Raw genomic sequence first — 72,089 nt, 5'->3', positions numbered from 1 at the left:
CAGGTCCACAGAGAGTGTACTGTGCCACTGCCCACCCACCACTGATATGTAAAGTGGCACAGCAGCTTGCAAAGTAAAAAAATATATATATATTTTTTAAATTGCAGTTGCCTGGGTGCCAGTGACTGCTGTCAGGTCCACAGAGAGTGTACTGTGCCACTGCCCACCCACCACTGATATATAAAGTGGCACAGCAGCTTGCAAAGTAAAAAAATATATATATATTTTTTAAATTGCAGTTGCCTGGGTGCCAGTGACTGCTGTCAGGTCCACAGAGAGTGTACTGTGCCACTGCCCACCCACCACTGATATATATGCCTGCAAGAGAAAAAGCCAGCCGCAGAGAAGCCGTATTCCTGAAAATATAAGAAAAATGCTGTTTTTTAGGGGTTCTGGACATGCTACAGAGCTGAAACTTGACAGGTACACTTTTTAGACCCCCCAGACACTGAATACAAAAAATGACATGCCTGCCTAAAAAAATGCCCGCTAAATGCCTGCAAGAAAAAAAGCCAGCCGCAGAGAAGCCGTATTCCTGAAAATATAAGAAAAATGCTGTTTTTTAGGGGTTCTGGACATGCTACAGAGCTGAAACTTGACAGGTACACTTTTTAGACCCCCCAGACACTAAATACAAAAAATGACATGCCTGCCTAAAAAAATGCCCGATAAATGCCTGCAAGAGAAAAAGCCAGCCGCAGAGAAGCCGTATTCCTGAAAATATAAGAAAAATGCTGTTTTTTAGGGGTTCTGGACATGCTACAGAGCTGAAACTTGACAGGTACACTTTTTAGACCCCCCAGACACTAAATACAAAAAATGACATGCCTGCCTAAAAAAATGCCCGATAAATGCCTGCAAGAGAAAAAGCCAGCCGCAGAGAAGCCGTATTACTGAAAATATAATAAAAATGCTGTTTTTTAGGGGTTCTGGACATGCTACAGAGCTGAAACTTGACAGGTACACTTTTTAGACCCCCCAGACACTAAATACAAAAAATGACATGCCTGCCTAAAAAAAATGCCCGTTAAATGCCTGCAAGAAAAAAAGCCAGCCGCAGAGAAGCTGTATTCCTGAAAATATAAGAAAAATGCTGTTTTTTAGGGGTTCTGGACATGCTACAGAGCTGAAACTTGACAGGTACACTTTTTAGACCCCCCAGACACTAAATACAAAAAATGACATGCCTGCCTAAAAAAATGCCCGCTAAATGCCTGCAAGAGAAAAAGCCAGCCGCAGAGAAGCCGTATTCCTGAAAATATAAGAAAAATGCTGTTTTATAGGGGTTCTGGACATGCTACAGAGCTGAAACTTGACAGGTACACTTTTTAGACCCCCCAGACACTGAATACAAAAAATGACATGCCTGCCTAAAAAAATGCCCGCTAAATGCCTGCAAGAAAAAAAGCCAGCCGCAGAGAAGCCGTATTCCTGAAAATATAAGAAAAATGCTGTTTTTTAGGGGTTCTGGACATGCTACAGAGCTGAAACTTGACAGGTACACTTTTTAGACCCCCCAGACACTAAATACAAAAAATGACATGCCTGCCTAAAAAAATGCCCGATAAATGCCTGCAAGAGAAAAAGCCAGCCGCAGAGAAGCCGTATTACTGAAAATATAATAAAAATGCTGTTTTTTAGGGGTTCTGGACATGCTACAGAGCTGAAACTTGACAGGTACACTTTTTAGACCCCCCAGACACTAAATACAAAAAATTACATGCCTGCCTAAAAAAATGCCCGCTAAATGCCTGCAAGAGAAAAAGCCAGCCGCAGAGAAGCCATATTCCTGAAAATATAAGAAAAATGCTGTTTTTTAGGGATTCTGGACATGCTACAGAGCTGAAACTTGACAGGTACACTTTTTAGACCCCCCAGACACTAAATACAAAAAATGACATGCCTGCCTAAAAAAATGCCCGATAAATGCCTGCAAGAGAAAAAGCCAGCCGCAGAGAAGCCATATTCCTGAAAATATAAGACAAATGCTGTTTTTTAGGGGTTCTGGACATGCTACAGAGCTGAAACTTCACAGGTACACTTTTTAGACCCCCCAGATGCTAAATCCAAAGAAATTTTTTATTTTTATTTTTTTTTTAATTTTTCCAATAATTGGCTCTCTATCAAAAAATTATAATTTTTAAGAACTTTTTTTTGCGTGATCCCTCTCCGGCATGCCACAGTCCAGGTGTTAGTCCCCTTGAAACAACTTTTCCATCACTATTGTGGCCAGAAAGAGTCCCTGTGTGTTTTAAAATTCGCCTGCCTATTGAAGTCTATGGCGGTTCGCCCGGTTCGCCGGTTCGCGAACATTTGCCGATGTTCGCGTTCGCCGTTCGCGAACGGCGAATTTTAGGTTCGCGACATCACTACTGGTTAGTACTTGGATTGGAGACCGCCTGGGAATACCAGGTGCTGTAAGGCTTTTGGCTTTTCCTTTTTTTTTTTATTTAAAATTTTGTAATATAATACTTGAGTATCAACAACAGAAAAGGTACAATTAAATACAGACATTATGCAAATTAGGTCACTCATAGTATGGGTAACCTGAACTGGGGAAGGGCAGGGCGGGGGGTCCAGGTTCAAAAGAGCATGGAAACTGATGGGGAATGTGAGAATGGGGAAGAGTTCTTGGGCGAGTCCTGGAACGTAAATGTATATTGATCCATAGAGGGGTCGGATTTGGGGAAGGAGTACTTGACGTAATTGTCCCATTTCTGTAGAAATGATTTCCGTGAGGATGGGGCTGAAAAAAACCTGTTGAGGCGGTCAATGGAAAGAAGTGTGGAAAGCTCTGATCTGACCCGGGAAACTAAGGGGGGAGTCGTGGAGATCCAATTAGTTAGGATTGTCCATCTGGCCACCAGTAAACAGGTCAGGATCCACAGACGATGTGGCGAGGCAGGTGCTAGACCACTTTTGCAGGCGTTTGTCCCAGTAACCGAACAGGAGCAATATAGGGTCTTTGGGAATGTGTCACTTCGTCACTTGAAGGTCAGAACCTGGTCCCAGAATGTCGTGATATAGGGACAGGACCAGAACTTGTGGCAAAGAGAAGGTCTTTCCGCGGAACATAACGGACAATTATGAGCATCCCGAATCGTTTTCTTTAGAGGTACATTAGGCATTCACACAGTATACAGAAGTAAGTGTCGGCATGTATAGGCCCAATCAATATTGAGCCCGTGAGAGGCATAGGATTTGAGGCGGTAAATCCAACTGGTCTCCAACTGGGCGACCCCTCTCGTCAGATTGCTACCCCTCCAATTACCCGGGAATTTATCAATCCCCATAAAAATAGTGCCAGAATACACAGTTCCCTGCGGGGCTCATTTAGGGTCTGGTGTATTGGAACACCAATACCACTTGATACACTTTTTTCTCATATGTCCTTAGGGATGTGGCAGGACCTTTCTTGGCTTACTGGCATTTAGGGTCGGCACATAACATTTTCTACTTACTTCTGCATCCTGTGAATGCCTAATGTACCTTTAGCCACAGAATACTACGTTCTTAGCAGTCAGGTAAACCCATGTGAGCTACGTTTTGGGGCCTAAACAGGCCGACACTTCTGTATACTGTCAATGCCTGATGTACCTCCAGTCATCAAATACACTACGTTCTTTGGTGTCAGTTAAACCCATGTGAGCTAATTTTTGGGGCCTATACAGGCCGACACTTACTTCTGTATCCTGTGAATGCCTAATGTACTTCCATCCTTTAAATACTACGTTCCTTGCTGTCAGTTAAACCTATGTGAGCTAATTTTTGGGGTCTATAAAGGCCGACACTTACTTCTGTATACTGGAAATGCCTAATGTACCTCCAGCCATCAAATACACTACGTTCTTTGCTGTCAGTTAAACCCATGTGAGCTAATTTTTGGTGCCTATACAGGCCGACACTTCTGTATACTGTGAATGCCTAATGTACCTCCAGCCATCAAATACAGTACGTTCTTTGCTGTCAGTAAAACCCATGTGAGCTCATTTTTTGGGCCTATACAGGCTGACACCTACTTCTGTATACTGTGAATGCCTAATGTACCTTTAGCCACAGAATACTACGTTCTTAGCAGTCAGGTAAACCCATGTGAGCTACGTTTTGGGGCCTAAACAGGCCGACACTTCTGTATACTGTCAATGCCTGATGTACCTCCAGTCATCAAATACACTACGTTCTTTGGTGTCAGTTAAACCCATGTGAGCTAATTTTTGGGGCCTATACAGGCCGACACTTACTTCTGTATCCTGTGAATGCCTAATGTACTTCCATCCTTTAAATACTACGTTCCTTGCTGTCAGTTAAACCTATGTGAGCTAATTTTTGGGGTCTATAAAGGCCGACACTTACTTCTGTATACTGGAAATGCCTAATGTACCTCCAGCCATCAAATACACTACGTTCTTTGCTGTCAGTTAAACCCATGTGAGCTAATTTTTGGTGCCTATACAGGCCGACACTTCTGTATACTGTGAATGCCTAATGTACCTCCAGCCATCAAATACAGTACGTTCTTTGCTGTCAGTAAAACCCATGTGAGCTCATTTTTTGGGCCTATACAGGCTGACACCTACTTCTGTATACTGTGAATGCCTAATGTACCTAAGGCCACAGAATACTACATTATTAGCTGTCAGTTAAACCCATGTGGGCTAATTTTTGGGGACTATACAGGCCGACACTTACTTCTGTATCCTGTGAATGCCTAATGTACCTTCAGCCTCCAAATACTACATACTTAGCTGTCAGGTAAACCCATGTGAGCTAATTTTTGGGGCCTATACATGCCGACACTTACTTCTGTGTGAATGCCTAATGTACTTCTAAACAAAACGATTCAGGATGCTCATAATTGTCCTTTATGTTCCGCGGAAAGACCTTCTCTTTGCCCATATAGGGTCCTGTCCCTATATCGTGACATTCTGGGACCAGGTACTGACCTTCATCGGGGAAGTGACGAAGTGGCACATACCCAAAGACCCTATATTGCTCCTGTTCGGTTACTGGGACAAACCCCTCCAAAAGTGGTCTAGCACCCCTGCCTCGCCACATCGTCTGTGGATCCTGACCTGTTTACTGGTGGCCAGAAGGACAATCCTAACTAATTGGATCTCCACGACTCCCCCCTTAGTTTCCCGGGTCAGATCAGAGCTTTCCACACTTCTTTCCATTGACCGCCTCAACAGGTTTTTTTCAGCCCCATCCTCAGGGAAATCATTTCTACAGAAATGGGACAATTACGTCAAGTACTCCTTCCCCAAATCCGACCCCTCTATGGATTAATATACATTTACGTTCCAGGACTCGCCCAAGAACTCTTCCCCACTCTCACATTCCTCATCAGTTTCCATTCTTTTTTTACCCTGGACCCCCCTCCCCCCGCCCTGCCCTTCCCCAGTTCAGGTTACCCATACTATGAGTGACCTAATTTGCATAATGTCTGAATTTAATTATACCTTTTCTGTTGTTGATACTCACGTGTTATATTACAAAAAAAAAAAAAGGAAAAGCCAAAAGCCTTACAGCACCTGGTATTCCCAGGCGGTCTCCCATCCAGGTACTAACCAGGCCTGACCCTGCTTAGCTTCCGAAATCAGACGAGATAGGGCACGTTCAGGGTGATGTGGCTGTAGGCAATCACCCCTGCCACCCTCGACCCCTTTGAACTTTGCCATGGCAAGATGGCACCTCAGGAGAAACCAAAAGAAAGTCAACGAATAAAGGAAAAACCAAAAGCCTACAGCACCTGGTATTCCCAGGCGGTTTCCCATCCAGGTTCTAATCAGGCACGACCCTGCTTAGCTTCTGAGATCAGAGGAGATTGGGCACGTTCAGGGTTATGTGGCCAGAGGCGATCACCACTGCCACCCTCGACCCCTTTGAACTTGGCCATGGCAAGATGACACCTCAGGAGAAACAAAAAGAAAGCCAACGAATAAAGGAAAAGCCAAAAGCCTACAGCACCTGGTATTCCCAGGCAGTCTCCCATCCAGCTACTAACCAGGCCCGACCCTGCTTAGCTTCTGAGATCACATGAGATTGGCGCTTTCAGGGTGATGTGGTCGTAGGCGATCACAAATGCCACCCTCGACCCCTTTGAACTTGGCCATGGCAAGATGGCACCTCAGGAGAAACCAAAAGAAAGCCAACGAATAAAGGAAAAGCCAAAGGCCTACAGCACCTGGTATTCCCAGGTGGTCTCCCATCCAGGTACTAACCAGGCCTGACCCTGCTTAGCTTCTGAGATTAGACAAGATCGGGTGCGTTCAGGGTGATGTGGCCGTAGGCGATCACCACTGCCACCCTCGACCCCTTTGAACTTGGCCATGGCAAGATGGCACCTGAAGTTATTCGTTGGCTTTCTTTTTGTTTCTCCTGTGTGAATGCCTAATTTACCTCTAGCCATCAAATACACTATGTTCTTTGCTGTCAGTTAAACCCATGTGAGCTACGTTTTGGGGCCTATACAGGCTGACACTTACTTCTGTATCCTGTGAAAGCCTAATGTACCTCCAGCCATCAAATACTACGTTCTGTGCTGTCAGTTAAACCCATGTGAGCTAATGTTTGGGGTCTATAAAGGCCGACACTTACTTCTGTCTACTGTGAATGCCTAATGTACCACCAGAATACTACATTCTTAGCTGTCAGGTAAACCCATTTGGGCTAATTTTTGGGGCCTATACAGGCCGAAACTTACTTCTGTACCCTGTGAATGCCTAATGTACCTCCAGCCACCAAATACTACGTTCTTAGTTGTCAGGTAAACTGATGTGGGCTAATTTTTGGGGCCTTTTATGGCTGACACTTACTTCTTTATCCTGTGAATGCCTAATGTACCTTCAGCCACAGAATACTACGTTCTTAGCTGTCAGGTAAACCCATTTGGGCTACTTTTTTGGGGCCTTTTATGCCCGAAACGTACTTCTTTATCCTGTAAATGCCTAATGTACCTTCAGCCACAGAATACTATATTCTTAGCTGTCAGGTAAACCCATGTGGGCTATTTTTTGGGGCCTTTTATGGCCGACACTTACTTCTGTATCCAGTGAATGCGTAATGTACCTTCAGCCAAAGAATACTACGTTCTTAGCTGTCAAATTTTAGTCAAAATGACTGTATTTTTGTCTTTTAGAGTTTTAAAAAGCCGGTTTTAGACAACATAGCTGCATTTTGCTCTCCAAAGGCCTGAATGTTTTTGGTCAAAATGACTCTATTTTGGTATCCAAGTGTCTTAAAAGCCTTTTTTAGTCAAAATAACTGCATTTGGTCACCAAAGGTCTGAAACATTTTTTTAGTCAAAATTACTATTTTTGTCTTTTAGAGTCTTAAAAAGCCGGTTTTAGACAAGATTACTGTATTTTGTCTCCAATGGTCTGAAAATTGTTTTTGGGTCAAAATGACTGTATTTTGGTCTCCAAGTGTCTAAAAAGCCTATTTTAGTCAAAATAACTGCATTTGGTCACCAAAGGTCTGAAAAACAATTTTAGTCAAAATGACTGTATTTTTGTCTTTTAGAGCCATAAAAAGCTGGGTTTAGACAAGATTTGTCTAAAATCGGCCATTTGGGCTCCAATGGCCTGAAAAAAATGTTTTGTCAAAATGACTCCCAAACGTCTGAAAAAAATGTAGTCAAAATGACTACATTTATGTCTTGTAGAGCCTTAAAAAGCCGGTTTTAGGCAAGATTTTAGACATTTGGCTCCAATGGCCTGAAAAATGTTTTTGGTCAAAATGACTTTATTTTGGTCTCCAAGTGTCTAAAAAGCCTTTTTTAGTCAGAATAACTGCATTTGGTCATCAAAGGTCTGAAATTTTTTTTTCTCAAAATTACACTATTTTTGTCTTTTTGAGCCTTAAAAAGCCGGTTTTAGACAAGATTTTAGACATTTGGGCTCCTATGGCCTGTAAACATTTTGTTGGTCAAAATGACTCTATTTTGGTCTCCAAGTGTCTAAAAAGCCTTTTTGTTAGTCAGAATAACAGCATTTGGTCACCAAAGGTGTGAAAAAATATTTAGTCAAAATTACTGTATTTTTGTCTTTTAGAGCCTTAAAAAGCCTGTTTTTAGACAAGATAACTTTATTTGGGCTCCAATGGCCTGAAAAATTGTTTTTCGTCAAAATGACTCTATTTTGGTCTCCAAGTGTCTAAAAAGCCTTCTTTAGTCAAAATAACTGCATTTAGTCACCAAAGGTCTGACAACATTTTTTAGTCAAAATGACTATTTTTGTCTTTTAGAGTCTTTAAAAGCCGGTTTTAGACAAGATAACTGCATTTGGTCTCCAATGGTCTGAAATTTTTTTGTCAAAATGAATGTATTTAGTATTCTGTGGCTGAAGGTACATTAGGCATTCACAGGATACAGAAGTAAGTGTCGGTCTGTATCGGCCCCAAAAATTAGCCATGGGTTGAACTGACAGCTAAGAACGTAGTATTCTGTGGCTGAAGGTGAGTGTCAGGTAAACCCATGTGGGCTAATTTCTGGGGCCTTTTATGGCTGACACTTACTTCTGTATCCTGTGAATGCCTAATGTACCTTCTGCCACAGAATACTACGTTCTTTGCTGTCAGTTAAACCCATGTGAGCTAATTTTTGGGGCCTATACAGGCCGACACTTACTTCTGTATACATGTGAATGCCTAATGTACCTCCAGCCATTAAATACTACGTTCTTTGCTGTCAGTTAAACCCATGTGAGCTAATTTTTGGGGCCTACACAGGCCGACACTTACTTCTGTATACTGTGTGAATGCCTAATGTACCTCCAGCCACCAAATACTACGTTCTTAGTTGTCAGGTAAACTGATGTGGGCTATTTTTTGGGGCCTTTTATGGCCGACACTTACTTCTTTATCCAGTGAATGCCTAATGTACCTTCAGCCACAGAATACTACCTTCTTAGCTGTCAGGTAAACCCATGTGGGCTAATTTTTGGGGCCTTTTACGGCCGACACTTACTTCTGTATCCCGTGAATGCCTAATGTACCTTCAGCCACAGAATACTACGTTCTTAGCTTTCTTTTTTTGTATTTATTGTTCTTTATTTCAATTTCAAGGAGAATTACAACACAAAGTATAATATATACCTCCAAGGCATAAACAAAAAGAGAACGAGAACCACAATACAAGCCCCCATCCTCTTCCCAGTACACAATGTGTTCACATTCAAAGAAATATCCATCATTTTCCAGGGTACCAATAGTGCCCGCAATAAGAAAGAGAAAAAAATTTGTTGACGAGGAAACAGTTTGTCCAGATCGCAAGGCTCTTACCCAATCTTCCTTTTCACTCTTCCCTCTCCCTTCCTCTCCAAACATCACTGCTGCCCCCTTTAATCTACCTCTGTATTGTGTCTTCCGAGAAGACAGCTATGGAGTTCATCTTTCCGTCTTCTACACTATTCTTTTCTCCTTTCCACTCTTTTCCCCTCCCTCCCTACCCTCCCCCCTTCCCTCACTCATACTATCAGACAAACATCCACTCACAAAAAAAACAAAAAAAAAACATTTTTTATAAATTTTTTCTCCTCCCCTCTCCCCCCTCCCCCTCTCCTCCCTCAACCAAGGCCTCCAAAACGCTGAACCTTTGTAGTCTAGTCCCCCAAGCTCATATTTTAGGGTGCTAAGTGGAGAAGTTGTTTCCCCTCATCCGAGGTCGTAAATAAGTTCCAGATACCCCATATCGCCTTATAGTGTTCGTATTTGTTTTGTGAGGAAAGTACTAAATCCTCCATTTTATTTATATGCTCTAATTTTCGTGCCCATTCAGATACTGAGGGGGGATTTGTCCTCCTCCAGTATTGCGGTATGCATGCTCTTGCAGCATTCATCATATGAGGTAATATCGATTTTTCATATTTCTTCCTTCATAGCCCCGATATCTGCAAGAGGCAAAAGGCTGCATCTCCCTCAATTCTATAATCCGTTATTTTCTGAATTATACCCCCTACTTCCGACCAGTATTTCTTTATATCTGGGCAATTCCAGAAAATATGGTACAACGTACCCTCTCCCTCCCCACATCTCCAGCACCTATCAGATTCCTGGGGATACCACTTATGTAATTTATCTGGTGTATTATACCATCTGGTTAAGATTTTATAATTTGTTTCCTGAATTTTAGTGCACTTTGTTGGCCCGAATGTTAACCTACATATTCTCTGTACCTGTGCTATTGTTATATCCCTATTTAAATCTGATTTCCACTTTTCCACCCAATTTAAATTTGGTTGTTCTATTGGGGTATTCATCATTTTTATATAGCATAGAGAGGACGCGTCCACTACTCTCCCCCTTCTCACATAGCCTCTCAAAGTTTGTCAACGGTTTTACAAATTTCTCCGGCCTTGGGAGCGACTCCAAAAAATGTCGTACCTGGAGCGCCTCCCAAAGGGGGAGGCCAAATGGTCCATTCCTATCTGTTAAATTAGGGATCGAGGGCCAGCTCCTCTGATTCGCAAACGTTTTTACATTTACTTGTCCGGATTCTCTTCGTTTTTTGAAATACTGTCTATCCAGTCCTGGGGTAAAGTTTGGGTTCCCCAATATAGGATATAGAGGGGAATCTATTGTTGTTAACTTTTGCCTCAGGGATTGCTGATTACCTATCTTTATAGTATTTCCTATCAACGGGTGTGTTTTTAATGTCTTAGGGAGACTCTGATAGCACCATAACGCTCTCTTTAAGGACACTGCAGTCTGTGCCTGTTCTATTTGAACCCAAATTTTCATTTCCGAATGGTGCCACCAATCTATTATTCTATTTAGCTGTGTGGCATGATAGTATCTACGTACATCTGGGATCGCAAGTCCTCCCATATGCTTAGGCAAAGTTAAGTTATTACGAGCTATGCGTGGCTTCTTCTTGGCCCAGATATATCTAGTAAACATTCCATGTATGGTTTTAAAGAAGCTATTCGATATTTTGATAGGCAGAGCTTGCATCAAATATAAATATTTTGGTAAGATGTTCATTTTTATTAGGTTCCCCCTCCCAAACCAAGACTGGAGTCCCCCCTCCCATTGGTCAAGAAGTCTCCTTGTCTCCTTGACCAGAGGGAGCAAATTCAGGTCGACTAACCTTGACAGGTCTGCTGATATATATGTCCCTAAATATTTCACTGCCTCTTTCACCCAGATAAAGCCAAAGTTACTTTTTAGTCTCTTCATTTTTACTTCCGAGACCCCTATTCCCAGCGCTTCCGATTTCCCATAATTTATTTTGAGATTCGACATGTCCCCATACTGTTTAAATTCCTTTAGGAGCACCGGTAGTGAGATGTCTGGCTCTGTCAAGGTAAATAACAGATCATCCGTATAGGCTGTGATTTTATATTGCTCTTTGCCCTGGGAAACTCCTCTTATATCCGGATTCATGCAGATTTTACATAAGAAAGGTTCCAGTACTAGAGCGAAGAGCAATGGGGAAAGTGGACATCCTTGTCTTGTGCCGTTCTTTATATAAAAAGGTTCTGAGAGTACCCCATTAGCCTTCACCCTCGCTGTCGGATTTGAATAGACTTTGGTGATTCTTTCCCTCATTACTTCTCCTACTCCTATATATCTGAGCACTGACTGCATAAAGGCCCACTCAACTCTATCGAAAGCCTTTTCAGCCCCGGTGCTCAGTATAACACAGGGGGTCCTTGCTTTATTAACAGAGAGTGTACTGTGCCACTGCCCACCCACCACTGATGAATAAAGTGGCACAGCAGCTTGCAAAGTAAAAAAATATATATATATTTTTTAAATTGCAGTTGCCTGGGTGCCAGTGACTGCTGTCAGGTCCACAGAGAGTGTACTGTGCCACTGCCCACCCACCACTGATATATAAAGTGGCACAGCAGCTTGCAAAGTAAAAAAATATATATATATTTTTTAAATTGCAGTTGCCTGGGTGCCAGTGACTGCTGTCAGGTCCACAGAGAGTGTACTGTGCCACTGCCCACCCACCACTGATATATATGCCTGCAAGAGAAAAAGCCAGCCGCAGAGAAGCCGTATTCCTGAAAATATAAGAAAAATGCTGTTTTTTAGGGGTTCTGGACATGCTACAGAGCTGAAACTTGACAGGTACACTTTTTAGACCCCCCAGACACTAAATACAAAAAATGAGATGCCTGCCTAAAAAAATGCCCGATAAATGCCTGCAAGAGAAAAAGCCAGCCGCAGAGAAGCCGTATTCCTGAAAATATAAGAAAAATGCTGTTTTTTAGGGGTTCTGGACATGCTACAGAGCTGAAACTTGACAGGTACACTTTTTAGACCCCCCAGACACTAAATACAAAAAATGACATGCCTGCCTAAAAAAATGCCCGATAAATGCCTGCAAGAGAAAAAGCCAGCCGCAGAGAAGCCGTATTACTGAAAATGTAATAAAAATGCTGTTTTTTAGGGGTTCTGGACATGCTACAGAGCTGAAACTTGACAGGTACACTTTTTAGACCCCCCAGACACTAAATACAAAAAATGACATGCCTGCCTAAAAAAATGCCCGCTAAATGCCTGCAAGAAAAAAAGCCAGCCGCAGAGAAGCTGTATTCCTGAAAATATAAGAAAAATGCTGTTTTTTAGGGGTTCTGGACATGCTACAGAGCTGAAACTTGACAGGTACACTTTTTAGACCCCCCAGACACTAAATACAAAAAATGACATGCCTGCCTAAAAAAATGCCCGATAAATGCCTGCAAGAGAAAAAGCCAGCCGCAGAGAAGCCGTATTCCTGAAAATATAAGAAAAATGCTGTTTTTTAGGGGTTCTGGACATGCTACAGAGCTGAAACTTGACAGGTACACTTTTTAGACCCCCCAGACACTAAATACAAAAAATGACATGCCTGCCTAAAAAAATGCCCGCTAAATGCCTGCAAGAGAAAAAGCCAGCCGCAGAGAAGCCATATTCCTGAAAATATAAGAAAAATGCTGTTTTTTAGGGATTCTGGACATGCTACAGAGCTGAAACTTGACAGGTACACTTTTTAGACCCCCCAGACACTAAATACAAAAAATGACATGCCTGCCTAAAAAAATGCCCGATAAATGCCTGCAAGAGAAAAAGCCAGCCGCAGAGAAGCCATATTCCTGAAAATATAAGACAAATGCTGTTTTTTAGGGGTTCTGGACATGCTACAGAGCTGAAACTTCACAGGTACACTTTTTAGACCCCCCAGATGCTAAATCCAAAGAAATTTTTTATTTTTACTTTTTTTTTAATTTTTCCAATAATTGGCTCTCTATCAAAAAATTATAATTTTTAAGAACTTTTTTTTGCGTGATCCCTCTCCGGCATGCCACAGTCCAGGTGTTAGTCCCCTTGAAACAACTTTTCCATCACTATTGTGGCCAGAAAGAGTCCCTGTGTGTTTTAAAATTCGCCTGCCTATTGAAGTCTATGGCGGTTCGCCCGGTTCGCCGGTTCGCGAACATTTGCCGATGTTCGCGTTCGCCGCTCGCGAACGGCGAATTTTAGGTTCGCGACATCACTACTGGTTAGTACTTGGATTGGAGACCGCCTGGGAATACCAGGTGCTGTAAGGCTTTTGGCTTTTCCTTTTTTTTTTTATTTAAAATTTTGTAATATAACACTTGAGTATCAACAACAGAAAAGGTACAATTAAATACAGACATTATGCAAATTAGGTCACTCATAGTATGGGTAACCTGAACTGGGGAAGGGCAGGGCGGGGGGTCCAGGGTCAAAAGAGCATGGAAACTGATGGGGAATGTGAGAATGGGGAAGAGTTCTTGGGCGAGTCCTGGAACGTAAATGTATATTGATCCATAGAGGGGTCGGATTTGGGGAAGGAGTACTTGACGTAATTGTCCCATTTCTGTAGAAATGATTTCCGTGAGGATGGGGCTGAAAAAAACCTGTTGAGGCGGTCAATGGAAAGAAGTGTGGAAAGCTCTGATCTGACCCGGGAAACTAAGGGGGGAGTCGTGGAGATCCAATTAGTTAGGATTGTCCATCTGGCCACCAGTAAACAGGTCAGGATCCACAGACGATGTGGCGAGGCAGGTGCTAGACCACTTTTGCAGGCGTTTGTCCCAGTAACCGAACAGGAGCAATATAGGGTCTTTGGGAATGTGCCACTTCGTCACTTGAAGGTCAGAACCTGGTCCCAGAATGTCGTGATATAGGGACAGGACCAGAACTTGTGGCAAAGAGAAGGTCTTTCCGCGGAACATAACGGACAATTATGAGCATCCCGAATCGTTTTGTTTAGAGGTACATTAGGCATTCACACAGTATACAGAAGTAAGTGTCGGCATGTATAGGCCCAATCAATATTGAGCCCGTGAGGGGCATAGGATTTGAGGCGGTAAATCCAACTGGTCTCCAACTGGGCGACCCCTCTCGTCAGATTGCTACCCCTCCAATTACCCGGGAATTTATCAATCCCCATAAAAATAGTGCCAGAATACACAGTTCCCTGCGGGGCTCATTTAGGGTCTGGTGTATTGGAACACCAATACCACTTGATACACTTTTTTCTCATATGTCCTTAGGGATGTGGCAGGACCTTTCTTGGCTTACTGGCATTTAGGGTCGGCACATAACATTTTCTACTTACTTCTGCATCCTGTGAATGCCTAATGTACCTTTAGCCACAGAATACTACGTTCTTAGCAGTCAGGTAAACCCATGTGAGCTACGTTTTGGGGCCTAAACAGGCCGACACTTCTGTATACTGTCAATGCCTGATGTACCTCCAGTCATCAAATACACTACGTTCTTTGGTGTCAGTTAAACCCATGTGAGCTAATTTTTGGGGCCTATACAGGCCGACACTTACTTCTGTATCCTGTGAATGCCTAATGTACTTCCATCCTTTAAATACTACGTTCCTTGCTGTCAGTTAAACCTATGTGAGCTAATTTTTGGGGTCTATAAAGGCCGACACTTACTTCTGTATACTGGAAATGCCTAATGTACCTCCAGCCATCAAATACACTACGTTCTTTGCTGTCAGTTAAACCCATGTGAGCTAATTTTTGGTGCCTATACAGGCCGACACTTCTGTATACTGTGAATGCCTAATGTACCTCCAGCCATCAAATACAGTACGTTCTTTGCTGTCAGTAAAACCCATGTGAGCTCATTTTTTGGGCCTATACAGGCTGACACCTACTTCTGTATACTGTGAATGCCTGATGTACCTAAGGCCACAGAATACTACATTATTAGCTGTCAGTTAAACCCATGTGGGCTAATTTTTGGGGACTATACAGGCCGACACTTACTTCTGTATCCTGTGAAGGCCTAATGTACCTTCAGCCTCCAAATACTACATACTTAGCTGTCAGGTAAACCCATGTGAGCTAATTTTTGGGGCCTATACATGCCGACACTTACTTCTGTGTGAATGCCTAATGTACTTCTAAACAAAACGATTCAGGATGCTCATAATTGTCCTTTATGTTCCGCGGAAAGACCTTCTCTTTGCCCATATAGGGTCCTGTCCCTATATCGTGACATTCTGGGACCAGGTACTGACCTTCATCGGGGAAGTGACGAAGTGGCACATACCCAAAGACCCTATATTGCTCCTGTTCGGTTACTGGGACAAACCCCTCCAAAAGTGGTCTAGCACCCCTGCCTCGCCACATCGTCTGTGGATCCTGACCTGTTTACTGGTGGCCAGAAGGACAATCCTAACTAATTGGATCTCCACGACTCCCCCCTTAGTTTCCCGGGTCAGATCAGAGCTTTCCACACTTCTTTCCATTGACCGCCTCAACAGGTTTTTTTCAGCCCCATCCTCAGGGAAATCATTTCTACAGAAATGGGACAATTACGTCAAGTACTCCTTCCCCAAATCCGACCCCTCTATGGATCAATATACATTTACGTTCCAGGACTCGCCCAAGAACTCTTCCCCACTCTCACATTCCTCATCAGTTTCCATTCTTTTTTTACCCTGGACCCCCCTCCCCCCGCCCTGCCCTTCCCCAGTTCAGGTTACCCATACTATGGGTGACCTAATTTGCATAATGTCTGTATTTAATTGTACCTTTTCTGTTGTTGATACTCACGTGTTATATTACAAAAAAAAAAAAAGGAAAAGCCAAAAGCCTTACAGCACCTGGTATTCCCAGGCGGTCTCCCATCCAGGTACTAACCAGGCCTGACCCTGCTTAGCTTCCGAAATCAGACGAGATAGGGCACGTTCAGGGTGATGTGGCTGTAGGCAATCACCCCTGCCACCCTCGACCCCTTTGAACTTTGCCATGGCAAGATGGCACCTCAGGAGAAACCAAAAGAAAGCCAACGAATAAAGGAAAAACCAAAAGCCTACAGCACCTGGTATTCCCAGGCGGTTTCCCATCCAGGTTCTAATCAGGCACGACCCTGCTTAGCTTCTGAGATCAGAGGAGATTGGGCACGTTCAGGGTTATGTGGCCAGAGGCGATCACCACTGCCACCCTCGACCCCTTTGAACTTGGCCATGGCAAGATGGCACCTCAGGAGAAACAAAAAGAAAGCCAACGAATAAAGGAAAAGCCAAAAGCCTACAGCACCTGGTATTCCCAGGCAGTCTCCCATCCAGCTACTAACCAGGCCCGACCCTGCTTAGCTTCTGAGATCACATGAGATTGGCGCTTTCAGGGTGATGTGGTCGTAGGCGATCACAAATGCCACCCTCGACCCCTTTGAACTTGGCCATGGCAAGATGGCACCTCAGGAGAAACAAAAAGAAAGCCAACGAATAAAGGAAAAGCCAAAGGCCTACAGCACCTGGTATTCCCAGGTGGTCTCCCATCCAGGTACTAACCAGGCCTGACCCTGCTTAGCTTCTGAGATTAGACAAGATTGGGTGCGTTCAGGGTGATGTGGCCGTAGGCGATCACCACTGCCACCCTCGACCCCTTTGAACTTGGCCATGGCAAGATGGCACCTGAAGTTATTCGTTGGCTTTCTTTTTGTTTCTCCTGTGTGAATGCCTAATTTACCTCTAGCCATCAAATACACTATGTTCTTTGCTGTCAGTTAAACCCATGTGAGCTACGTTTTGGGGCCTATACAGGCTGACACTTACTTCTGTATCCTGTGAAAGCCTAATGTACCTCCAGCCATCAAATACTACGTTCTGTGCTGTCAGTTAAACCCATGTGAGCTAATGTTTGGGGTCTATAAAGGCCGACACTTACTTCTGTCTACTGTGAATGCCTAATGTACCACCAGAATACTACATTCTTAGCTGTCAGGTAAACCCATTTGGGCTAATTTTTGGGGCCTATACAGGCCGAAACTTACTTCTGTACCCTGTGAATGCCCAATGTACCTCCAGCCACCAAATACTACGTTCTTAGTTGTCAGGTAAACTGATGTGGGCTAATTTTTGGGGCCTTTTATGGCTGACACTTACTTCTTTATCCTGTGAATGCCTAATGTACCTTCAGCCACAGAATACTACGTTCTTAGCTGTCAGGTAAACCCATTTGGGCTACTTTTTTGGGGCCTTTTATGCCCGAAACGTACTTCTTTATCCTGTAAATGCCTAATGTACCTTCAGCCACAGAATACTATATTCTTAGCTGTCAGGTAAACCCATGTGGGCTATTTTTTGGGGCCTTTTATGGCCGACACTTACTTCTGTATCCAGTGAATGCGTAATGTACCTTCAGCCAAAGAATACTACGTTCTTAGCTGTCAAATTTTAGTCAAAATGACTGTATTTTTGTCTTTTAGAGTTTTAAAAAGCCGGTTTTAGACAACATAGCTGCATTTTGCTCTCCAAAGGCCTGAAAATGTTTTTGGTCAAAATGACTCTATTTTGGTCTCCAAGTGTCTTAAAAGCCTTTTTTAGTCAAAATAACTGCATTTGGTCACCAAAGGTCTGAAACATTTTTTTAGTCAAAATTACTATTTTTGTCTTTTAGAGTCTTAAAAAGCCGGTTTTAGACAAGATTACTGTATTTTGTCTCCAATGGTCTGAAAATTGTTTTTGGGTCAAAATGACTGTATTTTGGTCTCCAAGTGTCTAAAAAGCCTATTTTAGTCAAAATAACTGCATTTGGTCACCAAAGGTCTGAAAAACAATTTTAGTCAAAATGACTGTATTTTTGTCTTTTAGAGCCATAAAAAGCTGGGTTTAGACAAGATTTGTCTAAAATCGGCCATTTGGGCTCCAATGGCCTGAAAAAAATGTTTTGTCAAAATGACTCCCAAACGTCTGAAAAAAATGTAGTCAAAATGACTACATTTATGTCTTGTAGAGCCTTAAAAAGCCGGTTTTAGGCAAGATTTTAGACATTTGGCTCCAATGGCCTGAAAAATGTTTTTGGTCAAAATGACTTTATTTTGGTCTCCAAGTGTCTTAAAAGCCTTTTTTAGTCAGAATAACTGCATTTGGTCATCAAAGGTCTGAAATTTTTTTTTCTCAAAATTACACTATTTTTGTCTTTTTGAGCCTTAAAAAGCCGGTTTTAGACAAGATTTTAGACATTTGGGCTCCTATGGCCTGTAAACATTTTGTTGGTCAAAATGACTCTATTTTGGTCTCCAAGTGTCTAAAAAGCCTTTTTGTTAGTCAGAATAACAGCATTTGGTCACCAAAGGTGTGAAAAAATATTTAGTCAAAATTACTGTATTTTTGTCTTTTAGAGCCTTAAAAAGCCTGTTTTTAGACAAGATAACTTTATTTGGGCTCCAATGGCCTGAAAAATTGTTTTTCGTCAAAATGACTCTATTTTGGTCTCCAAGTGTCTAAAAAGCCTTCTTTAGTCAAAATAACTGCATTTAGTCACCAAAGGTCTGACAACATTTTTTAGTCAAAATGACTATTTTTGTCTTTTAGAGTCTTTAAAAGCCGGTTTTAGACAAGATAACTGCATTTGGTCTCCAATGGTCTGAAATTTTTTTGTCAAAATGAATGTATTTAGTATTCTGTGGCTGAAGGTACATTAGGCATTCACAGGATACAGAAGTAAGTGTCGGTCTGTATCGGCCCCAAAAATTAGCCATGGGTTGAACTGACAGCTAAGAACGTAGTATTCTGTGGCTGAAGGTGAGTGTCAGGTAAACCCATGTGGGCTAATTTCTGGGGCCTTTTATGGCTGACACTTACTTCTGTATCCTGTGAATGCCTAATGTACCTTCTGCCACAGAATACTACGTTCTTTGCTGTCAGTTAAACCCATGTGAGCTAATTTTTGGGGCCTATACAGGCCGACACTTACTTCTGTATACATGTGAATGCCTAATGTACCTCCAGCCATTAAATACTACGTTCTTTGCTGTCAGTTAAACCCATGTGAGCTAATTTTTGGGGCCTATACAGGCCGACACTTACTTCTGTATACTGTGTGAATGCCTAATGTACCTCCAGCCACCAAATACTACGTTCTTAGTTGTCAGGTAAACTGATGTGGGCTATTTTTTGGGGCCTTTTATGGCCGACACTTACTTCTTTATCCAGTGAATGCCTAATGTACCTTCAGCCACAGAATACTACCTTCTTAGCTGTCAGGTAAACCCATGTGGGCTAATTTTTGGGGCCTTTTACGGCCGACACTTACTTCTGTATCCCGTGAATGCCTAATGTACCTTCAGCCACAGAATACTACATTCTTAGCTTTCTTTTTTTGTATTTATTGTTCTTTATTTCAATTTCAAGGAGAATTACAACACAAAGTATAATATATACCTCCAAGGCATAAACAAAAAGAGAACGAGAACCACAATACAAGCCCCCATCCTCTTCCCAGTACACAATGTGTTCACATTCAAAGAAATATCCATCATTTTCCAGGGTACCAATAGTGCCCGCAATAAGAAAGAGAAAAAAATTTGTTGACGAGGAAACAGTTTGTCCAGATCGCAAGGCTCTTACCCAATCTTCCTTTTCACTCTTCCCTCTCCCTTCCTCTCCAAACATCACTGCTGCCCCCTTTAATCTACCTCTGTATTGTGTCTTCCGAGAAGACAGCTATGGAGTTCATCTTTCCGTCTTCTACACTATTCTTTTCTCCTTTCCACTCTTTTCCCCTCCCTCCCTACCCTCCCCCCTTCCCTCACTCATACTATCAGACAAACATCCACTCACAAAAAAAACAAAAAAAAAACATTTTTTATAAATTTTTTCTCCTCCCCTCTCCCCCCTCCCCCTCTCCTCCCTCAACCAAGGCCTCCAAAACGCTGAACCTTTGTAGTCTAGTCCCCCAAGCTCATATTTTAGGGTGCTAAGTGGAGAAGTTGTTTCCCCTCATCCGAGGTCGTAAATAAGTTCCAGATACCCCATATCGCCTTATAGTGTTCGTATTTGTTTTGTGAGGAAAGTACTAAATCCTCCATTTTATTTATATGCTCTAATTTTCGTGCCCATTCAGATACTGAGGGGGGATTTGTCCTCCTCCAGTATTGCGGTATGCATGCTCTTGCAGCATTCATCATATGAGGTAATATCGATTTTTCATATTTCTTCCTTCATAGCCCCGATATCTGCAAGAGGCAAAAGGCTGCATCTCCCTCAATTCTATAATTCGTTATTTTCTGAATTATACCCCCTACTTCCGACCAGTATTTCTTTATATCTGGGCAATTCCAGAAAATATGGTACAACGTACCCTCTCCCTCCCCACATCTCCAGCACCTATCAGATTCCTGGGGATACCACTTATGTAATTTATCTGGTGTATTATACCATCTGGTTAAGATTTTATAATTTGTTTCCTGAATTTTAGTGCACTTTGTTGGCCCGAATGTTAACCTACATATTCTCTGTACCTGTGCTATTGTTATATCCCTATTTAAATCTGATTTCCACTTTTCCACCCAATTTAAATTTGGTTGTTCTATTGGGGTATTCATCATTTTTATATAGCATAGAGAGGACGCGTCCACTACTCTCCCCCTTCTCACATAGCCTCTCAAAGTTTGTCAACGGTTTTACAAATTTCTCCGGCCTTGGGAGCGACTCCAAAAAATGTCGTACCTGGAGCGCCTCCCAAAGGGGGAGGCCAAATGGTCCATTCCTATCTGTTAAATTAGGGATCGAGGGCCAGCTCCTCTGATTCGCAAACGTTTTTACATTTACTTGTCCGGATTCTCTTCGTTTTTTGAAATACTGTCTATCCAGTCCTGGGGTAAAGTTTGGGTTCCCCAATATAGGATATAGAGGGGAATCTATTGTTGTTAACTTTTGCCTCAGGGATTGCTGATTACCTATCTTTATAGTATTTCCTATCAACGGGTGTGTTTTTAATGTCTTAGGGAGACTCTGATAGCACCATAACGCTCTCTTTAAGGACACTGCAGTCTGTGCCTGTTCTATTTGAACCCAAATTTTCATTTCCGAATGGTGCCACCAATCTATTATTCTATTTAGCTGTGTGGCATGATAGTATCTACGTACATCTGGGATCGCAAGTCCTCCCATATGCTTAGGCAAAGTTAAGTTATTACGAGCTATGCGTGGCTTCTTCTTGGCCCAGATATATCTAGTAAACATTCCATGTATGGTTTTAAAGAAGCTATTCGATATTTTGATAGGCAGAGCTTGCATCAAATATAAATATTTTGGTAAGATGTTCATTTTTATTAGGTTCCCCCTCCCAAACCAAGACTGGAGTCCCCCCTCCCATTGGTCAAGAAGTCTCCTTGTCTCCTTGACCAGAGGGAGCAAATTCAGGTCGACTAACCTTGACAGGTCTGCTGATATATATGTCCCTAAATATTTCACTGCCTCTTTCACCCAGATAAAGCCAAAGTTACTTTTTAGTCTCTTCATTTTTACTTCCGAGACCCCTATTCCCAGCGCTTCCGATTTCCCATAATTTATTTTGAGATTCGACATGTCCCCATACTGTTTAAATTCCTTTAGGAGCACCGGTAGTGAGATGTCTGGCTCTGTCAAGGTAAATAACAGATCATCCGTATAGGCTGTGATTTTATATTGCTCTTTGCCCTGGGAAACTCCTCTTATATCCGGATTCATGCAGATTTTACATAAGAAAGGTTCCAGTACTAGAGCGAAGAGCAATGGGGAAAGTGGACATCCTTGTCTTGTGCCGTTCTTTATATAAAAAGGTTCTGAGAGTACCCCATTAGCCTTCACCCTCGCTGTCGGATTTGAATAGACTTTGGTGATTCTTTCCCTCATTACTTCTCCTACTCCTATATATCTGAGCACTGACTGCATAAAGGCCCACTCAACTCTATCGAAAGCCTTTTCAGCGCCGGTGCTCAGTATAACACAGGGGGTCCTTGCTTTATTAACAGAGAGTGTACTGTGCCACTGCCCACCCACCACTGATATATAAAGTGGCACAGCAGCTTGCAAAGTAAAAAAATATATATATATTTTTTAAATTGCAGTTGCCTGGGTGCCAGTGACTGCTGTCAGGTCCACAGAGAGTGTACTGTGCCACTGCCCACCCACCACTGATATATAAAGTGGCACAGCAGCTTGCAAAGTAAAAAAAAATATATATATTTTTTAAATTGCAGTTGCCTGGGTGCCAGTGACTGCTGTCAGGTCCACAGAGAGTGTACTGTGCCACTGCCCACCCACCACTGATATATATGCCTGCAAGAGAAAAAGCCAGCCGCAGAGAAGCCGTATTCCTGAAAATATAAGAAAAATGCTGTTTTTTAGGGGTTCTGGACATGCTACAGAGCTGAAACTTGACAGGTACACTTTTTAGACCCCCCAGACACTGAATACAAAAAATGACATGCCTGCCTAAAAAAATGCCCGCTAAATGCCTGCAAGAAAAAAAGCCAGCCGCAGAGAAGCCGTATTCCTGAAAATATAAGAAAAATGCTGTTTTTTAGGGGTTCTGGACATGCTACAGAGCTGAAACTTGACAGGTACACTTTTTAGACCCCCCAGACACTAAATACAAAAAATGACATGCCTGCCTAAAAAAATGCCCGATAAATGCCTGCAAGAGAAAAAGCCAGCCGCAGAGAAGCCGTATTCCTGAAAATATAAGAAAAATGCTGTTTTTTAGGGGTTCTGGACATGCTACAGAGCTGAAACTTGACAGGTACACTTTTTAGACCCCCCAGACACTAAATACAAAAAAATGACATGCCTGCCTAAAAAAATGCCCGATAAATGCCTGCAAGAGAAAAAGCCAGCCGCAGAGAAGCCGTATTACTGAAAATGTAATAAAAATGCTGTTTTTTAGGGGTTCTGGACATGCTACAGAGCTGAAACTTGACAGGTACACTTTTTAGACCCCCCAGACACTAAATACAAAAAATGACATGCCTGCCTAAAAAAATGCCCGCTAAATGCCTGCAAGAAAAAAAGCCAGCCGCAGAGAAGCTGTATTCCTGAAAATATAAGAAAAATGCTGTTTTTTAGGGGTTCTGGACATGCTACAGAGCTGAAACTTGACAGGTACACTTTTTAGACCCCCCAGACACTAAATACAAAAAATGACATGCCTGCCTAAAAAAATGCCCGCTAAATGCCTGCAAGAGAAAAAGCCAGCCGCAGAGAAGCCGTATTCCTGAAAATATAAGAAAAATGCTGTTTTTTAGGGGTTCTGGACATGCTACAGAGCTGAAACTTGACAGGTACACTTTTTAGACCCCCCAGACACTGAATACAAAAAAATGACATGCCTGCCTAAAAAAATGCCCGCTAAATGCCTGCAAGAAAAAAAGCCAGCCGCAGAGAAGCCGTATTCCTGAAAATATAAGAAAAATGCTGTTTTTTAGGGGTTCTGGACATGCTACAGAGCTGAAACTTGACAGGTACACTTTTTAGACCCCCCAGACACTAAATACAAAAAATGACATGCCTGCCTAAAAAAATGCCCGATAAATGCCTGCAAGAGAAAAAGCCAGCCGCAGAGAAGCCATATTCCTGAAAATATAAGACAAATGCTGTTTTTTAGGGGTTCTGGACATGCTACAGAGCTGAAACTTGACAGGTACACTTTTTAGACCCCCCAGACACTAAATACAAAAAATGACATGCCTGCCTAAAAAAATGCCCGATAAATGCCTGCAAGAGAAAAAGCCAGCCGCAGAGAAGCCATATTCCTGAAAATATAAGACAAATGCTGTTTTTTAGGGGTTCTGGACATGCTACAGAGCTGAAACTTCACAGGTACACTTTTTAGACCCCCCAGATGCTAAATCCAAAGAAATTTTTTATTTTTATTTTTTTTTTATTTTTCCAATAATTGGCTCTCTATCAAAAAATTATAATTTTTAAGAACTTTTTTTTGCGTGATCCCTCTCCGGCATGCCACAGTCCAGGTGTTAGTCCCCTTGAAACAACTTTTCCATCACTATTGTGGCCAGAAAGAGTCCCTGTGTGTTTTAAAATTCGCCTGCCTATTGAAGTCTATGGCGGTTCGCCCGGTTCGCCGGTTCGCGAACATTTGCCGATGTTCGCGTTCGCCGCTCGCGAACGGCGAATTTTAGGTTCGCGACATCACTACTGGTTAGTACTTGGATTGGAGACCGCCTGGGAATACCAGGTGCTGTAAGGCTTTTGGCTTTTCCTTTTTTTTTTTATTTAAAATTTTGTAATATAACACTTGAGTATCAACAACAGAAAAGGTACAATTAAATACAGACATTATGTAAATTAGGTCACTCATAGTATGGGTAACCTGAACTGGGGAAGGGCAGGGCGGGGGGTCCAGGGTCAAAAGAGCATGGAAACTGATGGGGAATGTGAGAATGGGGAAGAGTTCTTGGGCGAGTCCTGGAACGTAAATGTATATTGATCCATAGAGGGGTCGGATTTGGGGAAGGAGTACTTGACGTAATTGTCCCATTTCTGTAGAAATGATTTCCGTGAGGATGGGGCTGAAAAAAACCTGTTGAGGCGGTCAATGGAAAGAAGTGTGGAAAGCTCTGATCTGACCCGGGAAACTAAGGGGGGAGTCGTGGAGATCCAATTAGTTAGGATTGTCCTTCTGGCCACCAGTAAACAGGTCAGGATCCACAGACGATGTGGCGAGGCAGGTGCTAGACCACTTTTGCAGGCGTTTGTCCCAGTAACCGAACAGGAGCAATATAGGGTCTTTGGGAATGTGCCACTTCGTCACTTGAAGGTCAGAACCTGGTCCCAGAATGTCGTGATATAGGGACAGGACCAGAACTTGTGGCAAAGAGAAGGTCTTTCCGCGGAACATAACGGACAATTATGTGCATCCCGAATCGTTTTGTTTAGAGGTACATTAGGCATTCACACAGTATACAGAAGTAAGTGTCGGCATGTATAGGCCCAATCAATATTGAGCCCGTGAGGGGCATAGGATTTGAGGCGGTAAATCCAACTGGTCTCCAACTGGGCGACCCCTCTCGTCAGATTGCTACCCCTCCAATTACCCGGGAATTTATCAATCCCCATAAAAATAGTGCCAGAATACACAGTTCCCTGCGGGGCTCATTTAGGGTCTGGTGTATTGGAACACCAATACCACTTGATACACTTTTTTCTCATATGTCCTTAGGGATGTGGCAGGACCTTTCTTGGCTTACTGGCATTTAGGGTCGGCACATAACATTTTCTACTTACTTCTGCATCCTGTGAATGCCTAATGTACCTTTAGCCACAGAATACTACGTTCTTAGCAGTCAGGTAAACCCATGTGAGCTACGTTTTGGGGCCTAAACAGGCCGACACTTCTGTATACTGTCAATGCCTGATGTACCTCCAGTCATCAAATACACTACGTTCTTTGGTGTCAGTTAAACCCATGTGAGCTAATTTTTGGGGCCTATACAGGCCGACACTTACTTCTGTATCCTGTGAATGCCTAATGTACTTCCATCCTTTAAATACTACGTTCCTTGCTGTCAGTTAAACCTATGTGAGCTAATTTTTGGGGTCTATAAAGGCCGACACTTACTTCTGTATACTGGAAATGCCTAATGTACCTCCAGCCATCAAATACACTACGTTCTTTGCTGTCAGTTAAACCCATGTGAGCTAATTTTTGGTGCCTATACAGGCCGACACTTCTGTATACTGTGAATGCCTAATGTACCTCCAGCCATCAAATACAGTACGTTCTTTGCTGTCAGTAAAACCCATGTGAGCTCATTTTTTGGGCCTATACAGGCTGACACCTACTTCTGTATACTGTGAATGCCTAATGTACCTAAGGCCACAGAATACTACATTATTAGCTGTCAGTTAAACCCATGTGAGCTAATTTTTGGGGCCTATACATGCCGACACTTACTTCTGTGTGAATGCCTAATGTACTTCTAAACAAAACGATTCAGGATGCTCATAATTGTCCGTTATGTTCTGCGGAAAGACCTTCTCTTTGCCCATATAGGGTCCTGTCCCTATATCGTGACATTCTGGGACCAGGTACTGACCTTCATCGGGGAAGTGACGAAGTGGCACATACCCAAAGACCCTATATTGCTCCTGTTCGGTTACTGGGACAAACCCCTCCAAAAGTGGTCTAGCACCCCTGCCTCGCCACATCGTCTGTGGATCCTGACCTGTTTACTGGTGGCCAGAAGGACAATCCTAACTAATTGGATCTCCACGACTCCCCCCTTAGTTTCCCGGGTCAGATCAGAGCTTTCCACACTTCTTTCCATTGACTGCCTCAACAGGTTTTTTTCAGCCCCATCCTCAGGGAAATCATTTCTACAGAAATGGGACAATTACGTCAAGTACTCCTTCCCCAAATCCGACCCCTCTATGGATCAATATACATTTACGTTCCAGGACTCGCCCAAGAACTCTTCCCCACTCTCACATTCCTCATCAGTTTCCATTCTTTTTTTACCCTGGACCCCCCTCCCCCCGCCCTGCCCTTCCCCAGTTCAGGTTACCCATACTATGAGTGACCTAATTTGCATAATGTCTGTATTTAATTGTACCTTTTCTGTTGTTGATACTCACGTGTTATATTACAAAAAAAAAAAAGGAAAAGCCAAAAGCCTTACAGCACCTGGTATTCCCAGGCGGTCTCCCATCCAGGTACTAACCAGGCCTGACCCTGCTTAGCTTCCGAAATCAGACGGAATCAGGGTGATGTGGCTGTAGGCAATCACCCCTGCCACCCTCGACCCCTTTGAACTTTGCCATGGCAAGATGGCACCTCAGGAGAAACCAAAAGAAAGCCAACGAATAAAGGAAAAACCAAAAGCCTACAGCACCTGGTATTCCCAGGCGGTTTCCCATCCAGGTTCTAATCAGGCACGACCCTGCTTAGCTTCTGAGATCAGAGGAGATTGGGCGCGTTCAGGGTTATGTGGCCAGAGGCGATCACCACTGCCACCCTCGACCCCTTTGAACTTGGCCATGGCAAGATGGCACCTCAGGAGAAACAAAAAGAAAGCCAACGAATAAAGGAAAAGCCAAAAGCCTACAGCACCTGGTATTCCCAGGCAGTCTCCCATCCAGCTACTAACCAGGCCCGACCCTGCTTAGCTTCTGAGATCACATGAGATTGGCGCTTTCAGGGTGATGTGGCCGTAGGCGATCACAAATGCCACCCTCGACCCCTTTGAACTTGGCCATGGCAAGATGGCACCTCAGGAGAAACAAAAAGAAAGCCAACGAATAAAGGAAAAGCCAAAGGCCTACAGCACCTGGTATTCCCAGGTGGTCTCCCATCCAGGTACTAACCAGGCCTGACCCTGCTTAGCTTCTGAGATTAGACAAGATCGGGTGCGTTTAGGGTGATGTGGCCATAGGCGATCACCACTGCCACCCTCGACCCCTTTGAACTTGGCCATGGCAAGATGGCACCTGAAGTTATTCGTTGGCTTTCTTTTTGTTTCTCCTGTGTGAATGCCTAATTTACCTCTAGCCATCAAATACACTATGTTCTTTGCTGTCAGTTAAACCCATGTGAGCTACGTTTTGGGGCCTATACAGGCTGACACTTACTTCTGTATCCTGTGAAAGCCTAATGTACCTCCAGCCATCAAATACTACGTTCTGTGCTGTCAGTTAAACCCATGTGAGCTAATGTTTGGGGTCTATAAAGGCCGACACTTACTTCTGTCTACTGTGAATGCCTAATGTACCACCAGAATACTACATTCTTAGCTGTCAGGTAAACCCATTTGGGCTAATTTTTGGGGCCTATACAGGCCGAAACTTACTTCTGTACCCTGTGAATGCCCAATGTACCTCCAGCCACCAAATACTACGTTCTTAGTTGTCAGGTAAACTGATGTGGGCTAATTTTTGGGGCCTTTTATGGCTGACACTTACTTCTTTATCCTGTGAATGCCTAATGTACCTTCAGCCACAGAATACTACGTTCTTAGCTGTCAGGTAAACCCATTTGGGCTACTTTTTTGGGGCCTTTTATGCCCGAAACGTACTTCTTTATCCTGTAAATGCCTAATGTACCTTCAGCCACAGAATACTATATTCTTAGCTGTCAGGTAAACCCATGTGGGCTATTTTTTGGGGCCTTTTATGGCCGACACTTACTTCTGTATCCTGTGAATGCGTAATGTACCTTCAGCCAAAGAATACTACGTTCTTAGCTGTCAAATTTTAGTCAAAATGACTGTATTTTTGTCTTTTAGAGTTTTAAAAAGCCGGTTTTAGACAACATAGCTGCATTTTGCTCTCCAAAGGCCTGAAAATGTTTTTGGTCAAAATGACTCTATTTTGGTCTCCAAGTGTCTTAAAAGCCTTTTTTAGTCAAAATAACTGCATTTGGTCACCAAAGGTCTGAAACATTTTTTTAGTCAAAATTACTATTTTTGTCTTTTAGAGTCTTAAAAAGCCGGTTTTAGACAAGATTACTGTATTTTGTCTCCAATGGTCTGAAAATTGTTTTTGGGTCAAAATGACTGTATTTTGGTCTCCAAGTGTCTAAAAAGCCTATTTTAGTCAAAATAACTGCATTTGGTCACCAAAGGTCTGAAAAACAATTTTAGTCAAAATGACTGTATTTTTGTCTTTTAGAGCCATAAAAAGCTGGGTTTAGACAAGATTTGTCTAAAATCGGCCATTTGGGCTCCAATGGCCTGAAAAAAATGTTTTGTCAAAATGACTCCCAAACGTCTGAAAAAAATGTAGTCAAAATGACTACATTTATGTCTTGTAGAGCCTTAAAAAGCCGGTTTTAGGCAAGATTTTAGACATTTGGCTCCAATGGCCTGAAAAATGTTTTTGGTCAAAATGACTTTATTTTGGTCTCCAAGTGTCTAAAAAGCCTTTTTTAGTCAGAATAACTGCATTTGGTCATCAAAGGTCTGAAATTTTTTTTCTCAAAATTACACTATTTTTGTCTTTTTGAGCCTTAAAAAGCCGGTTTTAGACAAGATTTTAGACATTTGGGCTCCTATGGCCTGTAAACATTTTGTTGGTCCAAATGACTCTATTTTGGTCTCCAAGTGTCTAAAAAGCCTTTTTGTTAGTCAGAATAACAGCATTTGGTCACCAAAGGTGTGAAAAAATATTTAGTCAAAATTACTGTATTTTTGTCTTTTAGAGCCTTAAAAAGCCTGTTTTTAGACAAGATAACTTTATTTGGGCTCCAATGGCCTGAAAAATTGTTTTTCGTCAAAATGACTCTATTTTGGTCTCCAAGTGTCTAAAAAGCCTTCTTTAGTCAAAATAACTGCATTTAGTCACCAAAGGTCTGACAACATTTTTTAGTCAAAATGACTATTTTTGTCTTTTAGAGTCTTTAAAAGCCGGTTTTAGACAAGATAACTGCATTTGGTCTCCAATGGTCTGAATTTTTTTTGTCAAAATGAATGTATTTAGTATTCTGTGGCTGAAGGTACATTAGGCATTCACAGGATACAGAAGTAAGTGTCGGTCTGTATCGGCCCCAAAAATTAGCCATGGGTTGAACTGACAGCTAAGAACGTAGTATTCTGTGGCTGAAGGTGAGTGTCAGGTAAACCCATGTGGGCTAATTTCTGGGGCCTTTTATGGCTGACACTTACTTCTGTATCCTGTGAATGCCTAATGTACCTTCTGCCACAGAATACTACGTTCTTTGCTGTCAGTTAAACCCATGTGAGCTAATTTTTGGGGCCTATACAGGCCGACACTTACTTCTGTATACATGTGAATGCCTAATGTACCTCCAGCCATTAAATACTACGTTCTTTGCTGTCAGTTAAACCCATGTGAGCTAATTTTTGGGGCCTATACAGGCCGACACTTACTTCTGTATACTGTGTGAATGCCTAATGTACCTCCAGCCACCAAATACTACGTTCTTAGTTGTCAGGTAAACTGATGTGGGCTATTTTTTGGGGCCTTTTATGGCCGACACTTACTTCTTTATCCAGTGAATGCCTAATGTACCTTCAGCCACAGAATACTACCTTCTTAGCTGTCAGGTAAACCCATGTGGGCTAATTTTTGGGGCCTTTTACGGCCGACACTTACTTCTGTATCCCGTGAATGCCTAATGTACCTTCAGCCACAGAATACTACGTTCTTAGCTTTCTTTTTTTGTATTTATTGTTCTTTATTTCAATTTCAAGGAGAATTACAACACAAAGTATAATATATACCTCCAAGGCATAAACAAAAAGAGAACGAGAACCACAATACAAGCCCCCATCCTCTTCCCAGTACACAATGTGTTCACATTCAAAGAAATATCCATCATTTTCCAGGGTACCAATAGTGCCCGCAATAAGAAAGAGAAAAAAATTTGTTGACGAGGAAACAGTTTGTCCAGATCGCAAGGCTCTTACCCAATCTTCCTTTTCACTCTTCCCTCTCCCTTCCTCTCCAAACATCACTGCTGCCCCCTTTAATCTACCTCTGTATTGTGTCTTCCGAGAAGACAGCTATGGAGTTCATCTTTCCGTCTTCTACACTATTCTTTTCTCCTTTCCACTCTTTTCCCCTCCCTCCCTACCCTCCCCCCTTCCCTCACTCATACTATCAGACAAACATCCACTCACAAAAAAAACAAAAAAAAAACATTTTTTATAAATTTTTTCTCCTCCCCTCTCCCCCCTCCCCCTCTCCTCCCTCAACCAAGGCCTCCAAAACGCTGAACCTTTGTAGTCTAGTCCCCCAAGCTCATATTTTAGGGTGCTAAGTGGAGAAGTTGTTTCCCCTCATCCGAGGTCGTAAATAAGTTCCAGATACCCCATATCGCCTTATAGTGTTCGTATTTGTTTTGTGAGGAAAGTACTAAATCCTCCATTTTATTTATATGCTCTAATTTTCGTGCCCATTCAGATACTGAGGGGGGATTTGTCCTCCTCCAGTATTGCGGTATGCATGCTCTTGCAGCATTCATCATATGAGGTAATATCGATTTTTCATATTTCTTCCTTCATAGCCCCGATATCTGCAAGAGGCAAAAGGCTGCATCTCCCTCAATTCTATAATCCGTTATTTTCTGAATTATACCCCCTACTTCCGACCAGTATTTCTTTATATCTGGGCAATTCCAGAAAATATGGTACAACGTACCCTCTCCCTCCCCACATCTCCAGCACCTATCAGATTCCTGGGGATACCACTTATGTAATTTATCTGGTGTATTATACCATCTGGTTAAGATTTTATAATTTGTTTCCTGAATTTTAGTGCACTTTGTTGGCCCGAATGTTAACCTACATATTCTCTGTACCTGTGCTATTGTTATATCCCTATTTAAATCTGATTTCCACTTTTCCACCCAATTTAAATTTGGTTGTTCTATTGGGGTATTCATCATTTTTATATAGCATAGAGAGGACGCGTCCACTACTCTCCCCCTTCTCACATAGCCTCTCAAAGTTTGTCAACGGTTTTACAAATTTCTCCGGCCTTGGGAGCGACTCCAAAAAATGTCGTACCTGGAGCGCCTCCCAAAGGGGGAGGCCAAATGGTCCATTCCTATCTGTTAAATTAGGGATCGAGGGCCAGCTCCTCTGATTCGCAAACGTTTTTACATTTACTTGTCCGGATTCTCTTCGTTTTTTGAAATACTGTCTATCCAGTCCTGGGGTAAAGTTTGGGTTCCCCAATATAGGATATAGAGGGGAATCTATTGTTGTTAACTTTTGCCTCAGGGATTGCTGATTACCTATCTTTATAGTATTTCCTATCAACGGGTGTGTTTTTAATGTCTTAGGGAGACTCTGATAGCACCATAACGCTCTCTTTAAGGACACTGCAGTCTGTGCCTGTTCTATTTGAACCCAAATTTTCATTTCCGAATGGTGCCACCAATCTATTATTCTATTTAGCTGTGTGGCATGATAGTATCTACGTACATCTGGGATCGCAAGTCCTCCCATATGCTTAGGCAAAGTTAAGTTATTACGAGCTATGCGTGGCTTCTTCTTGGCCCAGATATATCTAGTAAACATTCCATGTATGGTTTTAAAGAAGCTATTCGATATTTTGATAGGCAGAGCTTGCATCAAATATAAATATTTTGGTAAGATGTTCATTTTTATTAGGTTCCCCCTCCCAAACCAAGACTGGAGTCCCCCCTCCCATTGGTCAAGAAGTCTCCTTGTCTCCTTGACCAGAGGGAGCAAATTCAGGTCGACTAACCTTGACGGGTCTGCTGATATATATGTCCCTAAATATTTCACTGCCTCTTTCACCCAGATAAAGCCAAAGTTACTTTTTAGTCTCTTCATTTTTACTTCCGAGACCCCTATTCCCAGCGCTTCCGATTTCCCATAATTTATTTTGAGATTCGACATGTCCCCATACTGTTTAAATTCCTTTAGGAGCACCGGTAGTGAGATGTCTAGCTCTGTCAAGGTAAATAACAGATCATCCGTATAGGCTGTGATTTTATATTGCTCTTTGCCCTGGGAAACTCCTCTTATATCCGGATTCATGCAGATTTTACATAAGAAAGGTTCCAGTACTAGAGCGAAGAGCAATGGGGAAAGTGGACATCCTTGTCTTGTGCCGTTCTTTATATAAAAAGGTTCTGAAAGTACCCCATTAGCCTTCACCCTCGCTGTCGGATTTGAATAGACTTTGGTGATTCTTTCCCTCATTACTTCTCCTACTCCTATATATCTGAGCACTGACTGCATAAAGGCCCACTCAACTCTATCGAAAGCCTTTTCAGCGCCGGTGCTCAGTATAACACAGGGGGTCCTTGCTTTATTAACTATGTGGATTAAATTGAGGACTCTCGTAGTATTGTCTTTCGCTTCTCTTGCCATCATGAATCCTACTTGATCTAAATGAATTACCCTCGAAAGGATCCTCGACATTCTAGTAGCTAATATTTTCGTGAAGATTTTTAAATCTGTATTTAACAGGGAGATAGGCCTATAACTTCCTCAATTTGCTGGGTCCTTACCCTCCTTCAGAATCAGCGTCAAGTAGGCTCCCCTCTGGACCTCTCTCATTAAATAGTCTTTCCATGTATGGTCCCAAAATTGGGGACAATACATGGAAGTACTGTGGTGTTAATCCATCCGGTCCTGGTGCTTTGCCTATCTTCATGTTTCTTGTAGTCTGTTGTATTTCCTCTAACGAGATTTGTTTTTCCAGATCCTCTTGTTCTTCTTCCGATAGTTTAGGGAGACCTGTTTGTATCAAATACTCATCTATCTCTTTCTGTGTTTTCCCTGTCTCCGGTAAATTATACAACAGAGAATAAAAATTCCTAAACTCATCAGAAATTTGTTTCGGTATCACCTTCTGATGTTACAATCTGTGGGATATAAGATCTTAATTTTTGGTTCTGAATAGATCTTGCTAAGGTCTTTCCACATTTGTTTCCTGATTCATAGGATACCTTTCTCGATATTTGTATTGCAGCCTTAGCTCTATATTGGAGTAGATCTGATATTTGTTTTCTTACGATAACTAGTTCCTCTAGTGTCTTATTTACCTTTTTTTGTTTATGCTCTATTTCTAATATTTTAAGTTTCTCTAATAATGTTGTTAATTGTTTATTTCTTTCTTTCTTTATTCTTGCTCCATGCTTAACTACTTGCCGCCCGCCCGCCGTCAATTGACGGCGGAGCGGTGCGACCATTATCCTGGGAAGACGTCATATGACGTGATCCCAGGAATGCAGGGCAGGCGCGCGATCGCGTGCGCGCCGCCCTGCACTGCCGGTGTCGGGGTGTCCCCGGGACACCCCCCGTCACCGGTAGGGGGGAAACAGCCAATGGGCGTGGCTGTTTCCCACGTGATCGGCTGTGTTCCAATGGCACAGCCGATCACAATGGAGGCGCCCGGGAGATGACCACGCATGCGCGATCGGGAGCGCGCAGCGCGGTCATGTCGGTGGCGCTGTGTTCCGTAGGAACACAGCTGTCACCGGCAGTAGTAAACAGTCACTGACAGTGACTGTTTACTATGTGATCGGCTGTGAATCCATTCACAGCCGATCACAAAATGTAAACAAAGAGCAGTAACTCACTGTTACTAGCTCTTCTCCCCTCATACAGTTTCCAGTATGAGGGGAGCAGAGCTAGAAACAGTGAGTTACTGCTCTGTGTACCTGTAAAAGTAAAATCACAGTAAAATCACACTAATAAAGGTCCCCACACAGTCCTCAGCGTCCCCCCCAATGTCACCTGTCACCCAACAGTCACCTCATCAGTGCCCAGAAATTGACACCCATAACGTTCACATGTGAGCGCAGCGATCGCGGGCAGAATCACCGCGATTCTGCCCGCGATCCGGAAATCATTGCAAATTGCGGGACGCCTGCCGAATCGCGGTAACATCGCGCAAACATCGAATGACGCCCAAAAAAGGTACAAGAGCTTATTTGGGGCGTCATGCGTTGTTTGCGTGATGTTACCTTGATTCGGCAGGCGGAAATCGCAGCAACATCGCACAGCGTTTGGGGTGCTATTGCAAATCACGGGCAACGCACAGGCGTCCCGCAATTGACGCAATGATGCAATGATTTCTGGATCGCGGGCGGAATCGCGGTGATTCTGCCCGCGATCGCTATGCTCACATGTGAACGTAGCCTAAAGTTCACCGGTCACCAGAGACTGCCATCAGTACCGCCGTGCACCATCGCCCATCACCTGTCACCCATCAGTGACCATCACCCGTCACCTGTCACCCCATCAATCACCGTCACCTGTTACCCCATCAGTCATCATCATCTGTCACCCTATCAATCATCGTCACTTGTCACCCCATCAGTGATCGTCACCTGTCACCCCATCAATCATTGTCACTTGTCACCCCGTCAGTGATTGTCATCTGTCACCCCATCAATCATCGTCACCTGTCACCTCATCAATCATCGTCACCTGTCACCTCATCAATTATCATCACCTGTCACCCCAACAGTCATCGTCACCTGTCACCCCATCAGTCATCGTCACCTGTCACCCCATCAGTCATCGTCACCTGTCACCCCATCAGTCATTGTCACCTGTCACCCCATCAGTCATCGTCACCTGTTTGCCATATACATGCAATCACTTACTGACCGCCTAACGACTATATGCGTCGGCCATTAAAAGCTAAATACTGGGGTTATGGCAGCAGATAGCCCCCATAACCCCGGTATTTTTTGAAACGGCGGGCGGTCGGCTTTCAGATAAGGGTGGTCCCAGTGGCGGATTCGCCGCGGAATTACCCTTATGGTGCAGGGGAAGAGGTGACCCCCCCCTCCTGCCGCGTCCCAGACGTTTTCCCAGCTTACCGGACCGGCCGGCAGCGAGGAAAACTATCCGGTCCCGGATCCTCAGAGACAGGAAGTCGAGTGAGGGCAAGATGGCCCTCACTCGACTCTATGGTCTTGGAGGACCGGAGCTACGTCAAAAGACGTTGCCTAGCAACCGGTTTAAAGGGCCACTTTTTTTTTTTCCTCTTTCAACAATTTTTTTTTCTTTTTTAGTGCAGTTGTGAGGTGTGAGGTCTTTTTGACCCCAGATCTCACAATAAAGAGGACCTGTCATGCCTATTTCTATTACAAGGGATGTTTACATTCCTTGTAATAGGAATAAAAATGATCAAAACATTTTTTTTTAAACTGTGTAAAAATAAAAAAATAATAAATAAAATAAATAGGAAAAAAAAGAAATTAAAGCGGTCTGTCCCCGTTAGCTCGCGCGCAGAAGCAAACGCATACGCAAGTCCCGCCCACATATGTAAACGGTGTTCAAACCATGCATGTGAGGTATCGCCGCGATCGTTAGAGTGAGAGCAATAATTTGAGCCCTAGACCTCCTCTGTAACTCTAAGCTAGTAACCTGCAGAAATTTTCAAAATGTTGCCTATGGGGATTTTTAAGTACCAATGTTTGGCGCCATTCTGTGAGAATGCGCAATTTTGAAGCATGACATGTTGGGTATCTAATTACTCGGCGTAACATTATATTTCACATTATGGAAAAAAATTGGGCTAAATTTACTGTTTTCTTATTTTTTAGTTCAAAAAAGTGAATTTTTTTCAAAAAAATCGCATTTGGAAGACTGCTGCGCAAATATGGTGTGATAAAAAATATTGCAACGATCTCCATTTTATTCTCTAGGGTCTTTGCTAAAAAAAATATATAATGTTTGGGGGTTCCAAGTAGTTTTCTAGCAAAGAAAATGATTTTAGCTTGTAAACACCAAGTGTCAAAAATAGGCCCAGTCTTAAAGTGGATAAATGGACAACTTTGTGAAAAGGGCTACTTGGATGTTAGGCCTATATTTGTGGCCAGGCTGTGAAAAAGTGTTACACATGTGGTATCGCCATACTCAGGAGGAATAGCAGAATGTATTTTGGGGTGCAATTTTTGCTATGTACATGCTATGTGTTAGAAATATTGCATAAATGGACAGCTTTGTGTAAAAAAATGTGTTTTCATTTTCTTTCCACATTTTCCAAAAACTTGTGGAAAAAAATGACATTCAAAAGACTCATTATGCCTCAAAAATTATACGTTGGGCTGTTTGCTTTCCAAAATGTGGTCATTTTATGGGGGTTTCCATTGTCCTGGTGCTCCAGGGCCTTCAAAAGTGCGATAGGTTGTCAGGAAATGATATGTGTAATTTGTGCTCCTAGAATGCCGGACGGTACTACTTGGATGTTAGGCCTCTGTATGTGGCCAGGCTGTGAAAAAGTCTCACACATGTGGTATCGCCATACTCAGGAGGAGTAGTAGAATGTGTTTTGGGGTGTAGTTGCAAGTATACATGTGCTGTGTGAGAGAAATAACTTGTTAATATGGCAATTTGTAAAAAAAAAAACCTCATTTTGCAAAGCATTGTGGGAAAAAATTACAACTTCAAAAAACTCACCATGCCCCTTATTAAATACCTTGGAATGTCTACTTTCCAAAAAGGGGTCATTTGGGGGGTATTTGTACTTTCCTGACTTTTTAGTGTCTCAAGAAATGAGATAGGCCTTCAGTACATCAGGTGTGATCAAGTGTGATCAATTTTCAATGATTCGCACCATAGCTTGTGGACTCTATAACTTTCACAACGACCAAATAATATACACTTATTTGGGTTTTTTTTACCAAAGATAAGTAGCAGTATAAATTTTGGCCAAACTTTGTGAAGAAAAATGACTAATTTGCAAAATTTTATGACAGAAACAAAGAAAAATTTGTTTTTTCACGATATTTTCAGTCTTTTTTTATTTATAGCACAAAAAATAAAAAACCCAGTATTTATCAAATAGCATCAAAAGAAAGCTCTATTTGTGTAAAAAAAAGGACACAATTTTTGTATGGGTACAGTGTTGCATGACTGAGTAAATCTCAGTCAAAGTGTGAGAGTGCTGAAAGCTGAAAATCGGTCTGGGCAGGAAGGGGATGAAAGTGCACTGTAGGCAAGTGGTTAATCAGAACTCCTCTTATCACTGATTTATGGGCTTCCCACAATATTCCTATAGAGCATCCTGGCTGATCGTTAACATCGAAATAGTCCCTAAGCTCCTTCTGTACCTCCACCCTCACCTCTTCTATCTGCAAAAGACTCTTGTTTAATTTCCAAGATCTCTGTTTTATTGAATTAATTGTTGTGACACTATAAATCATTGAGATCATTGCGTGATCTGACCATGTTATGTTGTCTATATCAGTGCATTTAACCGCTTGGAGATGAGTGTGGGGGACCAGAAAGAAATCTATTCTCGAATAACTCCCATGTGAACTTGAATAAAATGTAAATTCCCTTTCCGTCGGGTGTTGAATACGCCATACACCTATCATTTGTTCCTTGTATAGAGTCCTCAGCATCCGTCTGCAAGCCATTGCAGAAATGGTCGATTTAGACCTAGAGGTATCGACCGTTGGAGACAGAGGCATATTAAAATCGCCTCCTAGCAATAATTGCCCTTGTGTAAATTTTCTAAGCGTGTTTAGTGTTTTAGCTACAAACCTATCCTGATGTTTATTAGGAGCGTATAAAGTGGCCAAGGTTAACTGGGTTTCCCCTATCTTTCCCTTTAAGAACAAGAATCTGCCAATATCATCGCTTAACTTCTCCTCCAACAGCCATGGAGTTTTCCTATCTATTAGTATCGATACCCCTCGAGATTTTGTTTGCATATTAGTCACGTAATGTGTGTATATAAAAATTTCTATATCAACCCCCCCCCCCTCTTATTTGTGCTGTGAGTAAAATATCACCCAGTTTTCTAAAAAAACAAAAAAAACAAAAGGAAAGAAAAAAAAATAATATTTTCCCAGGATCAACCTCCCCCCCCCATGTTTGTGCTGTGAGTAAAATATCACCCAGTTTTCTAAAAAAAAAAAAATCCAATTAATTCTAAGTCAACCATCAACCCCTCTTATTTGTGCTATGAGTGAAATACCACCCAATTTATCCAAACAAAAAAAAAAAATTCCCCTTTTTTCTCCCCCCCCCCTTCCCTCCTCCCTAAGAGACACGTTTATTGTTGAGGGTTTTTCCTACCAAGGGATGCTCCGGCCTTCCCAGCTCAGTGCGAATCCCATGAATTTTATTCCTTCCCATTATTAAACCAGTTCACTAAAGGGGAAGAGGTGGTAAAAAAATCGCAAAAAGCGTATTTTGATTGGTTTGCGCAAAAGTTATCGCGTTTACTAACAAAAGGAAAGATTTTTGTAATTTTTGTTGTTTTTTTTTAATGCGTAATGGTGGCGATCTGCGATTTTTTTTGTGGTACTGCAAAATTGCGGTGGACAGATCGGACCCTTGACTGACATTTTTGACACTTTTGGGGTTACCAGTGACATTTCTACAGTAATCAGTGCTATACATATGCACTGTTACTGTAAAATTACACTGGCAGTGAAGGGGTTAACTTTTTTTGAGAGGGAGGGGCTGTGTGTGTCCCTAGGGGCGTGATTCTAACTGTGATTGGCTGTGGCTTGAGCTGTAGGAACAGTGATCAACGGTCCTACATAGTAGAACCGTATGATCACTGTTTCTACACAGGGGAGAATGACAGGTGGCTTGTTTACATCAGCCGCCTGACTTTCTCCCTCTGCAGCGACGATCGCCGAGTGACCGGCGGACATCGGGTCCGCCGGTCACACGCGCGGGGGGGGGGGGTCCGTGACCACGCGGGAGCACGTCTCCGAGGGCGCGCGCTCGCTCCCTAGACCCTCACAGACTAGTGACGTAGATCAACGTCACTTTGCCTGTGAGGGGCTGACTGCCGACGTAAATAGTCGTGCGGCAGTCGGCAAGTGGTTAAGGCTCTAAAAGACAAAAATACAGTCACTTTGAAAAGGCTTTTTAGACACTTGGAGACCAAAATTGAGTCATTTTGACCAAAAAAAATGTTTCAGGCCATTGGAGCCCAAATGGCCGGTTTTAGACAAATCTTGTCTAAAACCGGCTTTTTAAGGCTCCAAAAGACAAAAATACAGTCATTTTGACTAAAAAAAATGTCAGACCTTTGGTGACCAAATGCAGTTATTTTGACTTAAAAAGGCTTTTTAGACACTTGGAGACAAAAATAGAGTCATTTTGACCAAAACATTTTTTTCAGGCCATTGGAGCCCAAATGGCCGGTTTTAGACAAATCGTGTCTAAACCCCCGGCTTTTTAAAGCTCTAAAAGACAAAAATAGTCATTTTGACAAAAAAAATTTCAGACCTTTATTGACCAAATGCAGTTATTTTGACTAAAATAGTCTTTTTGGAAACTTGGAGACCAAAATACAGTCATTTTGACCCAAAAATTTTTTCAGACCATTGGAGACAAAATGCAGTAATCTTGTCTAAAACCGGATTTTTAAGACTCTAAAAGACAAAAATTGGGTCATTTTGACAAAAAAAATTTCAGACCTTTGGTGGCCAAATGCACTTATTTTGACAAAAAATGGCTTTTTAGACACTTGGAGACCAAAATAGAGTCATTTTGACCAAAAAATTTTTCAGGCCATTGGAGAGCAAAATGCAGTTATCTTGTCTAAAACCGGCTTTTTAAGACTCTAAAATACAAAAATACAGCCCTTTTGACTAAAAGTTTTTTTTCATTCACAGAATACAGAAGTAGGTGTCGGCCGTAAAATGAAATGCAGGTGAGGAGAAAGACCAGCGCTATGGATACATTCTCAGAGACTTTATTGCATAAAAATAGGTTGCAGCCACCAACCAACCCCTAAAACATTAGGGGTCAAGTATCATATGGGGGGAAGGTAGTTGGAAACGGTGCTACCTTTTATATATAAAGTAAAACCAACAGTGTATCCAGACCGTGGGGTAACTTTTAAGATATGTGCAAAATAAAGTGCCAGTGCAAAGAATATGCGTAAAAGGCCCCAAAAATTAGCCCACATGGGTTTACCTAACAGCTAAGAACGTAGTATTTGGTGGCTGAAGGTACATTAGGCATTCACAGGATACAGAAGTAAGTGTCGGCCATAAAAGGCCCTAAAAATTAGCCCACATGGGTTTACCTAACAACTAAGAACGTAGTATTTGGTGGCTGAAGGTATATTAGGCATTCACAGGGTACAGAAGTAAGTGTCTGTATAGGGCCCAAAAATTAGCCCACATGGGTTTAATTGATAGTTAAGAATGTAGTATTCTGTGGCTGAAGGTACATTAGGCATTCACGGGATACAGAAGTAAGTGTCGGCCGTAAAAGGCCCCAAAAATTAGCCCACATCAGTTTACCTGACAATAAGAACGTAGTATTTGGTGGCTGGAGGTACATTAGGCATTCACACAGTATACAGAAGTAAGTGTCGGCCTGTATAGGCCCCAAAAAATAGCTCACATGGGTTTAACTGACAGCAAAGAACATAGAATTTGATGGCTAGAGGTACATTAGGCATTCACACAGTATACAGAAGTAAGTGTCAGAATGTATAGGCCCCAAAAATTAGCTCACATGGGTTTACCTGACAGCTAAGTATGTAGTATTTGGAGGCCGAAGGTACATTAGGCATTCACAGGATACAGACGTAAGTGTCGGCCTGTATAGTCCCCAAAAACTAGCCCACATGGGTTTAACTGACAGCTAAGATCGTAGTATTCTGTGGCTGAAGGTACATTAGGCATTCACAGGATACAGAAGTAAGTGTCAGCCTGTATAGGCCCCAAAAATTAGCTCACATGGGTTTAACTGACAGCAAAGAACGTACTGTATTTGATGGCTGGAGGTACATTAGGCATTCACAGTATACAGAAGTGTCGGCCTGTATAGGCCCCAAAAATTAGCTCACATGGGTTTAACTGACAGCAAAGAACCTAGTGTATTTGATGGCTGGAGGTACATTAGGCATTTCCAGTATACAGAAGTAAGTGTCGGCCTGTATAGGCCCCAAAAATTAGCTCACATGGGTTTAACTGACAGCAGAGAACGTAGTATTTGATGGCTGGAGGTATCTGGTTCTAGCTAAGATACTGGCCACTAGGCTGTCCTCTGTTGTCCAGGGGGTTATCCATAGGGATCAATCTGTGTTTATCCTGACAAGATCGACGGCACTTAATCTCCGCCGACTATTTCTGAACCTTCAGATCCCAGTAGACAACCCTGGGAACCGGGCAGTCTTTTCGCTAGATGCCGCTAAGGCATTCGATAGTGTTGAATGGGTGTACCTATGGGAAGTTCTCAAACGCTTTGGTGTGGGAGAGAACTTTCTGAACTGGGTGCGGGTACTGTACGCTGCCCCCACGGCCAGACTGAGGGTGAAAGGGGAGCTTTCTGGACCCTTCTGTTTGCACAGGGGGACTAGACAGGGCTGCCCACTATCTCCATTGCTGTTTGCCATGGCACTGGAGACCTTAGCGGCGCGGATTCGGTCCTCCCCTGACATAGTGGGGTTCAGAAGGGGCTCCCATGCAGACGTTATCTCACTCTATGCGGATGACACACTGCTCTACCTAGGTGATACAGGGGAATCCTTGCGGGCGGTAATGTCCCTTATTGACTATTTTGGGTCCCTGTCGGGATTTTCCATGAATTGGGATAAATCAGTTTTAATGCCCCTTGATCCCATAACTCAGCCTCTTCCGGACTGTGCATCCACAGTGCGAGTGGTTGACTGCTTCAAATATTTGGGGATCCAGGTGTCTCCTGATCCTACCCAGTATATCACACTGAACCTCGTACCTCTGCTGCAAAGTTCCCTTGTCGGTGGCTGGGCGAGTCAATCTAATTAAGATGGTGTGGGCTCCTCAACTTCTTTATGTCTTGCACAACTCCCCAATCTGGATACCCAGGAAATGGTTCTATAGGATTGACTCCCAGTTCCGAGAACTGATCTGATGCAAAAAAGTGGCTAGGATTAAATTGGCTACCCTTCAGATGGGCAAGGATAGTGGTGGCTTGGCAGTCCCCAACCCCAGAGTATATTTTCTAGCCTTCCAGGTTCAGCATATGGGGGGCTGGGGTCTTTTGGATCCATTCGATCCTATTGGGTCCTTATTGGTCCCTACTGACTCGCCTCACCCTGTCCTTGTACACCTTGAAGTGGGGTTCTCCAATATGGGGACTCGGTTACCCACACTCGCCTTGATTCGCATGGTGTGGCGCTGTGTCAAGGGGATGTTGCAGATCACGGGTTACCTTCCTCAGACTCCGATTTGGCATAATCGCAACTTTTCGGAACTGTTTCGTCTAGAGGGCGCGGAGATGTGGGAGGCCCATGGTGTATATTTTATAGCACAATTGTTCAGAGCTGGGGTACTGAAATATATTCAAGACTTACAGAGGGAGTTTGATGTTCCTAGGCACTGTTTCTTTCGCTACCTACAATTGAGACACGCGATGATGGCCCAGGCAGGCTTGGCTTCTTTGACACCCGACACTCACTGCCTGTTGCGTGAGGTGTTTCGGGTCTCGGACAAGAAGGGTATGATCTCACAGGTTTATGTCCTTCTGTTGGGATCCGTGCAGGACCCCTCTTCCCTCCCTGCTCGTGCGGGGTGGGAGGGGGGATCTTGGACCCATAGATGGGCAGACGTGGGATCTTTGCCTCTCATCGATCATCGATTTTGGATCACCTCCAGGGTGCCGAGCAGGGGCCAGTGGATAACACAGGTCAATGCCTCTTTAATCAGGGAAAAGCCATACCAGCATCGAAATGCTCACAAGAAATTTGCCTCGTTATGGCAACCTTGGTTGGATGACCCGGCCTTGGCTCCCCCCAGTTGGTTATGGATCGGCTGCTCATTGGATAGGGTAGCATTTCTTGAGAAGGTCTAGCGTGCAGAGTCCTCCCATCCTTTCCCTTCCTTTCCCCCCTCCCCCCTCCCTTTAAGTTTTCTGCCACTGTTTTCCTTTTTTCCCTTCCCTTCTCCTTTGCACTTAGTACTTCAGGTGGGTTTTTGCTACTTTACGGAGGTGTGTGCTATATTGCTAGATGTTCATGGTCCTATTACTATTGGGAGGGAATAACTGTATGTTTTTATTTATCCTTCTCTTATGCACATGGGCACATGCTCAGGTTTGTTTACTTGGCTGTAATTTTCACCTGAATGCAATGGTTTATGTATGACGTTTTCCTGTACTGTTGCTGTTATATCCTTTATATATTTGTATTTTTCCAAACACTGGTTCTGTAACTGATTATGTCTACTGTTCATGTTATTTATTCAATGTACTGTTTATACTCAATAAATATTAAAAAAAATTTCAGACCTTTGGTGATTAAATGCAAAAAGATAAATGCTTTTTAGACACTTGGAGACCAAAATAGAGTCATTTTGACCCAAACAAATGTTTCAGGCGGTTGGTTACCAAATGCAATTATCTTGTCCAAAATACAGTCATTTTGACCATATTTTTATTTCAGACCTTTGGTGACCAAATGCAGTTATTTTGACTAAAAAGGGCCTTTTAGACACATGGAGACCAAAATAGAGTCATTTTGACCAAAAAATGTTTTCAGATCACTGGTAACGAAATGCAATTATCTTGTCTAAAACCGGCTTTTTAAGACTCTAAAAGACAAAAATACAGTCATTTTGGCTAAAAAAGTTTTTCAGACCTTTGGTGACCAAATGCAGTTATTTTGACTAAAAAGGGCTTTTTAGACACTTGGAGACCTAAATAGAGTCATTTTTACCAAAAACATTTTTTCAGGCCATTGGTTACCAAATGTAGTTTATCTTGTCTAAAAGCAGTGTTTTAAGACTCTAAAAGACAAAAATAGTCATTTTGGCTAAAAAAAATGTTTTCAGACCTTTGGTGACCAAATGCATTTTTTTTGACTAAAAAGGGCTTTTTAGACACTTGGAGACCAAAATAGAGTCATTTTGACCAAAAAAATGTTTTCAGATCACTGGTTACGAAATGCCATTATCTTGTCTAAAACCGGCTTTTTAAGACTCTAAAAGACAAAAATACAGTCATTTTGGCTAAAAAAAGTTTTTCAGACCTTTGGTGACCAAATGCAGTTATTTTGACTAAAAAAGGCTTTTAAGACACTTGGAGACCAAAATAGAGTCATTTTGACCCAAACAAATGTTTCAGGCGATTGGTTAACAAATGCAATTATCTTGTCCAAAACCGGCTTTTTAAGACTCTAATAGACGAAAATACAATCATTTTGACTAAATTTTTTTTTCAGACCTTTGGTGACCAAATGCAGTTATTTTGACTAAAAGCGGCTTTTTAGGCACTTGGAGACCAAAATAGAGTCATTTTGACCAAAAAAATGTTTTCAGATCACTGGTAATGAAATTCAATTATCTTGTATCCTGTGAATGCCTAATGTACCTTCAGCCACCAAATACTACGTTCTTAGCTGTTAGGTAAACCCATGTGGGCTAATATTTGGGGCCTTTTACGGCCGACACATATTCTTTGCACTGGCACTTTATTTTGCACATATCTTAAAAATTACCCCACGGTCTGGATACACTGTTGGTTTTACGTTATATATAAAAGGTAGCACCGTTTCCAACTACCTTTCCCCCATATGATACTTGACCCCTAATGTTTTAGGGGTTGGTTGGTGGCTGCAACCTATTTTTATGCAATAAAGTCTCTGAGAATGTATCCATAGCGCTGGTCTTTCTCCTCACCTGCATTTCATTTTACGGCCGACACTTACTTCTGTATTCTGTGAATGAAAAAAAACTTTTAGTCAAAAGGGCTGTATTTTTGTATTTTAGAGTCTTAAAAAGCCGGTTTTAGACAAGATAACTGCATTTTGCACTCCAATGGCCTGAAAAATGTTTTGGTCAAAATGACTCTATTTTGGTCTCCTAGTGTCTAAAAAGCCTTTTTTTAGTCAAAATAAGTGCATTTGGCCACCAAAGGTCTGAAATTTTTTTTAGTCAAAATGACCCAATTTTTGTCTTTTAGAGTCTTAAAAATCCGGTTTTAGACAAGATTACTGCATTTAGTCTCCAATGGTCTGAAAAATTTTTTGGGTCAAAATGACTGTATTTTGGTCTCCAAGTTTCCAAAAAGACTATTTTAGTCAAAATAACTGCATTTGGTCAATAAAGGTCTGAATTTTTTTTGTCAAAATGACTATTTTTGTCTTTTAGAGCTTTAAAAAGCCGGGTTTAGACACGATTTGTCTAAATCCGGCCATTTGGGCTCCAATGGCCTGAAAAAAATGTTTTGGTCAAAATGACTCTATTTTTGTCTCCAAGTGTCTAAAAAGCCTTTTTAAGTCAAAATAACTGCATTTGGTCACCAAAGGTCTGAAATTTTTTTTAGTCAAAATGACTGTATTTTTGTCTTTTGGAGCCTTAAAAAGCCGGTTTTAGACAAGAGTTGTCTAAAACCGGCCATTTGGGCTCCAATGACCTGAAATATTTTCTTTGGTCAAAATTACTCAATTTTGGTCTCCAAGTGTCTAAAAAGCCTTTTTTAGTCAAAATAACTGAATTTTGTCACCAAAGGTCGAAAAAAAATTTAGTCAAAGTGACTGTATTTTTGTCTTTTAGAGCCTTAACCACTTGCCGACTGCCGCACGACTATTTACGTCGTCACTAGTCTGTGAGGGTCTAGGGAGCGAGCGCGCGCCCTCGGAGGCGCGCTCCCGCGTTGTCACGGACCCCCCCGCGCGTGTGACCGGCGGACCCGATGTCCACCGGTCACTCGGCGATCATCGCTGCAGAGGGAGAAAGTCAGGCGGCTGTTGTAAACAAGCCACCTGTCATTCTCCCCTGTGTAGAAACAGTGATCATACGGTTCTACTATGTAGGACCGTTGATCACTGTTCCTACAGCTCAAGCCACAGCCAATCACAGTTAGAATCATGCCCCTAGGGACACACACAGCCCCTCCCTCTCAAAAAAAGTTAACCCCTTCACTGCCAGTGTAATTTTACAGTAACAGTGCATATGTATAGCACTGATTACTGTAGAAATGTCACTGGTAACCCCAAAAGTGTCAAAAATGTCAGTCAAGGGTCCGATCTGTCCACCGCAATTTTGCAGTACCACAAAAAAAATCGCAGATCGCCGCCATTACGCATTAAAAAAAAAAACAACAAAAATGACAAAAATCTTTCCTTTTGTTAGTAAACGCGATAACTTTTGCGCAAACCAATCAAAATACGCTTTTTGCAATTTTTTTACCACCTCTTCCCCTTTAGTGAACTGGTTTAATAATGGGTAGGAATAAAATTCATGGGATTCGCACTGAGCTGGGAAGGCCGGAGCATCCCTTGGTAGGAAAAACCCTCACCAATAAACGTGTCTCTTAGGGAGGAGGGAAGGGGGGGGGAAAAGGGGAATTTTTTTTTGTTTGGATAAATTGGGTGGTATTTCACTCATAGCACAAATAAGAGGGGGGGGGGGTCGATGGTTGACTTAGAATTAATTGGATTTTTTTTTTTAGAAAACTGGGTGATATTTTACTCACAGCACAAACATGGGGGGGGGGGGGGGTTGATCCTGGGAAAATATTATTTTTTTTTTCTTTCCTTTTGTTTTTTGTTTTTTTTTAGAAAACTGGGTGATATTTTACTCACAGCACAAATAAGAGGGGGGTTGATATAGAAATTTATATATACACACCACGCGACTAATATGCAAACAAAATCTCGAGGGGTATCGATACTAATAGATAGGAAAACTCCATGGCTGTTGGAGGAGAAGTTAAGCGATGATATTGGCAGATTCTTGTTCTTAAAGGGAAAGATAGGGGAAACCCAGTTAACCTTGGCCACTTTATACGCTCCTAATAAACATCAGGATAGGTTTGTAGCTAAAACACTAAACACGCTTAGAAAATTTACACAAGGGCAATTATTGCTAGGAGGCGATTTTAATATGCCTCTGTCTCCAACGGTCGATACCTCTAGGTCTAAATCGACCATTTCTGCAATGGCTTGCAGACGGATGCTGAGGACTCTATACAAGGAACAAATGATAGATGTATGGCGTATTCAACACCCGACGGAAAGGGAATTTACATTTTATTCAAGTTCACATGGGAGTTATTCGAGAATAGATTTCTTTCTGGTCCCCCACACTCATCTCCAAGCGGTTAAATGCACTGATATAGACAACATAACATGGTCAGATCACGCAATGATCTCAATGATTTATAGTGTCACAACAATTAATTCAATAAAACAGAGATCTTGGAAATTAAACAAGAGTCTTTTGCAGATAGAAGAGGTGAGGGTGGAGGTACAGAAGGAGCTTAGGGACTATTTCGATGTTAACGATCAGCCAGGATGCTCTATAGGAATATTGTGGGAAGCCCATAAATCAGTGATAAGAGGAGTTCTGATTAACCACTTGCCTACAGTGCACTTTCACCCCCTTCCTGCCCAGACCGATTTTCAGCTTTCAGCGCTCTCACACTTTGACTGAGAATTACTCAGTCATGCAACACTGTACCCATACAAAAATTGTGTCCTTTTTTTACACAAATAGAGATTTCTTTTGATGCTATTTGATAAATACTGGGTTTTTTATTTTTTGTGCTATAAATAAAAAAAGACAGAAAATATCGTGAAAAAACAAATTTTTCTTTGTTTCTGTCATAAAATTTTGCAAATTAGTCATTTTTCTTCACAAATTTTGGCCAAAATTTATACTGCTACTTATCTTTGGTAAAGAAAACCCAAATAAGTGTATATTATTTGGTCTTTGTGAAAGTTATAGAGTCCACAAGCTATGGTGCGAATCATTGAAAATTGATCACACTTGATCACACCTGATGTACTGAAGGCCTATCTCATTTCTTGAGACACTAAAAAGTCAGGAAAGTACAAATACCCCCCAAATGACCCCTTTTTGGAAAGTAGACATTCCAAGGTATTTAATAAGGGGCATGGTGAGTTTTTTGAAGTTCTAATTTTTTCCCACAATGCTTTGCAAAATGAGTTTTTTTTTTTTACAAATTGCCTTATTAACAGGTTATTTCTCTCACACAGCACATGTATACTTGCAACTACACCCCAAAACACATTCTACTACTCCTCCTGAGTATGGCGATACCACATGTGTGAGATTTTTTCACAGCCTGGCCACATACAGAGGCCTAACATCCAAGTAGTACCGTCCGGCATTCTAGGAGCACAAATTACACATATCATTTCCTGACAACCTATCGCACTTTTGAAGGCCCTGGAGCACCAGGACAATGGAAACCCCCATAAAATGACCCCATTTTGGAAAGCAAAAAGCCCAACGTATAATTTTTGAGGCATAATGAGTCTTTTGAATGTCATTTTTTTCCACAAGTTTTTGGAAAATGTGGAAAGAAAATGAAAACACATTTTTTTACACAAAGCTGTCCATTTATGCAATATTTCTAACACATAGCATGTACATAGCAAACATTGCACCCCAAAATACATTCTGCTATTCCTCCTGAGTATGGCGATACCACATGTGTAACACTTTTTCACAGCCTGGCCACAAACATAGGCCTAACATCCAAGTAGCCCTTTTCACAAAGTTGTCCATTTATCCACTTTAAGACTGGGCCTATTTTTGACACTTGGTGTTTACAAGCTAAAATCATTTTTTTTGCTAGAAAACTACTTGGAACCCCCAAACATTATATATATATTTTTTTTTAGCAAAGACCCTAGAGAATAAAATGGAGATCGTTGCAATATTTTTTATCACACCATATTTGCGCAGCAGTCTTCCAAATGCGATTTTTTTGAAAAAAAATTCACTTTTTTGAACTAAAAAATAAGAAAACAGTAAATTTAGCCCAATTTTTTTCCATAATGTGAAAGATAATGTTACGCCGAGTAATTAGATACCCAACATGTCATGCTCACTGAATGGCGCCAAACATTGGTACTTAAAAATCCCCATAGGCAACATTTTGAAAATTTCTGCAGGTTACTAGCTTAGAGTTACAGAGGAGGTCTAGGGCTCAAATTATTGCTCTCACTCTAACGATCGCGGCGATACCTCACATGTATGGTTTGAACACCGTTTACATATGTGGGCGGGACTTGCGTATGCGTTTGCTTCTGCGCGCGAGCTAACGGGGACAGACCGCTTTAATTTCTTTTTTTTCCTATTTATTTTATTTATTATTTTTTTATTTTTACACAGTTTAAAAAAAATGTTTTGATCATTTTTATTCCTATTACAAGGAATGTAAACATCCCTTGTAATAGAAATAGGCATGACAGGTCCTCTTTATTGTGAGATCTGGGGTCAAAAAGACCTCACACCTCACAACTGCACTAAAAAAGAAAAAAAAATTGTTGAAAGAGGAAAAGAAAAAAAAGAAAAAAAAAAGTGGCCCTTTAAACCGGTTGCTAGGCAACGTCTTTTGACGTAGCTCCGGTCCTCCAAGACCATAGAGTCGAGTGAGGGCCATCTTGCCCTCACTTGACTTCCTGTCTCTGAGGATCCGGGACCGGATAGTTTTCCCCGCTGCTGGCGGGTCCGGGAAGCTGGGAAAACGTCTGGGACGCGGCAGGATGGGGGGCGCCTCTTCCCCTGCACCGTAAGGGTAATTCCGCGGCGAATCCGCCACTGGGACCACCCTTATCTGAAAGCCGACCGCCCGCCGTTTCAAAAAATACCGGGGTTATGGGGGCTATCTGCTGCCATAACCCCAGTATTTAGCTTTTAATGGCCGACGCATATAGTCATTAGGCGGTCAGTAAGTGATTGCATGTATATGGCAAACAGGTGACGATGACTGATGGGGTGACAGGTGACAATGACTGATGGGGTGACAGGTGACGATGACTGATGGGGTGACAGGTGACGATGACTGATGGGGTTACAGGTGACGATGACTGTTGTGGTGACAGGTGACGATGATTGATGGGGTGACAGGTGACGATCACTGATGGGGTGACAAGTGACGATGATTGATAGGGTGACAGATGATGATGACTGATGGGGTAACAGGTGACGGTGACTGATGGGGTGACAGGTGACGGTGATTGATGGGGTGACAGGTGACGGGCGATGGTCACTGATGGGTGACAGGTGATGGGCGATGGTGCACGGCGGTACTGATGGCAGTCTCTGGTGACCGGTGAACTTTAGGCTATGTTCACATGTGAGCATAGCGATCGCGGGCAGAATCACCGCGATTCCGCCCGCGATTCCGCCCGCGATCCAGAAATCATTGCAAATCGCGGGACGCCTGTGCATTGCCCGTGATTTGCAATAGCACCCCAAACGCTGTGTGATGTTGCTGCGATTTCCGCCTGCCGAATCGAGGTAACATCACGCAAACAACGCATGACGCCCCAAATAAGCTCTTGTACCTTTTTTGGGCGTCATTCGATGTTTGCGCGATGTTACCGCGATTCGGCAGGCGGAAATGGCGGCAACATCGCACAGCGTTTGGGGTGCTATTGCAAAAAACGGGCAACGCACAGGCATCCCGCAATTTGCAATAATTTCCGGATCGCGGGCAGAATCGCGGTGATTCTGCCCGTGATCGCTGCGCTCACATGTGAACGTTATGGGTGTCAATTTCTGGGCACTGATGAGGTGACTGTTGGGTGACAGGTGACATTGGGGGGGACGCTGAGGACTGTGTGGGGACCTTTATTAGTGTAATTTTACTGTGATTTTACTTTTACAGGTACACAGAGCAGTAACTCACTGTTTCTAGCTCTGCTCCCCTCATACTGGAAACTGTATGAGGGGAGAAGAACTATTAACAGTGAGTTACTGCTCTTTGTTTACATTTTGTGATCGGCTGTGAATGGATTCACAGCCGATCACATAGTAAACAGTCACTGTCAGTGACTGTTTACTACTGCCGGTGACAGCTGTGTTCCTACGGAACACAGCGCCACCGACATGACCGCGCTGCGCGCTCCCGATCGCGCATGCACGGTCATCTCCCGGGCGCCTCCATTGTGATCGGCTGTGTCATTGGAACACAGCCGATCACGTGGGAAACAGCCACGCCCATTGGCTGTTTCCCCCCTGCCGGTGACGGGGGGTGTCCCGGGGACACCCCGACACCGGCAGTGCAGGGCGGCGCGCACGCGATCGCGCGCCTGCCCTGCATTCCTGGGATCACGTCATATGATGTCTTCCCAGGATAATGGTCGCACCGCTCCGCCGTCATTTGACGGCGGGCGGGCGGCAAGTAGTTAAGCATGGAGCAAGAATAAAGAAAGAAAGAAATAAACAATTAACAACATTATTAGAGAAACTTAAAATATTAGAAATAGAGCATAAACAAAAAAAGGTAAATAAGACACTAGAGGAACTAGTTATCGTAAGAAAACAAATATCAGATCTACTCCAATATAGAGCTAAGGCTGCAATACAAATATCGAGAAAGGTATCCTATGAATCAGGAAACAAATGTGGAAAGACCTTAGCAAGATCTATTCAGAACCAAAAATTAAGATCTTATATCCCACAGATTGTAACATCAGAAGGTGATACCGAAACAAATTTCTGATGAGTTTAGGAATTTTTATTCTCTGTTGTATAATTTACCGGAGACAGGGAAAACACAGAAAGAGATAGATGAGTATTTGATACAAACAGGTCTCCCTAAACTATCGGATGAAGAACGAGAGGATCTGGAAAAACAAATCTCGTTAGAGGAAATACAACAGACTATAAGAAACATGAAGATAGGCAAAGCACCAGGACCGGATGGATTAACACCACAGTACTTCCATGTAGTGTCCCCAATTTTGGGACCATACATGGAAAGACTATTTAATGAGAGAGGTCCAGAGGGGAGCCTACTTGACGCTGATTCTGAAGGAGGGTAAGGACCCAGCAAATTGAGGAAGTTATAGGCCTATCTCCCTGTTAAATACAGATTTAAAAATCTTCACGAAAATATTAGCTACTAGAATGTCGAGGATCCTTTCGAGGGTAATTCATTTAGATCAAGTAGGATTCATGATGGCAAGAGAAGCGAAAGACAATACTACGAGAGTCCTCAATTTAATCCACATAGTTAATAAAGCAAGGACCCCCTGTGTTATACTGAGCACCGACGCAGAAAAGGCTTTCGATAGAGTTGAGTGGGCCTTTATGCAGTCAGTGCTCAGATATATAGGAGTAGGAGAAGTAATGAGGGAAAGAATCACCAAAGTCTATTCAAATCCGACAGCGAGGGTGAAGGCTAATAGGGTACTCTCAGAACCTTTTTATATAAAGAACGGCACAAGACAAGGATGTCCACTTTCCCCATTGCTCTTCGCTCTAGTACTGGAACCTTTCTTATGTAAAATCCGCATGAATCCGGATATAAGAGGAGTTTCCCAGGGCAAAGAGCAATATAAAATCACAGCCTATACGGATGATCTGTTATTTACCTTGACAGAGCCAGACATCTCACTACCGGTGCTCCTAAAGGAATTTAAACAGTATGGGGACATGTCGAATGTCAAAATAAATTATGGGAAATCGGAAGCGCTGGGAATAGGGGTCTCGGAAGTAAAAATGAAGAGACTAAAAAGTAACTTTGGCTTTATCTGGGTAAAAGAGGCAGTGAAATATTTAGGGACATATATATCAGCAGTCCTGTCAAGGTTAGTCGACCTGAATTTGCTCCCTCTGGTCAAGGAGACAAGGAGACTTCTTGACCAATGGGAGGGGGGACTCCAGTCTTGGTTTGGGAGGGGGAACCTAACAAAAATGAACATCATACCAAAATATTTATATTTGATGCAAGCTCTGCCTATCAAAATATCGAATAGCTTCTTTAAAACCATACATGGAATGTTTACTAGATATATCTGGGCCAAGAAGAAGCCACGCATAGCTCGTAATAACTTAACTTTGCCTAAGCATATGGGAGGACTTGCGATCCCAGATCTACGTAGATACTATCATGCCACACAGCTAAATAGAATAATAGATTGGTGGCACCATTCGGAAATGAAAATTTGGGTTCAAATAGAACAGGCACAGACTGCAGTGTCCTTAAAGAGAGCGTTATGGTGCTATCAGAGTCTCCCTAAGACATTAAAAACACACCCGTTGATAGGAAATACTATAAAGATAGGCAATCAGCAATCCCTGAGGCAAAAGTTAACAACAATAGATTCCCCTCTATATCCTATATTGGGGAACCCAAACTTTACCCCAGGACTGGATAGACAGTATTTAAAAAAACTAAGAGAATCCGGACAAGTAAGTGTAAAAACGTTTGCGAATCAGAGGAGCTGGCCCTCGATCCCTAATTTAACAGATAGGAATGGACCATTTGGCCTCCCCCTTTGGGAGGCGCTCCAGGTACGACATTTCTTGGAGTCGCTCCCAAGGCCGGAGAAATTTGTAAAACCGTTGAAAAACTTTGAGAGGCTATGTGAGAAGGGGGAGAGTAGTGGACGTGTCCTCTCTATGCTATATAAAAATGATGAATACCCCAGTAGAACAACCAAATTTAAATTGGGTGGAAAAGTGGAAATCAGATTTAAATAGGGATATAACAATAGCACAGGTACAGAGAATATGTAGGTTAACATTCGGGCCAACAAAGTGCACTAAAATTCAGGAAACAAATTATAAGATCTTAACCAGATGGTATAATACACCAGATAAATTACATAAGTGGTATCCCCAGGAATCTGATAGGTGCTGGAGATGTGGGGAGGGAGAGGGTACGTTGTACCATATTTTCTGGAATTGCCCAGATATAAAGAAATACTGGTCGGAAGTAGGGGGTATAATTCAGAAAATAACGGATTATAGAATTGAGGGAGATGCATCCTTTTGCCTCTTGCAGATATCGGGGCTATCAAGGAAGAAATATGAAAGATCGATATTACCTCATATGATGAATGCTGCAAGAGCATGCATACCGCAATACTGGAGGAGGACAAATCCCCCCTTAGTATCTGAATGGGCACGAAAATTAGAGCATATAAATAAAATGGAGGATTTAGTACTTTCCTCACAAAACAAATACGAACACTATAAGGCGATATGGGGTATCTGGAACTTATTTACGATCTCGGATGAGGGGAAACAACTTCTCCACTTAGCACCCTAAAATATGAGCTTGGGGGACTAGACTACAAAGGTTCAGCGTTTTGGAGGCCTTGGTTGAGGGAGGAGAGGGGGAGGAGAAAAAAATTCTAAAAAATGTTTTTTTTTTTTGTTTTTTTTGTGAGTGGATGTTTGTCTGATAGTATGAGTGAGGGAAGGGGGGAGGGTAGGGAGGGAGGGGAAAAGAGTGGAAAGGAGAAAAGAATAGTGTAGAAGACGGAAAGATGAACTCCATAGCTGTCTTCTCGGAAGACACAATACAGAGGTAGATTAAAGGGGGCAGCAGTGATGTTTGGAGAGGAAGGGAGAGGGAAGAGTGAAAAGGAAGATTGGGTAATAGCCTTGTGATCTGGACAAACTGTTTCCTCGTCAACAAATTTTTTTCTCTTTCTTATTGCGGGCATAATTGGTACCCTGGAAAATGATGGATATTTCTTTGAATGTGAACACATTGTGTACTGGGAAGAGGATGGGGGCTTGTATTGTGGTTCTCGTTCTCTTTTTGTTTATGCCTTGGAGGTATATATTATACTTTGTGTTGTAATTCTCCTTGAAATTGAAATAAAGAACAATAAATACAAAAAAAGAAAGCTAAGAACGTAGTATTTTAAAAAAGAATAGCGCGCAAATGCAAAGGAAATTACTACCAAATCTGAAGAGAGTCCATAAATAAAAATGGGGGTTTGGTCCCACCATATGGCCATATCGTGCTCAAGCCCACTACTGCGTCAAAGTACCCCATTATCAGTGGGTCCTACACTATCCATGAAAAAGAGATGAATCCAGCCTTTCTAACCCATGGAGATAATACTCCTTGCTGGGAAAAATGTGCAAATGCACTACAGGGGACTCCTCCTATATCCACTTGATGGTGGACACTGATTGAGTACAGGTGTGTGTGGGGGGTGGGGAGGGCTGCTCAACCCCGATAGTCTGGTCAGACCGAATACATAATAAACAGGCAAAAAATTTGGGGGAGCATACCCATGTATTTCCAAAGCTGCTGCAGCTATGAACCAAAAGACATGTATATTAAAAAAGAATAGCGCGCAAATGCAAAGGAAATTACTACCAAATCTGAAGAGAGTCCATAAATAAAAATGGGGGTTCGGTCCCACCATATGGCCATATCGTGCTCAAGCCCACTACTGCGTCAAAGTACCCCATTATCAGTGGGTCCTACACTATCCATGAAAAAGAGATGAATCCAGCCTTTCTAACCCATGGAGATAATACTCCTTGCTGGGAAAAATGTGCAAATGCACTACAGGGGACTCCTCCTATATCCACTTGATGGTGGACACTGATTGAGTACAGGTGTGTGTGGGGGGTGGGGAGGGCTGCTCAACCTCGATAGTCTGGTCAGACCGAATACATAATAAACAGGCAAAAAATTTGGGGGAGCATACCCATGTATTTCCAAAGCTGCTGCAGCTATGAACCAAAAGACATGTATATTAAAAAAGAATAGCGTGCAAATGCAAAGGAAATTACTACCAAATCTGAAGAGAGTCCATAAATAAAAATGGGGGTTTGGTCCCACCATATGGCCATATCGTGCTCAAGCCCACTACTGCGTCAAAGTACCCCATTATCAGTGGGTCCTACACTATCCATGAAAAAGAGATGAATCCAGCCTTTCTAACCCATGGAGATAATACTCCTTGCTGGGAAAAATGTGCAAATGCACTACAGGGGACTCCTCCTATATCCACTTGATGGTGGACACTGATTGAGTACAGGTGTGTGTAGGGGGTGGGGAGGGCTGCTCAACCTCGATAGTCTGGTCAGACCGAATACATAATAAACAGGCAAAAAATTTGGGGGAGCATACCCATGTATTTCCAAAGCTGCTGCAGCTATGAACCAAAAGACATGTATATTAAAAAAGAATAGCGCGCAAATGCAAAGGAAATTACTACCAAATCTGAAGAGAGTCCATAAATAAAAATGGGGGTTTGGTCCCACCATATGGCCATATCGTGCTCAAGCCCACTACTGCGTCAAAGTACCCCATTATCAGTGGGTCCTACACTATCCATGAAAAAGAGATGAATCCAGCCTTTCTAACCCATTGAGATAATACTCCTTGCTGGGAAAAATGTGCAAATGCACTACAGGGGACTAAGAACGTAGTATTCTGTGGCTGAAGGTACATTAGGCATTCACTGGATAAAGAAGTAAGTGTCGGCCGTAAAAGGCCCCACAAATTAGCCCACATCAGTTTACCTGACAACTAAGAACGTAGTATTTGGTGGCTGGAGGTACATTAGGCATTCACACAGTATACAGAAGTAAGTGTCGGCCTGTATAGGACCCAAAAATTAGCTCACATGGGTTTAACTGACAGCAAAGAACGTAGTATTTAATGGCTGGAGGTACATTAGGCATTCACATGATACAGAAGTAAGTGTCGGCCTGTATAGGCCCCAAAAATTAGCTCACATGGGTTTAACTGACAGCAAAAAACGTAGTATTCTGTGGCAGAAGGTACATTAGGCATTCACAGGATACAGAAGTAAGTGTCAGCCATAAAAGGCCCCAGAAATTAGCCCACATGGGTTTACCTGACACTCACCTTCAGCCACAGAATACTACGTTCTTAGCTGTCAGTTCAACCCATGGCTAATTTTTGGGGCCGATACAGGCCGACACTTACTTCTGTATCCTGTGAATGCCTAATGTACCTTCAGCCACAGAATACTAAATACATTAATTTTGACAAAAAAAATTTCAGACCATTGGAGACCAAATGCAGTTATCTTGTCTAAAACCGGCTTTTAAAGACTCTAAAAGACAAAAATACAGTCATTTTGACTAAAAAATGTTGTCAGACCTTTGGTGACTAAATGCAGTTATTTTGACTAAAGAAGGCTTTTTAGACACTTGGAGACCAAAATAGAGTCATTTTGACCAAAAACAATTTTTCAGGCCATTGGAGCCCAAATAAAGTTATCTTGTCTAAAAACAGGCAATTAAGGCTCTAAAAGACAAAAATACAGTAATTTTGACTAAATATTTTTTCAGACCTTTGGTGACCAAATGCCGTTATTCTGACTAACAAAAAGACACTTGGAGACCAAAATAGAGTCATTTTGACCAAAAAAATTTTTTCAGGCCATAGGAGCCCAAATGTCTAAAATCTTGTCTAAAACCGGCTTTTTAAGGCTCAAAAAGACAAAAATAGAGTAATTTTGAGAAAAAAAAATTTCAGACCTTTGATGACCAAATGCAGTTATTCTGACTAAAAAAGGCTTTTTAGACACTTGGAGACCAAAATAAAGTCATTTTGACCAAAAACATTTTCTCAGGCCATTGGAGCCAAATGTCTAAAATCTTGCCTAAAACCGGCTTTTTAAGGCTCTACAAGACATAAATGTAGTCATTTTGATTACATTTTTTTTCAGACGTTTGGGAGTCATTTTGACAAAAACATTTTTTTCAGGCCATTGGAGCCCAAATGGCCGATTTTAGACAAATCTTGTCTAAACCCAGCTTTTTATGGCTCTAAAAGACAAAAATACAGTCATTTTGACTAAAATTGTTTTTCAGACCTTTGTTGACCAAATGCAGTTATTTTGACTAAAATAGGCTTTTTATACACTTGGAGACCAAAATACAGTCATTTTGACCCAAAAAATTTTTTCAGACCATTGGAGACAAAATACAGTAATCTTGTCTAAAACCGGCTTTTTAAGACTCTAAAAGACAAAAATAGTCATTTTGATTAAAAAAATTTTTCAGACCTTTGGTGACCAAATGCAGTTATTTTGACTAAAAAAGGCTTTTAAGACACTTGGAGACCAAAATAGAGTTATTTTGACCCAAACAAATGTTTCAGGCGATTGGTTAACAAATGCAAATATCTTGTCCAAAACCGGCTTTTGAAGACTCTAATAGACGAAAATACAATCATTTTGACTAAATTTTTTTCAGACCTTTGGTGACCAAATGCAGTTATTTTGACTAAAAAGGGCTTTTTACACACATGGAGACCAAAATAGAGTCATTTTGACCAAAAAAATGTTTTCAGATCAATGGTAACGAAATGCAATTATCTTGTCTAAAACCGGCTTTTTAAGACTCTAAAAGACAAAAATACAGTCATTTTGGCTAAAAAAAAGTTTTCAGACCTTGGGTGACCAAACGTAGTTATTTTGACTAAAAAGGGCTTTTTATAGACTTGGAGACCTAAATAGAGTCATTTTGATGAAAAACATTTTTTCAGGCCATTGGTTACCAAATGTAGTTTATCTTGTCTAAAAGCAGTGTTTTAAGACTCTAAAAGGCAAAAATACAGTCATTTTGGCTAAAAAAAGGTTTTCAGACCTTTGGTGACAAAATGCATTTATTTTGACTAAAATAAGCTTTTTAGACACTTGGAGACCAAAATAGAGTCATTTTGACCCAAACAGATGTTTCAGGCGATTGGTTACCAAATGCAATTAATCTTGTCCAAAACCGGCTTTTTAAGACTCTAATAGACGAAAATACAATCATTTTGACTAAAAAAAGGTTTTTCAGACCTTTGGTGACCAAATGCAGTTATTTTGACAAAAAGGGGCTTTTTAGGCACTTGGAGACCAAAATAGAGTCATTTTGACCAAAAAAATGTTTTCAAATCACTGGTTACGAAATGCAATTATCTTGTCTAAAACCGGCTTTTTAAGACTCTAAAAGACAAAAATAGTCATTTTGGCTAAAAAAGTTTTTCAGACCTTTGGTGACCAAATGCAGTTATTTTGACTAAAAAAGGCTTTTTAGACACTTGGAGACCATAATAGAGTCATTTTGACCAAAAAAATGTTTTCAGATCACTGGTAACGAAATGCAATTATCTTGTCTAAAACCGGCTTTTTAAGACTCTAAAAGACAAAAAGACTCTAAAAGAAAAAAAGCCGGTTTTAGACAAGATAATTGCTTTTGTTAACCAATCGCCTGAAACATTTGTTTGGGTCAAAATGACTCTATTTTGGTCTCCAAGTGTCTTAAAAGCCTTTTTTTTATCAAAATAACTGCATTTGGTCACCAAAGGTCTGAAAAACTTTTTTAGCCAAAATGACTATATTTTTGTCTTTTAGAGTCTTAAAAAGCCGGTTTTAGACAAGATAATTGCATTTCGTAACCAGTGATCTGAAAACATTTTTTTGGTCAAAATGACTTTATTTCGGTCTCCAAGTGTCTAAAAAGCCCTTTTTAGTCAAAAAAAAATGCATTTGGTCACCAAAGGTCTGAAATAAAAATTTAGTCAAAATGACTGTATTTTCGTCTATTAGAGTCTTAAAAAGCCGGTTTTGGACAAGATAATTGCATTTGATAACCAATCGCCTGAAACATTTGTTTGGGTCAAAATGACTCTATTTTGGTCTCCAAGTGTCTAAAAAGCCTTTTTTAGTCAAAATAAATGCATTTGGTCACCAAAGGTCTGAAAACCTTTTTTTAGCCAAAATGACTATTTTTGTCTTTTAGAGTCTTAAAACACTGCTTTTAGACAAGATAAATTACATTTGGTAACCAATGGCCTGAAAAAATGTTTTTGGTCAAAATGACTCTATTTAGGTCTCCAAGTGTCTAAAAAGCCCTTTTTAGTCAAAATAACTACGTTTGCTCACCAAAGGTCTGAAAAACTTTTTTAGCCAAAATGACTGTATTTTTGTCTTTTAGAGTCTTAAAAAGCCGGTTTTAGACAAGATAATTGCATTTCGTTACCAGTGATCTGAAAACATTTTTTGGTCAAAATGACTCTATTTTGGTCTCCATGTGTCTAAAAGGCCCTTTTTAGTCAAAATAACTGCATTTGGTCACCAAAGGTCTGAAATAAAAATTAGTCAAAATAACTGTATTTTCGTCTGTTAGAGTCTTAAAAAGCCGGTTTTGGACAAGATAATTGCATTTGGTAACCAACCGCCTGAAACATTTGTTTGGGTCAAAATGACTCTATTTTGGTCTCCAAGTGTCTAAAAAGCATTTATTTTTTTGCATTTAATCACCAAAGGTCTGAAATTTTTTTTAATATTTATTGAGTATAAACAGTACATTGAATAAATAACATGAACCGTAGACATAATCAGTTACAGAACCAGTGTTTGGAAAAATACAAATATATAAAGGATATAACAGCAACAGTACAGGAAAACGTCATCCATAAACCATTGCATTCAGGTGAAAATTACAGCCAAGTAAACAAACCTGAGCATGTGCCCATGTGCATAAGAGAAGGATAAATAAAAACATACAGTTATTCCCTCCCAATAGTAATAGGACCATGAACATCTAGCAATATAGCACACACCTCCGTAAAGTAGCAAAAACCCACCTGAAGTACTAAGTGCAAAGGAGAAGGGAAGGGAAAAAAGGAAAACAGTGGCAGAAAACTTAAAGGGAGGGGGGAGGGGGGAAAGGAAGGGAAAGGATGGGAGGACTCTGCACGCTAGACCTTCTCAAGAAATGCTACCCTATCCAATGAGCAGCCGATCCATAACCAACTGGGGGGAGCCAAGGCCGGGTCATCCAACCAAGGTTGCCATAACGAGGCAAATTTCTTGTGAGCATTTCGATGCTGGTATGGCTTTTCCCTGATTAAAGAGGCATTGACCTGTGTTATCCACTGGCCCCTGCTCGGCACCCTGGAGGTGATCCAAAATCGATGATCGATGAGAGACAAAGATCCCACGTCTGCCCATCTATGGGTCCAAGATCCCCCCTCCCACCCTGCACGAGCAGGGAGGGAAGAGGGGTCCTGCACGGATCCCAACAGAAGGACATAAACCTGTGAGATCATACCCTTCTTGTCCGAGACCCGAAACACCTCACCCAACAGGCAGTGAGTGTCGGGTGTCAAAGAAGCCAAGCCTGCCTTGGCCATCATTGCGTGTCTCAATTGTAGTTAGTGAAAGAAACAGTGCCTAGGAACATCAAACTCCCTCTGTAAGTCTTGAATATATTTCAGTACCCCAGCTCTGAACAATTGTGCTATAAAATATACACCATGGGCCTCCCACATCTCCGCGCCCTCTAGACGAAACAGTTCCGAAAAGTTGCGATTATGCCAAATCGGAGTCTGAGGAAGGTAACCCGTGATATGCAACATCCCCTTGACACAGCGCCACACCATGCGAATCAAGGCGAGTGTGGGTAACCGAGTCCCCATATTGGAGAACCCCACTTCACGGTGTACAAGGACAGGGTGAGGCGAGTCAGTAGGGACCAATAAGGACCCAATAGGATCGAATGGATCCAAAAGACCCCAGCCCCCCATATGCTGAACCTGGAAGGCTAGAAAATATACTCTGGGGTTGGGGACTGCCAAGCCACCACTATCCTTGCCCATCTGAAGGGTAGCCAATTTAATCCTAGCCACTTTTTTGCATCAGATCAGTTCTCGGAACTGGGAGTCAATCCTATAGAACCATTTCCTGGGTATCCAGATTGGGGAGTTGTGCAAGACATAAAGAAGTTGAGGAGCCCACACCATCTTAATTAGATTGACTCGCCCAGCCACCGGCAAGGGAACTTTGCAGCAGAGGTACGAGGTTCAGTGTGATATACTGGGTAGGATCAGGAGACACCTGGATCCCCAAATATTTGAAGCAGTCAACCACTCGCACTGTGGATGCACAGTCCGGAAGAGGCTGAGTTATGGGATCAAGGGGCATTAAAACTGATTTATCCCAATTTATGGAAAATCCCGACAGGGACCCAAAATAGTCAATAAGGGACATTACCGCCCGCAAGGATTCCCCTGTATCGCCTAGGTAGAGCAGTGTGTCATCCGCATAGAGTGAGATAACGTCTGCATGGGAGCCCCTTCTGAACCCCACTATGTCAGGGGAGGACCGAATCCGCGCCGCTAAGGTCTCCAGTGCCATGGCAAACAGCAATGGAGATAGTGGGCAGTCCTGTCTAGTCCCCCTGTGCAAACAGAAGGGTCCAGAAAGCTCCCCTTTCACCCTCAGTCTGGCCGCGGGGGCAGCGTACAGTACCCGCACCCAGTTCAGAAAGTTCTCTCCCACACCAAAGCGTTTGAGAACTTCCCATAGGTACACCCATTCAACACTATCGAATGCCTTAGCGGCATCTAGCGAAAAGACTGCCCGGTTCCCAGGGTTGTCTACTGGGATCTGAAGGTTCAGAAATAGTCGGCAGAGATTAAGTGCCGTCGATCTGGTCAGGATAAACCCCGATTGATCCCTATGGACAACCCCCTGGACAACAGAGGACAGCCTAGTGGCCAGTATCTTAGCTAGAACCAGATACCTCCAGCCATCAAATACTACGTTCTCTGCTGTCAGTTAAACCCATGTGAGCTAATTTTTGGGGCCTATACAGGCCGACACTTACTTCTGTATACTGGAAATGCCTAATGTACCTCCAGCCATCAAATACACTAGGTTCTTTGCTGTCAGTTAAACCCATGTGAGCTAATTTTTGGGGCCTATACAGGTCGACACTTCTGTATACTGTGAATGCCTAATGTACCTCAAGCCATCAAATACAGTACGTTCTTTGCTGTCAGTTAAACCCATGTGAGCTAATTTTTGGGGCCTATACAGGCTGACACTTACTTCTGTATCCTGTGAATGCCTAATGTACCTTCAGCCACAGAATACTACGATCTTAGCTGTCAGTTAAACCCATGTGGGCTAGTTTTTGGGGACTATACAGGCCGACACTTACGTCTGTATCCTGTGAATGCCTAATGTACCTTCAGCCTCCAAATACTACATACTTAGCTGTCAGGTAAACCCATGTGAGCTCATTTTTGGGGCCTATACATTCTGACACTTACTTCTGTATACTGTGTGAATGCCTAATGTACCTTCAGCCACAGAATACTACGTTCTTAGCTGTCAGTAAAACCCATGTGGGCTAATTTTTGGGGACTATACAGGCCGACAGATACTTCTGTATCCTGTGAATGCCTAATGTACCTTCAGCCACCAAATACTACATTCTTAACTGTCAGGTAAACCCATGTGAGCTAATTTTTGGGGCCTATACATGCCGACACTTACTTCTGTATACTGTGTGAAAGCCTAATGTACCTCTAGCCATCAAATTCTATGTTCTTTGCTGTCAGTTAAACCCATGTGAGCTATTTTTTGGGGCCTATACAGGCCGACACTTACTTCTGTATACTGTGTGAATGCCTAATGTACCTCCAGCCACCAAATACTACGTTCTTATTGTCAGGTAAACTGATGTGGGCTAATTTTTGGGGCCTTTTACGGCCGACACTTACTTCTGTATCCCGTGAATGCCTAATGTACCTTCAGCCACAGAACACTACATTCTTAACTATCAATTAAACCCATGTGGGCTAATTTTTGGGCCCTATACAGACACTTACTTCTGTACCCTGTGAATGCCTAATATACCTTCAGCCACCAAATACTACGTTCTTAGTTGTTAGGTAAACCCATGTGGGCTAATTTTTAGGGCCTTTTATGGCCGACACTTACTTCTGTATCCTGTGAATGCCTAATGTACCTTCAGCCACCAAATACTACGTTCTTAGCTGTTAGGTAAACCCATGTGGGCTAATTTTTGGGGCCTTTTACGGCCGACACATATTCTTTGCACTGGCACTTTATTTTGCACATATCTTAAAAGTTACCCCACGGTCTGGATACACTGTTGGTTTTACTTTATATATAAAAGGTAGCACCGTTTCCAACTACCTTCCCCCCATATGATACTTGACCCCTAATGTTTTAGGGGTTGGTTGGTGGCTGCAACCTATTTTTATGCAATAAAGTCTCTGAGAATGTATCCATAGCGCTGGTCTTTCTCCTCACCTGCATTTCATTTTACAGCCGACACTTACTTCTGTATTCTGTGAATGAAAAAAAACTTTTAGTCAAAAGGGCTGTATTTTTGTATTTTAGAGTCTTAAAAAGCCGGTTTTAGACAAGATAACTGCATTTTGCTCTCCAATGGCCTGAAAATTTTTTTGGTCAAAATGACTCTATTTTGATCTCCAAGTGTATAAAAAGCCTTTTTTTTAGTCAAAATAAGTCATTTGGCCACCAAAGGTCTGAAATTGTTTTTTAGTCAAAATGACCCAATTTTTGTCTTTTAGAGTCTTAAAAATCCGGTTTTAGACAAGATTACTGCATTTTGTCTCCAATGGTCTGAAAATTTTTTTGGGTCAAAATGACTGTATTTTGGTCTCCAAGTGTCCAAAAAGACTATTTTAGTCAAAATAACTGCATTTGGTCATTAAAGGTCTGAATTTTTTTGTCAAAATGACTATTTTTGTCTTTTAGAGCTTTAAAAAGTCGGATTTAGACACGATTTGTCTAAAACCGGCCATTTGGGCTCCAATGGCCTGAAAAAAATGTTTTGGTCAAAATGACTCTATTTTTGTCTCCAAGTGTCTAAAAAGCCTTTTTAAGTCAAAATAACTGCATTTGGTCACCAAAGGTCTGAAATTTTTTTTAGTCAAAATGACTGTATTTTTGTCTTTTGGAGCCTTAAAAAGCCGGTTTTAGACAAGAGTTGTCTAAAACCGGCCATTTGGGCTCCAATGGCCTGAAACATTTTTTTTGGTCAAAATGACTCAATTTTGGTCTCCAAGTGTCTAAAAAGCCTTTTTTAGTCAAAATAACTGAATTTTGTCACCAAAGGTCTAAAAAAAATTTAGTCAAAGTGACTGTATTTTTGTCTTTTAGAGCCTTAACCACTTGCCGACTGCCGCACGACTATTTACGTTGGCAGTCAGCCCCTCACAGGCAAAGTGACGTTGATCTACGTCACTAGTCTGTGAGGGTCTAGGGAGCGAGTGCGCGCCCTCGGAGGCGCGCTCCCGCGTGGTCACGGACCCCCCCGCGCGTGTGACCGGCGGACCCGATGTCCACCGGTCACTCGGCGATCGTCGCTGCAGAGGGAGAAAGTCAGGCGGCTGATGTAAACAAGCCACCTGTCATTCTCCCCTGTGTAGAAACAGTGATCATACGGTTCTACTATGTAGGACCATTGATCACTGTTCCTACAGCTCAAGCCACAGCCAATCACAGTTAGAATCACGCCCCTAGGGACACACACAGCCCCTCCCTCTCAAAAAAAGTTAACCCCTTCACTGCCAGTGTAATTTTACAGTAACAGTGCATATGTATAGCACTGATTACTGTAGAAATGTCACCCCAAAAGTGCCAAAAATGTCAGTCAAGGGTCCGATCTGTCCACCGCAATTTTGCAGTACCACAAAAAAATCGCAGATCGCCGCCATTACGCATTAAAAAAAAACAACAAAAATAACAAAAATCTTTCCCTTTGTTAGTAAACGCGATAACTTTTGCGCAAACCAATCAAAATACGCTTTTTGCAATTTTTTTACCACCTCTTCCCCTTTAGTGAACTGGTTTAATAATGGGAAGGAATAAAATTCATGGGATTCGCACTGAGCTGGGAAGGCCGGAGCATCCCTTGGTAGGAAAAACCCTCACCAATAAACGTGTCTCTTAGGGAGGAGGGAAGGGGGGGGAAAAAGGGGAATTTTTTTTTTTGTTTGGATAAATTGGGTGGTATTTCACTCATAGCACAAATAAGAGGGGGGGTCGATGGTTGACTTAGAATTAATTGGATTTTTTTTTTTTTAGAAAACTGGGTGATATTTTACTCACAGCACAAACATGGGGGGGGGGGGTTGATCCTGGGAAAATATTATTTTTTTTTCTTTCCTTTTGTTTTTTTTTCATCGATACTAATAGATAGGAAAACTCCATGGCTGTTGGAGGAGAAGTTAAGCGATGATATTGGCAGATTCTTGTTCTTAAAGGGAAAGATAGGGGAAACCCAGTTAACCTTGGCCACTTTATACGCTCCTAATAAACATCAGGATAGGTTTGTAGCTAAAACACTAAACACGCTTAGAAAATTTACACAAGGGCAATTATTGCTAGGAGGCTATTTTAATATGCCTCTGTCTCCAACGGTCGATACCTCTAGGTCTAAATCGACCATTTCTGCAATGGCTTGCAGACGGATGCTGAGGACCAGGGGCGGACTGGGCCGGGAGGCAAGGAGGCAATTGCCCTCCAGGCCGCTCTAAAGCTTCCTAAAAAGGCCACTTGTTCCGCACCGCTTCCACCCCTGCAGACAGGCATGACACCCGCCGGCCGCCGCTACATTGTGTTATACTTGCGGTCGGAGCTTCACTGCTCTGCTGCAGCTCTGCAAGTATACTGTAATACTATGTAGCGGCGGCCGGCGGGTGTCATGCCTGTCTGCAGGGGTGGAAGCGGTGCGGAGCAAGTGGCCTTTTTGACTGGTGAGTCCAGTCACTTCCCTGTCAGGCGGAGTGATCTCCACCCGACAGGGGCTTCCTAGTCCCGGCCGAGCGTGATGTCATCCGGATTCCAGAGGCCAGGAGGCGGGAAGAAAGGACGGAGGAGAGTGCTTCTGTTAAGAACTGCGAGGAAGCTATGTAGATGACCTTAGGTCAACATTCAGTTCCTAAAAGGCAAGGTGAGAGATTGCACCACATTTCAGGTCTTCCCTCTCAAGCCTGCCCTAGTATCTGAAGTCCACATGGTTCTCTCTCAGCAGCAATCCCTCTGCAGCCTAGATCCCCTCATGGCACAGCTACAGCCTCACATCTCTCCACCCCATTGCACTGCTATCCCTGCCTCTCCCTCAGGTTCTCTCCCTATACTCACGAGGAGCCAGCCCAGGCAGTGAAGACTTGTGCAAGTGAGTTTCAGAGGCTGATAATACACCTTGTGTGAACTGGCTGAAGTGTTTAACTCATTGAGGGGAGGGGTTAATTTACAATGCTGTTTGTAAAATGCAGCATGGAGGGGGTTAATGTACTGCCACTGGCCACTGATGCATTAGTGACCAGTGGCAGTTAATTAACCCCTTTGTGCTGCATTAGTGACAGTGGCACCAGTGTCAGTGTTAATTAACCCCTGTATTGTGCAGCATGAAATGGTTAATAAACACTGACACTGGTACAACTAATGCAGCACAAAGGGGTTAATGACTGCCACTAGTCACTATGCATCAGTGTCCAGTGGTGTATTTTATTTTTGTGCTGCCCTAGGCAAGATTTAAATCGGCACCCCCCATCTACATTTATCCCACCCCAGCCACAGTATACTGTTCTTGTCTCAGGGTCTGATGAGGAAGCCACAGCTGTTCACAATGAATGGCTGCGGCTTCCTTATCAGACCCTGGGACATTAGGGCAGAGGATGGGGGTCAGTGGGACATAGGACGGGGTCAGCAGGGCAGAGAATGTGGCGGCAATGGTAAGCACTGATCAGGAGCAATAATTAAGCTGCATTGATATGCAGCACTAGTAGGTGGCACTGATGGACACTGATAGGTGGCACTGATCAAGCTGCACTGATGAGGCTGAGCTTGAATGCACTGGTGAGGCTGCATTGATGGGCAATGATCAGGCTGCATTGATGAGCACTGATGAGGCTGCACTGATGGACACTGGTGGTGCTGCGTTGATGGCGACTGATGAGGCTGCATTGATGGAAACTGATGAGGCTGCACTGGTGGACACTGATGAGGCTCAAAAAGTGAAAAAATGTGGCGCTCAACAACTTGATAAAACACAAAATAAATTATTCCAATGTGCAAACATTCGTGCAAAAAAACAGTTTCTAGTGTCCAAAAAAAAAAGGGTTAAGCAAACAGCCAATGATGGAAACACAGACTTGATAGGAGTGAATCTCAAAAAAGCCTCCACCTCCACACGATCACCCAGTGAAATGTATAGGTACCGCTTACCAGAACCACTGGACCCCTTAGTTATAGGGGGTCAAACACGCTTATTGATCCATATCAGATCCGACCTTGCACATCCCCCTCTCACACAGGCGAGATAGGAGACGCCGCTCCACGCCTGCGTTCCTTAGACCCTTAGATTGGGAACGTGAGACCGTAAACTTCCGGGTCTAAGGAACGCAGGCGTGGAGCGGCGTCTCCTATCTCCAGCAAACTGAAACTGATCTTAAGGCTTTTCATTGTTCGGATTGTAGTAAGTGCATTTTATATCAATAAATGATCCTTTGATGAGTAATACTGCACCATGAGAGCCTGTTTGTCATTTCTCTCCATCTATGACTTGGTTCTTTAATACTCCATCGATTTGGCTACACACTGTCGCCTATGTGAGAGGGGGATGTGCAAGGTCGGATCTGATGTGGATCAATAAGCATGTTTGACCCCCTATAACTAAGGGGTCCAGTGGTTCTGGTAAGCGGTACCTATACATTTCACTGGGTGATCGTGTGGAGGTGGAGGCTTTTTTGAGATTCACTCCTATCAAGTCTGTGTTTCCATCATTGGCTGTTTGCTTTACCCATTTTTTTTTTTTGGACACTAGAGACTGTTTTTTTGCACGAACGTTTTCACATTGGAATAATTTATTTTGTGTGTTATCAAACTGTTGAGCGCCACATTTTTTCACTTTTTCATTTGTCACGTTATTCACGTTGATTTTACAGCTCGCAGAGTGGAAGCTATTTCACCTTAAACACATTTATGGATATGAGTAGTGTTTATTTATTTATACATCACATTCATTTTGCGCAGTTTTTGTTGGGTTCACCAATAATCTTCTTTCACTGATGAGGCTGAGCTGATGGACACTGATCAGGTTGCATTGATGGGCACTGATCGGGTTGCATTGATGGGCACTGGTGAGGCTGCATTGATGGGCACTGATCAGGCTGCATTGATGGGAACTGATAAGGCTGCACTGGTGAGGCTGTATTTATGGGCACTGGAGAGGCTGCATTGATGGACACTGGTGAGGTTGCATTTATGGGCACTGGTGAGGCTGAATTGATGGGCACTGATCAGGCTGCATTGATGGGCACTGGTCAGGTTGCATTGATGGGCAATGATCAGGATGCCTTGATGGGCACAGGTGAGGCTGCATTAATGGGCACTGATGAGGCTGGACTGATGGGCACTGGTGAGGCTGCATTAATGGGCACTGATGAGGCTGGACTGATGGGCACTGGTGAGGCTGCATTAATGGGCACTGATGAGGCTGGACTGATGGGCACTGGTGAGGCTGCATTGATGCATTATTTTTGTTAAACCTCATTTGTTGCTATTAACATTAAATTATGTTACCACATTGTATCATATTTGTCTTGTTTTATAACATCAATATCAGTTATAAACCAGGTGGGCATAGATGGTGAGCTCGGTGGTTCAATGGGCCACTTGACTGGACTTGCCCCCCAGGCCCAAGGCTGCCAGTCCTCCCCTGCTGAGGACTCTATACAAGGAACAAATGATAGATGTATGGCGTATTCAACACCCGACGGAAAGGGAATTTACATTTTATTCAAGTTCACATGGGAGTTATTTGAGAATAGATTTCTTTCTGGTCCCCCACACTCATCTCCAAGCGGTTAAATGCACTGATATAGACAACATAACATGGTCAGATCACGCAATGATCTCAATGATTTATAGTGTCACAACAATTTATTCAATAAAACAGAGATCTTGGAAATTAAACAAGAGTATTTTGCAGATAGAAGAGGTGAGGGTGGAGTGCAGAAGGAGCTTAGGGACTATTTCGATGTTAACGATCAGCCAGGATGCTCTATAGGAATATTGTGGGAAGCCCATAAATCAGTGATAAGAGGAGTTCTGATTAACCACTTGCCTACAGTGCACTTTCACCCCCTTCCTGCCCAGACCGATTTTCAGCTTTCAGCGCTCTCACACTTTAAATGAGAATTACTCAGTCATGCAACACTGTACCCATACAAAAATTGTGTCCTTTTTTTTACACAAATAGAGCTTTCTTTTGATGCTATTTGCTAAATACTGGGTTTTTTATTTTTTGTGCTATAAATAAAAAAATACTGAAAATATCGTGAAAAAACGAATTTTTCTTTGTTTCTGTCATAAAATTTTGCAAATTAGTCATTTTTCTTCACAAATTTTGGCCAAAATTTATACTGCTACTTATCTTTGGTAAAAAAAAACCCAAATAAGTGTATATTATTTGGTCTTTGTGAAAGTTATAGAGTCCACAAGCTATGGTGCGAATCATTGAAAATTGATCACACTTGATCACACCTGATGTACTGAAGGCCTATCTCATTTCTTGAGACACTAAAAAGTCAGGAAAGTACAAATACCCCCCAAATGACCCCTTTTTGGAAAGTAGACATTCCAAGGTATTTAATAAGGGGCATGGTGAGTTTTTTGAAGTTGTAATTTTTTCCCACAATGCTTTGCAAAATGAGGTTTTTTTTTTTTTTTTACAAATTGCCTTATTAACAGGTTATTTCTCTCACACAGCACATGTATACTTGCAACTACACCCCAAAACACATTCTACTACTCCTCCTGAGTATGGCGATACCACATGTGTGAGACTTTTTCACAGCCTGGCCACATACAGAGGCCTAACATCCAAGTAGTACCGTCCGGCATTCTAGGAGCACAAATTACACATATCATTTCCTGACAACCTATCGCACTTTTGAAGGCCCTGGAGCACCAGGACAATGGAAACCCCCATAAAATGACCCCATTTTGGAAAGCAAACAGCCCAACATATCATTTTTGAGGCATGAGTCTTTTGAATGTCATTTTTTTCCACAAGTTTTTGGAAAATGTGGAAAGAAAATGAAAACACATTTTTTTACACAAAGCTGTCCATTTATGCAATATTTCTAAAACATAGCATGTACATAGCAAACATTGCACCCCAAAATACATTCTGCTATTCCTCCTGAGTATGGCGATACCACATGTGTAACACTTTTTTACAGCCTGGCCACAAACATAGGCCTAACATCAAAGTAGCCCTTTTCACAAAGTTGTCCATTTATCCACTTTAAGACTGGGCCTATTTTTGACACTTGGTGTTTACAAGCTAAAATCATTTTTTTTGCTAGAAAACTACTTGGAACCCCCAAACATTATATATTTTTTTTAGCAAAGACCCTAGAGAATAACATGGAGATCGTTGCAATATTTTTTATCACACTATATTTGCGTAGCAGTCTTCCAAATGCGATTTTTTTGAAAAAAATTCACTTTTTTGAACTAAAAAATAAGAAAACAGTAAATTTAGCCCAATTTTTTTCCATAATGTGAAAGATAATGTTACGCCGAGTAATTAGATACCCAACATGTCATGCTTCAAAATTGCGCATTCTCACAGAATGGCGCCAAACATTGATACTTAAAAATCCCCATAGGCAACATTTTGAAAATTTCTGCAGGTTACTAGCTTAGAGTTGCAGAGGAGGTCTAGGGCTCAAATTATTGCTCTCACTCTAACGATCGCGGCGATACCTCACATGTATGGTTTGAACACCGTTTACATATGTGGGCGGGACTTGCGTATGCGTTTGCTTCTGCGCGCGAGCTAACGGGGACAGACCGCTTTAATTTCTTTTTTTTCCTATTTATTTTATTTATTATTTTT

Source organism: Pelophylax lessonae (assembly GCF_965119305.1).
Source record: "Pelophylax lessonae genome assembly, chromosome: 12".
Taxonomy (NCBI): Eukaryota; Metazoa; Chordata; class Amphibia; order Anura; family Ranidae; genus Pelophylax; species Pelophylax lessonae.
Note: the sequence above shows the minus strand (reverse complement) of the source record.